Source organism: Mobula birostris, chromosome 29 (genome assembly GCF_030028105.1).
Source record: "Mobula birostris isolate sMobBir1 chromosome 29, sMobBir1.hap1, whole genome shotgun sequence".
NCBI classification, from domain to species: domain Eukaryota; kingdom Metazoa; phylum Chordata; class Chondrichthyes; order Myliobatiformes; family Myliobatidae; genus Mobula; species Mobula birostris.
The window spans coordinates 34,666,856-34,730,819 of NC_092398.1; the positions used below are offsets into that span (position 1 = coordinate 34,666,856).

Genomic DNA, 63,964 nt, shown 5'->3' on the forward strand with positions numbered 1-63,964 from the left:
CAGAAACTTCTAAGAAAGGAGAGATGCCATTGTGTCTTCTTAGTGCTCGGTCTTACGTACTGGTCCCAGGGCAGATCCTCTGATGTGATAACGCAAAGAGATTTAAAGTTACTGACCCTCCCCAGCTCTGATCTCCCAATGACGACCCCCAGCTTCCATCTCGTGTAATCAATCATCAGCTCTTTGATTTTGCTGACGTTGAGTGAGAGGTTGTTGTTGTTGCACCATTCAGCCAGATTTTCAATCTCCCTCCTGAGTGCCGGCTTGTCACTGTGGGAAAAGGAGTTGACGTTTTCCCAAATAAAAATCTGGACTGGCATCTCATTATTCCAGGATGCAGATGCCACTGGTGTGATAGATAGTCACCATCTGTGAAAATTGTGTCGGTTATGTGCAGACACTCCTGTACCGAGTGTCACTTGCCAGTTCAGCACTGAGGCAAGTGCTGATTCGTGCAGACCACAGCTGTGGGCAGTTCAGTGCTAACCCCACGGGGTAGTGAGCTGAACACTGGCTCGTCCTCCCTCCCCCTCAGCCTTTATCATATTCGTCCCGACACGCCACGGCGGCCTGTCGTTCCACCTGGTGGTGAGGGAGGTCCCCAGTGGACGTCCCTTTATGAGGGGGTTCTTCCCATGCACCTGGGGGGTCTGGGGTGGAGGCTGCTGCATAGAATGGTGCCCTGCAATACGTTCTGCAGTTTGTACATGGATATCCCACCTGCACGTCACTTCTGCGGGCTGGAGGTGACCGTGTACCAGAGGTACATGGAGTGTGTGAGGCTGCAGCCCCTTTTTGCGTATCTGTGTGGGCTGCTTCTCACCTTCTGGTTGCATTTTAGCCCCACCCTATTTGTATATGGTCATTCAGTAAGGAGGGGGGCACGGAGGGATGAGGATGTCCTTGTCAACTTACTCCTGGGGCTGGCGAAATCAGCAACCCGAGGGTCTTGGAAACGGGTGGTGGGTGGATCTGCCCGGGTAGATTGCCTAGCAATGTTTAGGGGGTATGTTCGTGCCCGGGTAAATATTGTGAAGGAACACGCGTTATCCACGGCGACCATAGAGGGGTTCCGTGACCATTGGGCTCCACGGGGAGTTATTTCCATTATTGATAGAGATGGAAACATCTCAGTTTAATGTGTGTTGTCTATTTGTCATGTAGTAATCATGTTAGTCCCTGTTTTGTATATATAGCACAGTTTTTCTAATAAAGATATTTTGTAGATAATAAAGCCTTTATCATATTTTGTTTTTCTGTGCATCAGATCCAGAATAACAATTATTCCACTTGTGTACTGGAAATGACCTTAAACAATCTTGAACTTGTAACTGATGTGAAGTATATATGTTTCTCCTGTGAATCCTACCTCACTCATGTTTTGTGCCTGCAAGAAAATCTTTCATTGTATTTGTGGATATGACAATAAACTCGACGTTGATAATGGGCTATGAACTGAAAGTGACATCTGAACATTTTGAAGAGAAATGTGTGAAAAGGAACACTGGAATGGGCAAAGTTGTTTCTGGTGTGGTCTGTCCTCTGATGTACATAATTTGGTTGATCTGTTAACAGTTGCATTGGTGGTTCAGTGGTAGAATTCTCGCCCGCCATGCGGGAGACCTGGGTTCGATTCCCAGCCAATGCAGTTCAGTGCTCAGGGTGTGGTAGTGCAATGTGCATCTCTTTAGTGTTCAGTGTGCATCTCTTTACTGTGTCAGTGACCTTGGTCCCATTCCTGCTGCTGTCTTTCTACGTTCTCCCCGTGAAATATAATACCTTCTCTTTACAACTATTATATACTCTGACTTTGAATGTTATACTTTCACATGTTCCTTTCAGGGTCAGTGAGGGTGACATGCTAATCTGGCACAGGAAGTGCTTCAACTCTTGCGGCCTGTCCCCAGCACATCCCCAGACTGTGTTGCTCGTTGCTGCCAACGATGCTTTTCACTGTACATTTCGACGTATGTGTGACAAATAAAGCCCATATTTAATCTTTAATCTTTAATTTAGAGATACAGCATGGTAACATGGAGAGATTAAGGACAGAACTAGACCACTGTCCTACACAGTGGAGATTGCGTCTGATATCATCTGGAGATGACACATTGATCAGTTGTGGAGAGCAGAGTCGAAGTTGGAGAGGAAAGGTGGCTGTTCCTGTCAGAACTACTTCCTGCAGCCTCAGAGTCAACTTCTGCCACCACCACGGAGGAGTCACCAGAACCTAACATCGTTTCACAAAACTCACCTGCCGAGCAGAAAAGACATCAATAGACAATAGGTGCAGGAGTAGGCCATTCGGCCCTTCGAGCCAGCACCACCATTCACTGTGATCATGGCTGATCATCCACAATCAATACCCCATTCCTGCGTTCTCCCCATATCCCTCGACTCCGCTATCATTATGCGCTCTAACTAACTCTCACTGGAAGCATCCAGAGAATCGGCTTCCACTGCCTTCTGAGGCAGAGCATTCCACAGATCCACAACTCTCTGGGTGAAAAAGGTTTTCCTCAACTCTGTTCTAAATGGCCTACCCCTTATTCTTAAACTGTGGCCTCTGGTTCTAGACTCCCCCAACATCGGGAACATGTTTCCTGCCTCTAGCGTGTGCAATCCCTTAATAATCTTATATGTTTCAATCAGATGCCCTCTCATCCTTCTAAATTTCAGTGTATACAAGCCCAGTCGTTCCAATCTTTCAACATATGACAGTCTTTCCATCCCAGGAATTAACCTCGTGAATCTGTGCTGCACTCCCTCAATAGCAAGAGTGTTCTTCCTCAAATTTGGAGACCAAAACTGCACACAATCTCACCAGGGCCCTGTACAACTGCAGAAGGATCTCTTTGTTCCTATACTCAACTCCCCTTGTTATGAAGGCCAACATGCCATGAACTTTATTCACTGCCTGCTGTACCTGCATGCTTACTTTTAGTGACTGATGAACAAGGACACCTAGATCTCGTTGTACTTCCCCTTGTCCTAACTTGCAACCACTCAGATAGTAATCTGTCTTCCTGTTCTTGCTACCAAAGTGGATAACCTCACATTTATCTACATTAAACTGCATCTGCCATGCATCTGCCCACTCACCCAACCTGTCCATCTGTTCCCAATTTATGCTTCCAAGGTCCTGCCCAATAGCCTCATATTTCCCCTTACTCCAATTAAACGTTTTCCAACTTGTCTGTTCCTATCCCTCTCCAATGCTATGGTAAAGGAGATAGAATTGTAATCACTATCTGCAAAATGCTCTCCCACTGAGAGACCTGATACTTGATAAGGTTTCTTTCCCAATACTAGATCAAGTACAGCCTCTCCTCTTGTAGGGTTATGTACATATTGTGTCAATAATGTTTAATTATGTTTGTTATGGGACAAGGTGGTGAACCTTGGAGTTTTTTGAAGGAACAGGAACACTGGAATGGGCAAAGTTGTGTGTGGTGTGGTCTGTCCTCTGATGTACTTAGTTTGGTTGATCTGTAACAGTTGCATTGGTGGTTCAGTGGTAGAATTCTCGCCTGCCATGCGGGAGACCTGGGTTCGATTCCCAGCCAATGCAGTTCAGTGCTCAGGGTGTGGTAGTGTAATATGCATCTCTTTAGTGTTCAGTGTGCATCTCTTTACCGTGTCAGTGTCCGGCTGTTGTCTTTGTACGTTCTCCCGGTGAAATATAATACCTTTTCTTTACAACTATTATATACTCTGACTTTGTATGTTATACTTTCACATGTTCCTTTCAGGGTCAGTGAGGGTGACATGCTATTCTGGCACAGGAAGTGTTTCAACTCACGCGGCCTGTCCGCAGCACATCCCCAGACTGTGTCCTGACGAAGGGTCTCGGCCTGAAATGTCGACTGTACCTCTTCCTAGAGATGCTGCCTGGCCTGCTGTGTTCACCAGCAACTTTGATGTGTGTTGCTTGAATTTCCAGCGTCTGCAGAATTCCTCTTCTTTGCCCAGACTGTGTTGCTCGTTGCTGCCAACGATGCTTTTCACTGTACGTTTTGACGTATGTGTGACAAATAAAGCCCATATTTGATCTTTAATCTTTAATTTAGAGATACAGCATGGTAACATGGAGAGATTAAGGACAGAACTAGACCACTGTCCTACACAGTGGAGATTGCGTCTGATATCATCTGGAGATGACACATTGATCAGTTGTGGAGAGCAGAGTTGAAGTTGGAGAGGAAAGGTGGCTGTTCCTGTCAGAACCACTTCCTGCAGCCTCAGAGTCAACTTTTGCCACCACCACGGAGGAGTTACCAGAACCTGACATCGTTTCACAAAACTCACCTGCCGAGCAGGACAGGTGTTAACCCACAAGTAGGAAATCCTGCATAGCAATGAGATCTTTACACCTGAATGGAGAATTGAAAGTTTACTATGCTGTGGGTGTCTGTATATAGCAGTTGTATTGTATTGTATACTGGGTCTGTAGTTGATGCGTTCTCCATTGAGTTGGAGTTTACAGCTAAACAGGGAGGAGTGTTGTGCCTTTGCAATTTCATAGAAACATAGAAAACGTACAGCACAATACAGGCCTTTCGGCCCACAATGTTGTGCTGAACATGTACTTACTTTAGATATTACCTGCGGTTACCCATAGCCCTCTATGTTTCTAACCTCCATGTAACTATCCAGGAGCCTCTAAAAAGACCCTATCCTATCCTCCACCAGCACCGTAGCCGGCAGCACATTCCACACGCTCACCACGCTCTGCGTAAAAAACGTACCCGAATATCTCCTCTGTACCTGCTTCCAAGCTCCTTAAAACTGAGTCCTCTCATGTTAACCATTTCAGCCCTGAGTAAAAGCCTCTGACTATCCACATGATCAATGCCTCACATCTTATACACCTCTATCAGGTCACCTCTCATCCTCCACTACTCCACGGAGAAAGGCCGAGTTCACTCAATCTATTCTCATAAGTCATATTCCCCAATCCAGGCAACATCCTTGTAAATCTCCTCTGCACCCTTCCTGTAGTGAGGCGACCAGAACTGAGCACAGTACTCTAAGTGGGGTCTAACAAGGGCCCTGTACAGCTGTAACATTACCTCTCAGCTCTTGAACTTAATCCCACAATTGATGAAGGCCAATGCACCGTATGCCTTCTTAGCCACAGAGTCAATGTGCACAGCAGCTTTGAATCTCCTATGGACTCAGACCCCAAGTTATCTCTGATCCTCCGCACTCCCAAGAATCTTACCATAAATACTATATTCTACCATCATATTTGACCTGCCAAAATAAACCACCTCACACATATCTGGGTTGAACTCCATCTGCCTTATAGTCTTATAATCTTCTAGATCTCTATCATTACCTAGTTTTTTGAACCTTTCGTAAGCTTTTCTTTTCTTCTTGACTAGATCTACAACAGCCTTTGTACACCACAGTTCCTGTAGCCTACCATCCTTTCCCTGTCTCATTGGAATGTACCTATTTAGAACTCCATGCAAATATCCTCTGAACATCTGAAACATTGTTCCGTACATTTGCCTGAGAACATCTGTTCCCAATTTATGCTTCCAAGGTCCTGTCCAATAGCCTCATATTTCCCCTTACTCCAATTAAATGTTTTCCTAAATTGTCTGTTCCCATCCTTCTCCAATGCTGTGGTAAAGGAGATAGAACTGTCATCACTATCAGCAAAATGCTCTCCCACCGAGAGACCTGATACCTGACCAGGTTCATTTCCCAATACTCGATCAAGTACAGCCTCTCCTCTTGCAGGCTTATGTACATATTGTGTCAATGATGTTTAATGATGTTTGTTATGGGTCAATGTGGTGAACCTTGGAGTTTTTTAAACAAACAGGACCACTGGAATGGGCAAAGTTGTGTGTGGTGTGGTCTGACCTCTCATGTACTTAATTTGGTTGATTTGTTAACAGTTGCATTGGTGGTTCAGTGGTAGAATTCTCGCCTGCCACGCGGGAGACCTGGGTTCGATTCCCAGCCAATGCAGTTCAGTGCTTAGGGTGTGGTAGTGTAATGTGCATCTCTTTAGTGTTCAGTGTGCATCTCTTTACTGTGTCAGTGACCTTGGTCCCATTCCTGCTGCTGTCTTTACACGTTCTCCCTGTGAAATATACTACCTTCTCTTTACAACTATTTCATACTCTGACTTTGAATGTTATACTGTCACACGTTCCTTTCAGGGTCAGTGAGGGTGACATGCTATTCTGGCAGAGGAAGTGTTTCAACTCTCGCGTCCTGTCCCCAGCACATCTTCAGTAGTGTTGCTTGTTGCTGCCAACGATGCTTTTCACTGTATGTTTTGACGTACGTGTGACAAATAAAGCTCATAATCTTTAATGTTTAATTTAGATATATAGAATGGTAACATGGAGAGATTAAGGATAGAACTAGACCACTGTCCTACACAGTGGAGATTGTGTCTGATATCATCTGGAGATGACACATTGATCAGTTGAGGAGAGCAGAGTCGAAGTTGGAGAGGAAAGGTGGCTGTTCCTGTCAGAACCACTTCCTGCAGCCTCAGAGTCAACTTCTGCCACCACCACGGAGGAGTCACCAGAACCTGACATCGTTTCACAAAACTCACCTGCCGAGCAGAACAGACGTTACCTCACAAGTAGGAAATCCTGCATAGCAATGAAATCTTTACACCTGAATGGAGAATTGAAAGTTTACTGTGCTGTGTGTGTCTGTATATAGCAGTTGTATTGTATACTGGGTCAATAGTTGATGCGTTCTCTATTGAGTTGGAGTTCATAGCTAAACAGGGAGGAGAGATGTATGTTTTCAATTTCATAGAAACATAGAGAACCTTCAGCAAAATACAACGAGCCAGGATTCTCCCCACTGTGCATTTTGTCAAAGTTTTTTGGTGACATGTCAAATCTGCACAAACTTCTAAGAAAGGAGAGATGCCATTGTGTCTTCCTAGTGCTCGGTCTTACGTACTGGTCCCAGGGCAGATCCTCTGATGTGATAACGGAAAGAGATTTAAAGTTACTGACCCTCCCCAGCTCTGATCTCCCAATGACGACCCCCAGCTTCCATCTCGTGTAATCAATCATCAGCTCTTTGATTTTGCTGACGTTGAGTGAGAGGTTGTTGTTGTTGCACCATTCAGCCAGATTTTCAATCTCCCTCCTGAGTGCCGGTTTGTCACTGTGGGAAAAGGAGTCGACTTTTGCCAGATAAAAATCTGGACTGGCATCTCATTATTCCAGGATGCAGATGCCACTGGTGTGATAGATATTCTCCATCTGTGAAAATTGTGTCGGTTATGTGCAGACACTCCTGTACCGAGTGTCACTTGCCAGTTCAGCACTGAGGCAAGTGCTGATTCGTGCAGACCACAGCTGTGGGCAGTTCAGTGCTAACCCCACGGGGTAGTGAGCTGATCACTGGCTCGTCCTCCTTCCCCCTCAGCCTTTATCATATTCGTCCCGACACGCCACGGCGGGCTGTCGTTCCACCTGGTGGTGAGGGAGGTCCCCAGTGGACGTCCCTTTACGAGGGGGTTCTTCCCATGCACCTGGGGGTCTGGGGTGGAGGCTGCTGCATAGAGTGGTGCCCTGCAACATGTTCTTCAGTTTGTACACGGATATCCCACCTGCACGTCACTTCTGCGGGCTGAAGGTGACCGTGTACTATATGTACATGGAGTGTGTGAGGCTGCAGCCCCTTTTGGCAAATCTGCGTGGGCTGCTTCTCGCCTTCTGGTTGCATTTTAGCCGCACTCTATTTATATATGGTCATCCAGTATGGAGGGGGGCACAGAGGGATGAGGATGTTCTTATCAACTTGCTCCTGGGTCTGGTGAAATCAGCCATCCGTGAGTCTTAGAAACGGGTGGCAGGACGATCTGCCTGGCAATGTTTAGGGGGTATGTTCATGCCTGGGTAAATATTGAGAAGGAACACGTGCTGTCCACGGCGACCATAGAGGGGTTCTGGGACCATTGGGTTCCAGAAGGGGTTATTGCCATCATTGACAGAGTTGGAAACATCTTAGTCTAACGTGTATTGTCCATTTGTAGTGTATTAATTGTGTTAGTCACTGGTTTGTATAGCACTGAATTTGTTAAAGATATTTTGTGTATAAAAAAAGCCTTTATCATATTTTGTTTTTGTGCATCAGATCCAGAGTAATAATTATTTTGTTCACCTTTCCACTTGTGTACTGGAAATGACCTTAAATGATCTTGAACTTGTAATTGATGTGAAATATGTTTCTCTTGTAAATCCTGCCTCGCTGATGTTTTGCGCCTGCAAGAAATTCTTTCATTCTATTTGTGGATATGACAATAAAGTTGACGTTGATAATGGGCTATGAACTGAAAGTGACATCTGAAACTTTTCCAGAGAAATGTGTAAAAAGGTGCCTCATGGATGAGCGACGATCAAGAACAACAGGTCTGTGACCAGGAGAGGATCTCACAAGATCGAGGTTGATCCAGAGTGGGGGACGTCTGAATAGACTTAGTGAGTTTTGGAAGTTGTGAACCTGCTGAAAGAGTTGTGTCACCAAAGAGTTAATGATGTTTGTTATGGGAGAACGCAGTGGACCTTGGGTCGTTTGATTGAACAGGAACACTGGAATGGGCAAAGTTGTGTGTGGTGTGGTCTGTCCTCTGATGGTTGATCTGTTAACAGTTGCATTGGTGGTTCAGTGGTAGAATTCTCGCCTGCCACGCGGGAGACCTGGGTTCGATTCCCAGCCAATGCAGTTCAATGCTCAGGGTGTGGTAGTGTAATGTGCATCTCTTTAGTGTTCAGTGTGCATCTCTTTACTGTGCCAGTGACTGGCTCCAATATCTGCTGCTGTCTTTGTACATTCTTACCAGATCTTTGGCATTCCTTGGAAATATAATATCTTTTCTTTACAACTATTTTATACTATGACTCTTTACGTTATACTTGTCTTCTACAGGGTAGGGTTAGTGGGGATGGACATCCTATTCTGGTGGTAGAAAATGTTACAACACTTGCCAACTGTCCCCAGCACATGCTTGCACGGTGTTGATCATTGATACAAACGATGCTTTTCACTCTTTGTTTCGACGTAAGTTTGACAAATAAAGCTCATATTTCAATTTTAATCTTTTATTCAGAGATACAGCATGGTAACAGGCACTTCTGGCCATCCTTGTGACCAACAGATCTCGTAACTGGATCCTGGACTTCCTGTCAGATCACTGGCAGGTGGTAAGGGTGGGCTCCCTCACTTCCGCCCCTCTGACCCTTCACACAGCTGCCCCTCAGGGCTGTGTCTGATGACACTAGGCTGTTTGGCCTAATCACAAATAATAACAAGGAAGCCTACAGGGAAGAAGTCATCACCCTGACACAGTGGTGTCAAGAAAACAAGCTGTCTCTCAATGTCGCAAAAACAAAGGAGCTGGTTGTGGACGACAGGAGGAATGGAGACAGGTTAGCCCCTATTGACATCAATGGATCTGGGTTGAGAGTGTGAACAGCTTTAAGTTCCTAGCATACACATCGCCGAGGATCTCACGTGGTCTGTACATACCGGCTGTGTGGTGAAAAAGGCACAACTGTGCCTCTATCACCTCAGACGGTTAAAGAAAGTTTGATATGGGCCCCCAAACCCTAAAAACGTTCTACAGGAGACACAATTGAGAGCATCCTGCCTGGCTGCATCACTGCCTGGTGTGGGAACTGTACTCCCCTCAATCGCAGGACCCTGCAGAGAGTGGTGCGGACAGCCCAGCGCATCTGTAGGTGTGAACTTCCTACGATTTAGGACATTTACAAAGACAGCTGTGTGTAAAAAGGGCCCCCATGAAAGCAGAAATGAGGGCACATAACATTGCAAAAATTAACGGGAAGTTAGAGGACCGGGAAGCTTTTAAAAACCAATAGAAGGCAACAAAAACAACACAGTAGATGGAGAAAAGATGCAATATGAAGGGAAGTTATATAAAGATTAAAAATGAGGTGAGAGTAGATATAGGAGAATTGGTGGACATAGCAGGAATAATGAGGGCTTTTCTGGTTGGCAGCTGGTGACTAGAGGTGTTCCACAGTGCTTGGTATAGGGACCACTTCTTTTAATGTTTACATCAATGATTTGATGAGAGAATAGATGGCTTTGTGGCCAAGATTGACAATAGACAATAGGTGCAGGAGTAGGCCATTCAGCCCTTTGAGCCAGCACCGCCATTCACCGTGATCATGGCTGATCATCCACAATCAGTACCCTTTTCCTGCCTTCTCCCCATATCCCTTGACTCCGTTATTTTTAAGAGCTCTATCTAACTCTTTCTTGAAAGAATCCAGAGAATTGGCCTCCACTGCCTTCTGAGGCAGAGCATTCCACAGATCCACAACCTTCTGTGTGAAAAAGTTTTTCCTCAACTCCGTTCTAAATGGTCTACCCCTTATTCTTAAACTGTGGCCTCTGGTTCTGGACTCCCCCAACATCGGGAACATGTTTCCTCCCTCCAGCGTGTCCAATCCCTTAATCATCTTAAATGTTTCAATCAGATCCCCTCTCATCCTTCTAAATTCCAGTGTATACAAGCCCAGTCGCTCCAATCTTTCAACATATGACAGTCCCGCCATCCCGGGAATTAACCTCGTGAATCTCCGCTGCACTCCCTCAATAGCAAGAACGTCAATTAGGAAAAGGGGAAGTACAACGAGATCTAGGTGTCTTTGTTCATCAGTCACTGAAAGTAAGCATGCAGGTACAGCAGGCAGTGAAGAAAGCTAGAGGCATGTTGGCCTTCATAACTAGGAGCAAAGAGGTCCTCCTGCAGTTGTACAGGGCCCTGGTGATAGTAACAGTAATTCAGATAGTAATGTGCCTTCCTGTTCTTGCCACCAAAGTAGATAACCTCATACTTATCCACATTAAACTGCATCTGCCCACTCACCCAACCTGTCCAAGTCACCCTGCATTCTCATAACATCCTCCTCACATTTCACACTGCCACCCAGCTTTGTGTCATCTGCAATTTATTGAAAATTGTATTGAAAATTGATTGCAAACTATATGAAGATTGGTGGTAGGCAAGAAGCGTTGAGAAAGTTGGGAATCTGCAGAAAGACTTAGATTAGGAGAATGGCCAAAGAAGTGGCAGATGGACAGTGTAGGGAAGATCATGCACTTCAGTAGAAGGGGTAAAAGCGTAGAGTATTTTCTAAATGGGGGAAAATTCAAAAACCAGAGGTATAAAGGTACTTGTGAGTTCCTGTGCAGGATTCCCTTAAAGTTAACTTGTGGGTTGAGTCGGTGGTGAGGAAGACAAGTGCAATGGTAGCATTCATTTCAAGAGGTCTGGAATATAAAAGCAAGGATGCAATGCTTATGCTTTATAAAGGAACTGGTGAAGCCTCAGTCGTGAGCAGTGGACAGTGGGATGGATGCTGGAGGGATGGCGTTGACATTGGAGGGTCAGGGAAAGGAATCTTTAAGGTAAATTCATTATCAAAGTACATACTTGTATATGGAACACACTAAAAACTTAGTACAACAAAGAAACACAATAGAATCAATGAAAGAGCATGCCCAAGTGGACGGACAACTAACCAACGTGCAAACGGCAGCAAAATGCACGGTAAATATCACCGGTGTCCTTGGAAGTGAGCTTATTGGTTGTGGGGTTGTGGTAAACCATGTATATAGGTTGTATACACGAGGAAATCTGCAGTCCTGATGAAGAGTCTCGGCCCCCAACGTTGACTGTATCCCTTCCTAGAGATACTGCCTGGCCTGCTGCGTTCACCAGCGACTTTGATGTGTTGCTATATAGGTTGTAACTGGGTTACCTGTCTGGACACGCCCCTCTGCTGACTGCTCCTGTGGCTCCTCCCTCAGTCCAGGACGGCCACACAGCATGGACGTGCATCCATTTTACTGTTCATAAAAGCCTTTCAGTATTTACTCTACTTCCAGTCTTTTGGAGTAATTGATAGTGCATCAGGGGTAATAACTGCTCCCAAACATGGTGGTGTGCGTCCTGAGACTCCTGTACCTCCTTTGTAGGTATATTTTTATCTCAGAGTTGTATATAATCGCATCAATGTACTTTGAAAATAAATTCACTTTGAACTTAAAGGGACCGTCTTCCTCGTTGTGACCTTGCACTGCCCTCTCCCCGCAACTCCTTCCCTCCTCGCAACTTATCCTGGCTTCTGCCCTCTTCCATTGTGAAGGGTCTCGTCCCAAAACGTTGAATGTTTATTCGTTTCCACAGATGCCATCCTCCAGCATTTTATAAACACGTGGAAGTTTGCAGATGTTGGAAGTCCAGAGTAACACACGTAAAAGGCTGGAGGAACTCAGCAGGTCAGGCAGCAGCTGTGCAAAGGAATAAACGTCGGAACAAGTGCTACACATGCCCTTACACTTCCTCCCTTACCACCATTCAGAGCCCCAGACAGTCCTTCCAGGTGAGGCGACACTTCACCTGTGAGTCGACTGGGGTGATATACTGCATCCGGTGCTCCAGGTGAGGCCTTCTCTATATTGGCGAGACCCGACGCAGACTGGGAGACCGCTTTGCTGAACATCTACGCTCTGTCCGCCAGAGAAAGCAGGATCTCCCAGTGGCCACACATTTTAATTCCACGTCCCATTCCCATTCTGATATGTCTATCCACGGCCTCCTCTACTGTAAAGATGAAGCCACACTCAGGTTGGAGGAACAACACCTTATATTCCGCCTGGGTAGCCTCCAACCTGATGGCATGAACATCGACTTCTCTAACTTCCGCTAGGCCCCACCTCCCCCTCGTAACCCATCCGTTATTTATTTATTTAACTGTCCAGCTCTTGGCTCCATCCTTCCCCCTCCTGTCTTCTCCTATCATTTCGGATCTCCCCCTCCCCTTCCCACTTTCAAATCTCTTCCTAGCTCTTCTTTCAGTTAGTCCTGACGAAGGGTCTCGGCCCGAAACGTCGACTGTACCTCTTCCTAGAAATGCTGCCTGGCCTGCTGCATTCACCAGCAACTTTGATGTGTGTTGCTTAAACATCGACGTTTCCCCTCTTCAGGACTGAGTAGGAAGGGGGGGGGAGGCGCCAGAATAAAAAGGTGGTGGGAGGGGAAGGTCAGGTGGGTGGGAAAGGTCAAGGGTTGGAGACGAAGGGATCTTCTAGGAGATGAGAGTGGACCGCCGGAGAAAGGAAAGGAGATGGGAAGTGATAGACAGGCACGTTGCTGAAGATGTCCAGCATCGGCAGAATTTCGGTAAAGCAGTCGGCACCCACCCCAGGCCATCGGGCAGAAGATAGAGAAGGCTAACAGCACGTAGACTAGGCTCAAGGACAGCTTGTACCCTCGCTGTTAAACTATTAGATGGCTCCCTACGACAAGAGGCACTCACCGTAGTGCACTGTACTTTCTCTAACTGCATTTATTCAGCACTATTATTGTTTCAGCTTGTTCTGCCACAATGCACTGTGTAATGAAATGAACAGTAGACAATAATAAACCAATTCCAGTTTACCTATTAGGGCATTCCTGCTGTCATTTGCTGCACAGAGACGTGCGGGGCATACATAAATTGCGTTCGCATTGGTCAACGTAATTTGCGCTTTCATTGGTCCAATTGCCAAAGTATCCACGCTCTCATTGGTCAGACTCTATAAATAGAACAAAGAAGCTTGCGCTGTCATTGGTTCTACCATGTGCGCTGTCATTGGCTGAACAAAAATTATCCGTTCCCATCCATTGGCCAATAAACATTTTGGAGAAACGAGGAAGACTGTATTCTCATTGGTCTGATCGCAAGGGCTTGTGCGCTCTCATTGGCCTCACGAAAAAACGAGCCTTCATCTTGATAACGGAACAACTGACCAGCTGCGAAGCCGCAGCGGGTTCCATCAGTCAATGAAACTTCCCTTCAGCAGGGACCATCTGTCACTTACCGACTGCCATCCTATCCCTCCCTCTCAAAGCGCTTAACCAACATGATTAAAAAAACATTCTGATTGGCTTAGTTTTAACTATCAGCGACTCCTCATTGGCCGGATAACAATGACGCATCCATTCCATTGGCTCGTGTAATTATAGAGCGTGTATCATGTGACCTGCCAACAACGAAGCGCGCCCTTTCATTGGCTTCTCAACCACGATGAGCACTCTCTTATTGGCTTAGCAATATACGTCATTGCCTGGTTCGGCTAAGCGACAATGAGCGCGCGGCTATGACGTACTAGGTTCTCATTGGCCGGTGGAGTTGGCGGGAAGGCGGCAGATTTTTCTCCCTCCGGTGGTCGGTGAAAGTCGTCGTCGTGTTTTATGCCCCGCCCCCAGGCCTCGGGCCCTCGGGGAGGCCCAGCGGGGTCAGACTGCGCAGACCTGAGGTGACCGGCTCACCTCGACGTCTTCAAAGGTCCAATTTAATATCAGAGAAATGTATGCATCCTGAAATGCTTTTTCTTCGCAGCCACCCACAAGAACAGCGGAGTGCCTCAAAGAGTGAACGGCAGTTAAACGTAAGAACCCTCCCAGCTCCCCTTCAAGGGATTGTCTCTCCTCAGATCATTCAAGGGGATCGTCTGCTCCGCCATTTCCCCATGGCTGATCCAATTCCCACTCAGTCGCAATCGCCCCGTGCCCCTTCAGACAAATCAAGAATCTTTCAACCTCTGTCTAAAATATACTCAATGACTTGGCCCACAGCTGTCTGTGGTGATGAATTGCACAGATTCACCAACCTCTGGCTGAAGAAATTTCGCCTCCTCTCAGTTCTAAAAGAAAATCCCTATATTTTGAGGCAGTGTTCTCTGATCCTAGACTCACTCACTACAGGAAACGTCCTCTTCACATCCTTTCGAGGCCTTTCAACATTTGTTAGGTTTCAATGAGATCACCTCTCAAAGGGACCATCTCCCCCAAACTCCTTAAAGAGACTGTCTCCACCTCTTTAAAGGGACCATCTCCCCTCTGTGCCCTAAAAGGGATCGGCTCACTTTTAGAGATCACCTCCTGCCAGTGCACTCAATGGGCCCACCACACCTCCATGTGTTAGGGGAATTACTGGGGCAATGGGGCCCCTGTATTATAGAAGTTAATGGGATGGTGTATTAACCCCGCCTACTACCGGACTAGTGTTTTGGGGGTGAGGGTTGTGTGCGGGGTGGGAATGTTAACTGGGATGCTCACTCGGGTTGGCCAGTGCTCCTGAGAACAGAGGTTTTGCTGGTCTGATTTCCTACAGTATTTCTGATTGTACAGGCTACCCGCTGACAAGGGTGATCCCACTGTTCCCAGTGAGGGAGGGCGGATGGGCTGATTTGTCCCGGCTGGGAGGAGAAACAGGGATCGACATTCCTCCTGGGGTTCGGGTTCTATCACTCGCCCTCACCACTGGGAGAGGATTCCTTTGGATTGGGCTCTGTGGACAGTGAGTCGATTCTGTAGACTCTTTGCGGATGTGTTCCGACCTTACCAGCTCCCCTCACACTGGGTGATGGGTTTACCTGGTCTTCTGGGTTTAATTGCCCCTTGAGGGTGAGGCACTGTTACCCGCAGGTGAAGGGGCTCCCCCGGTGCTGTGGGAAAGGTAGTTCTGGGAGTGAGACTGTGGTGCGCAGGACTCCCACCGAGGGTTGTCTCTCTGCCCAGCTACGCACTGCCCGCTCGTCCCAGCACCAACTGCTCCGCCTTCTCTCTGTGTCCACAGAGGCCAAGGAATACTCCGATCGGGACTGCCCTTCCGTTGCGGCCTCAATCCTGGAGCGCCATCCAAGAGTGGAACGGCCAGGGTTTGGCATCCCGCTTGTCGCCAGAGGGAGGTACCGGTGCAATCCTCGAGGACCCGTGCTAGAGTGGCACAGTAGTGTAGCAGTTAGCACCAACAACCACCAATTGGTAAGGAGTTTGTACATTCTCCCTGTTTCCTCTGGGTACTCTTGTTAGTGAGTTGTGGGCAGGCTCTGTTGGTGCTGGAAGCGTGGTGACACTTGCGAGCTGCTCCCAGCACATCCTCAGACTGCCCGGCCATTGACACAAACGACGCATTTCACTGTCTGTTTGGATGTACGTGTTGCAGGAGCTGTGCATCTGTTTCTGCATTGTGTTGTGTTACGCGGTACTGGGCACATGAGTGGAGGGCGTGGTAAAAGCGAAGGGAATAAGTTGTGTATTTATGTTTTGTTCTGAGCAGTTTGTAGATACCGGCCGACAGATGTCATATCTTCTGTTGACCGCTCAGTTACGCCCAATTACCATTAACTTATGCTTGGGTATGCGTAAGTTTCATCGCTTCAAGATTGTATGTTTGCTCATTGCTAATGAAGGATCAAATACTTATCTTCGGCTCTTGGAACAATCATTCTTTGAGGACATAATGAGTGCAGTGGATAGAGGGGAAGAGGTGGATGTCGTATACTTGGATTTCCAGAAGGCATTTGATAAGGCGCCGCACAAGAGACTTATAAATAAGATGTGGATGCGTGGAGTCGGAGGAAGTGTACTGGCATGGATAGTGGATTGGTTAACCAATAGAAGGCAGAGAGTTGGTATAAATGGGTGTTTCTCCGGTTGGCAGTCAGTGGTGAGTGGGGTGACGCAGGGGTCAGTGCTGGGCCCGCAGCTGTTTACCATTTACATTGATGATTTGGAAGAGGGGACTGAGTGTAGCATAGCAAAATTTGCTGATGACACTAAACTGAGTGGAAAAGCAAATCGTACAGAGGATGTGCAGAATCTGCAGAGGGATATAGATAGGTTAAGTGAGTGGGCCAAGGTCTGGCAGATGGAATACAATGTTGGTAAATGGGAGATCATCCACTTTGGAAGGAATAATAGAAGAGCAGATTATTATTTAACTGGTGAAAGATGGCAGCATGCTGTTGTGCAGAGGGACTTGGGAGTGCTTGTTCATGAATCGCAAAAAGTTGGCTTACAGGTACAACAGGTTATGAAGAAGGCAAACAGAATGTTGGCCTTCATTGCTAGAGGGATTGAATTCAAGAGCAGGGAAGTCATGCTGTACTGGTGAGGCCGCACCTGGAGTACTGTGTGCCGTATGGAGACGAGTTAGATGTCAGAGTGGAGTCTTGACCTCCACGCCACGCTCGAAGGCAAGCACTGTGCATGTGCTGAAAGCAGGCAAATTCGATCAAGATGGCACTGAGCTGTGTCTGGTCTCTGTCAGGATCGTGGCTCTCAGACGTGGTTATGTTTTTTAGGCTCGTAGGGGTGGTCTTGGAGACTGCAGGGGGTTAAGAGTCAGGGACAGGAATGTGCTGGAGTTAAAGGTCATGCTGGAGTGAAGGCAAGAACTGTACATGCCAGATGTCAAGGCTGACAAACCAGTGAGGATGAGAGCATTGCCCCCTCCCCCTTAGTCATTGGGAGCTGGTGCCCCCCCCCCATAGTCATTGGGAGCTGGTGCCCCCCCCCATAGTCATTGGGAGCTGGTGCCCCCCCCCCATAGTCATTGGGAGCTGGTGCCCCCCCCCCCCATAGTCATTGGGAGCTGGTGCCCCCCCCCCCCAAAGTCATCGGGAGCTGGTGCCCCCCCCCCCCCCCAAAGTCATCGGGAGCTGGTGCCCCCCCCCCCAAAGTCATCGGGAGCTGGTGCCCCCCCCCCCCAAAGTCATCGGGAGCTGGTGCCCCCCCCCCCCAAAGTCATCGGGAGCTGGTGCCCCCCCCCCCCAAAGTCATCGGGAGCTGGTGCCCCCCCCCCCCCAAAGTCATCGAGCTGGTGCCCCCCCCCAAAGTCATCGGGAGCTGGTGCCCCCCCACCCCATAGTCATCGGGAGCTGGTGCCCCCCCCCCCCCCCGCCCATAGTCATCGGGAGCTGGAGCTGGTCCCCCCCTCATATTTTGATATATATTCACTCATATTTTGATGTGCATGAGGCAAATGAAATGAAAAGAGCACTATTTCAGTCAAGCGGTACAAGACTCCAGTGTTCATAGAGACTTGGGTTCAAGTCCCACCACTTCCATTGTGAGAATTTCATCCACGAGTACTTGGGATTGGCATGGTTAGCACAACGCTTTATGCTTTATAAGAATATGGGAGGTGTAGACAGGGAGTATCTTTTTTTCTCAGAGTTGAAATGTCTAGTACCAGAGTGCATGCAGTGAAGATGAGAGGGGGCAAGTTTGAAGGGGGATGTAAAGGTTAAGTTTTTTCACTCAGAGAGTTGTGGATGCCTGGAATACGCTGCCTGGTATGGTGGTGGAGGCAGGTACATCAGAGGCTCGTAAGAGATATTTAGATAAGCACATGCAATACTCACAACACGCTGGAGGAGCTCAGCAGGTCAGGCAGCATACGTGGAAAAGATCTGTCGACGTTTCAGGCCGGAACCCTGGTTCCGGCCCAAAACATTAACAGATCTTTTCCACAGATGCTGCCCGACCTGCTGAGCTCCTCCAGCTTGTGAGTATTGCTTTGACCTCAGCATCTGCAGATTATTTTGTGTTTTGGATAAGCACATGGATGTAGGGAAGATGGAGGGAAATGGACATGGTGTAGGTAGGAGGGATTAGTGTTTTGGTGTTTCTGATTTGCTTTTTAGCTGGTGTAGCACAATATTGTGGGCCAAATGGCCTGTTCTTGTGCTGTACTGTTCTACATTCTAGTACCAATGACCTGGGTTTAATTCCCATCGCTGCCTATAAGGAGTTAGTTTGTTCTTCCCGTGACCGCATGGGTTTCCTCCCACATTCCAAAGATGTACCAGTTGGTAGGTTAATCGGTCATTGTAAATTGTACCGCGTTTAGGCTCAGATTAAATCGGGGGGTTGCTGGGGGCTTGATGGGCCTGTTCCACGCTGTAATCAATAAAAATATCTCAGTTGGGCTGAAGAGCCTGCTTCTGTGTTGTATGACTTTGTGAGTCCATGACTTCACCAGAACAAGATATTCTGAGAGGGAATGATGGGGGCGGGGGGGGGGGAATCTAGTTTCAGAATAAGAGATCAACCACAGAGACGAGGGTGGTGAACCTGTGGAATCCTCTCCTCGGAGAACTGTGGCCTCATAAGAAGCTTAAGAATGAGGAGCAGGAGTGGGCAATCTGGCCCATCAAGCCTGTATTCAATAAGATTATGGCTGATCTGGGGGGGGGGGGCGGCGGGGAGAGAGGAGTCCCGGCTGGGAATTCCTGATGATCCAATTCAGATTGAATGATGTTGGGGGGGGGGGTGGCAAGGGGCTGAAAGGCCACCTCCTGTACCTAATGTCAGACACTCGAGGGACTAAATGAGTCTCCTCCTGTCCCTAATTCAAACTTTGAAGGCAGAACACACAAAATGCTGGAGGAACTCAGCAGCATCCACGGAAATGAACAAACAGTTGACATTTCGGGCTGAGACCCTTCATCAGGACTGAGAAGGAAGGGGGTAGACTCTAGAATAAAATGGTGGGGGGAGGGGAAGGAGGGCAGCTGGAAGGTGATAGGTGAAGCCAGGTGGGTGGGAGAGGAATGAATCTAATAGGAGAGGAGAATGGACCACAGGAGAAAGGGGAGGAGGAGGGGCACCAGGGGGGAGTGATAGACAGTTGAGAAGAGGGAGGTAGGAGACTGGAGTGGGGAATAGAAGAAGAGGGAAGGGGGAGAGAAAAGTTTATACTGAAAGGAGAAATTGATATTCATGCTATCAGGTTGGAGGCAACCCAGACAGAATACAAGGTGTGGCTCCTCCACCCTGAGGGTGACCCCATCGTGGCACAAGAGGAGGCCATGGACCGACATGTTAGGATCGGAATGGGAATTAAAATGTTTGGCCCCAGGGAAGTTCTGCTTTTGGCAGATGGAGAGGAGGTGCGCGATGAAGCAGTCCCCCAGTTTACAATGGGCCTCACCAATCTAAAGGAGCACTGGCCACAATGGACAAACCCAGCAGGTTCATAGGTGAATACAGAGTTCATGGCTGCATACTTAGCAGAGCGTAGGAACAGAGGGATCTTGGGGTCTGTATCCATAGATAACTCAAAGTTGTTGGGCAAGTTGATAGGGCGGTTAAGAAGGCATGTTAACCTTTATTAATGGGAAGTTGATTTCCAGAGCCATGAGATAATTGTTGCAGCTCTATAAAACCCTGGTTAGAATACTGAGTTCAGTTCTGGTCACCTCATTATCGGAAAGATGTGGAAGCTTTAGAGAGTGTGTAGAGGAGAATTACAGGATGTTGCCTGAAATAGCGAGCATGTCTTATGAGGATAGGTTGAGCGAGCAAGGGCTTGTCTCTTTGGAGCAAAGGAGGATGAGTGGTGACTTGACAGAGGTGTACAAGATGATAAGAGGCAGAGTTTTGAGTGGACAGCCTTTTTTTCCCAGGACGGAATTTGAAGGTGGGAGGGAAGTTTAGGAAGGAAGTCAGAGGTAGGTTTTACACACAGGGAATCGTGAGTGAATGGGTGGTAGAGGCAGATACATTAGGGACATTTAAGAGACTTAGACACATGGATGATAGAAAAATTGGAAAGTTATATGCAAGGGGAGGGTTCGGTTGATCTTAGAGTAGGTTAAAGGAGGGACACCATGGTGGGCCAAAAGAGCCTGTATTGTGCTGCAGTGTTCTGTGAGACGGAAACTTGACGTTACTGAAGCCCTCCCCCACCAGTTCCTGAGTAACAGGGAGTAACGCTCCCACTGAAGCCCCACCCAGAAGAGTGGCAGGAGGAGGGTGTGGGTGATGCCAACATGTTTGTGGTTGGGATTTGGTGTGCCCAGACAAACACGCAGTAGAATGCTCCCAGGTGTTGGTTTATTTATTGCAAAGGTAGAATCTGGCCCGGCGCTGAGGGTGCACAGTTCAGGGAGGTGGGGGGTTGGGGCAGCAAGCTCAGTCGAGGCTGCGGCGTTAAGGCGGGCAGTCGGTTTCCTCTCTCTTGCTGGAGCAACTTGAAGCCTCGCTCTCCAGCGACGTTCACCTCTGGTCTGCCTGTGGGCTCCATCGTGTCTCCTGCCCCCTGAAAGAAACCAGCAGCAGTGGGTGTGGCCCTGGACACGAGCGATTGCTGTTTCCCACAAAACTCACCCCCACTGTCCTCTAACACTCTCCCACTGTCCAGAGCAGATGTCATGGGTGTTGTGGAACAGCCTACTTTTGTCATTGCTACCCAGGACACAGCAGCCTGTGCACACAATGATCTCTCTACCCATAATAAATAGTCCCTCCCTCTGAACCACCCACATCCATGCCTTGTTTTCAGGAATTGAAGGTTTGAGGTCTTATTGGACTTTGGTCAGATCATAATCTGAGTACTGTGAGCAGTTTTGAGGCTCTTATCTAAAAGATGTGCTGGCACAGGAGAGGGTCCAGGGAAGGTTCATGGCAATGATTATGGGAATGATAGGGTCAATGTATTAGGAGCCTTTGATAGCTCTGGCCTGTACTCACTGAGTTTAAAAGAATGATGGGGATCTCATTGAAACCTACCAATTATTGAAAGGTCTGATAGAGTCAATATGGAGGATTCTGGGACCAGAGGGCACAGCCTCAGAATAGAAAGACGTCTCTTTAGAACAGAGGTGAGGAGAAATTTCTTAGCCGGGGATGGTGAAGAAATTCTCCCCACTCTCCGCTCTGGCTGTCCAATTGATCTATGCCTCTTGTCATCTTGTGCATCTCTGTTACGTCACCTCTCATTCTCCTTTGGTCCAAAGAGAAAAGCCCTTGCTTGCTCAACCGATTGTCATAAGACATGCTCTCTCATCCAGATAAATCTCCTCTACACCCTCTCTAAAGCTTCCACATCTTTCCTATGAAACTGAACTGAATCCTGGGGGAGTTGATGGGGATGTGGGAGAATTAGTGATAAGATTGAGGACAGGGGCTTGATGGTTGGCATAAACTCAATGTGACAAGGAGCTTGTTTGTTTAGCATCCTGAGATTTCAAAGTATATCGTTGCTGGGTCTAAACTCTCTCCCTTAACAGTACTATGAGAGCGCCTTTACCACAAGACCACTCAGCCCCTCCCACTGAAGGGCATTTGGGAGGTGGGCAGCAGTGCCCAGAATTTGTAGCTCATTCAGTAAACAATCCCATGCTCCCCTAAACTCTGAACCCAGAGTCATGAAGGAATCTCTTCCCCCTGGCCTGTTTTATGGGCTGGAAATACCCCTGCTCACATGCATTTATGAGTAGAGAAAGTAAGGGAGGGTAAGTTCAAAGACGTGTGGGGCAAGTTTTTTTAAAACAAAAGCTTTAGCCTTATTTGTCACATGTATGTTGAAACGTCAAAACATACAGTGAATGGGTGTCGTTTGAGTCAACGACCAACACAGACTGAGGTTGCATTGGGGGCAGCCCGCCAGTGTTGCCACACCAATATAGAATGCCCACAACTGACTAACCGTGATCTGTATGTCTTTGGAACGTGTGAGGAAACCCACGGGGTCACAGGGAGAACGTATAAAATCCTTCCAGACAGTGATCCACAGCTGGCAATGGAAAGTGTTATGTTTACTTCCCACAGAACCCCCTCTCATCTTAAGTACATGTTAGTGAGAATATTCTCACTTTAAATACCCTCTCTCACCTTAACTACGTATTAGTGGTAATATTAGACCATAAGGTATAGGAGCAGAATTAGGCCATTCGACCCATTGAGACTGCTCCACCATTTCATCATGGCTGATCCATTTTTCCTCTCAGCCCCAATCTCCTGCCTTCCCTCTATATCCCTTCATGCCCTGACCAAATAAGAATCTATCAACCTCTGCCTTAAATATACATATAGATTTGCTCTCCACAGATGTCTGTGGCAACAAATTCCCCAGATTCACAACTCTGGCTAAAGAAATTCCTCCTCATCTCTGTTCTAAAAGGACACCCCTCTATTCTGAGGCTGTGTTCTCTGGTCTTAGACTCTCCCACCATAGGAAACATCATCTCCACATCCACTCTATCAAGGTCTTTTACTATTCGATAGATTTCAATGAGGTCATCCCTCATTCTTCTGAGTTCCAGTGAACATAGGCCCAGAGCCGACATTCTTCATATGACAAGCTGTTCAAACCTGGAATCATTTTCTTGAACATTCTTTGAACCTTCTCCAGTTTCAGCACCTCCTTTCTAAAATAAGGGGCCCAAAACTGCTCATAATACTTAAACACAATATAATCTGCAGATGCTAGGGTCAAAGCAACACTCACAACACGCTGGAGGAACTCAGCAGGTCAGGCAGCATCTGTGGAAAAGATTGGTCGACGTTTCAGGCTGGAACCCTTCGTCAGGACTGAAGGGGGAAGGGGCAGAGGCCCTATAAAGAAGGTGGGGGGAGGGTGGGAAGGAGAAGACTGGTAGGTTCCAGGTGAAAAACCAGTAAGGAGAAAGATAAAGGGGTGGGGGAAGGGAGGCAGGGAGGTGATAGGCAGGAAAGGAGAAGAAAGAATAGGGGAAAACAATGGGTAGTAGAAGGAGGCAGGACCATGCGGGAGGTGGTAGGCAGCTGGGGGAGGGGGCAGAGTGACATAAGGATAGGGGAAGGGAGGGGGAGGGAATTACCGGAAGTTGGAGAATTCTATGTTCGTGGGCTGGAGACTACCTAGACGGTATATGAGGTGTTGCTCCTCCAACCTGAGTTTAGCCTCATCATGGCAGTAGAGGAGGCCATGTATGGACATACCTGAATGGGAGTGGGAAGCAGAGTTGAAGTGGGTGGCTACTGGGAGATCCTGTCTGTTTTGGTGGACGGAACAGAGGTGCTCGACGAAGCGGGCCCCCAATCTGCGTTGGGTTTCACCGATGTAGAGGAGGCCGCACCGGGAGCACCGGATGCAATAGATGACCCCAACAGACTCACAAGTGAAGTGTTGCTTGTAAAGGTGGGGTCCTGCTGAAGGTGGCGGAAGTTGCGGAGGATAATGTGTTGGATCCGGAGGCTAGTGGGGTGGTAGGTGAGGACAAGGGGAACTCTGTCCCTGTTGTGGTGGCGGGAGGATGGGGTGAGAGCCAAAGTGCGGAAAATGGAGAAGATGCGGGTGAGGGCATCATTGATGACAGCAGAAGGGAAATCACGATCCTTAAAGAAGGAGGACATTTGAGATGTCCTGGAATGGAAAACCTCATCCTTGGAGCAGATGCGGCAGAGACGGAGGAACTGGGAATAGGGAATGGCATTTTTGCATGTGGTGGGGTGGGAAGAGGTATAGTTGAGGTAGTTATGAGAGTCAGTGGGCTTGTAGAAGATGTCAGTGGACAGTCTGTCTCCAGAGATGGAGACCGAGAGATTGAGAAAGGGGAGAGAAGTGTCCGAGATAGACCAAGTGAATTTGAGGGCTGGGTGGAAGTTAGAAGTAAAGTCGATGAAATTGACGAGCTCAGCATGGGTGCAGGAAGCAGCACCAATGTAGTCGTCAATGTACTGAAGGAAAAGTTGAGGAGCAGTACCAGAATAGGTTTGGAGCACAGACTGTTCCACATAACCAACGAAGAGGCAGGCATAGCTAGGGCCCATGTGAGTTCCCATAGCTACACCCTTAGTCTGAAGAAAGTGGGAAGAGCCAAAAGAGAAGTTATTGAGTGTGAGAACCAGTTTCGCCAACCGGAGGAGGGTAGTGGTGGTGGGGAACTGGTGAGGTCTATTATCCAGAAAGTAGCGGAGGGCTTTGAGGCCTTCTTCATGGGGAATGGAGGTATATAGGGATTGGACATCCATAGTGAAAATTAAGCGGTTGGGACCGGGGAACTGGAAGTTATTGAAGGGCTGGAGGGCATGGGATGTATCCTGGATGTAGGTGGGGAGAGACTGAACTATGGGTGACAAAATGGAGTTCAGGTAGGCAGATACAAGTTCGGTGGGACAGGAGCAGGCAGAAACTATGGGTCTGCCGGGACAGTCAGGCCTGTGGATCTTGGGGAGGAGGTAAAATGGAGTGGTACAGGGTGTGGGAATTATGAGCTTAGTGGCTGAGGATGGAAGGTCTCCGGAGTTGGTAAGGGCAGTGATGGTACGGGAGACAATGGTTTGATGTTTTTTGGTGGGGTCCTGTTCTAGGGGTAAGTAAGAGGAGGTGTCAGAGAGCTGCCATTTGGCTTCAGTGAGGTTGAGGGTCTGTCCGCCAGACTACTACAGCACCATCTTTGTCAGCGGGTTTGATGGTGAGGTTGGAATTAGTGCGGAGAGAGTGGAGGGCAGTGCGTTCAGAGGGAGTGAGGTTGGAACAGGAGAAAGGAGTGGTGAAGTTGAGACGGTTGATGTCTCGGCGACAACTGGAGATAAAAAGATCGAGTGCAGGTAGAAGGCCTGGGTGGGGTGTCCAGGAAGAGGAGGAGGGTTGAAGATGGGAGAAGGGGTCATCAGTAGGGGGACGAGAATTTCTGCCAAAGAAGTAGGCTCGGAGACGTAGGCGATGCAAGAAGAGTTCAGCGTCATGGCAGGCATGGAACTCACTGCGGTGTGGACGGAGGGGGACAAAAGTGAGGCCCTTGCTAAGGACAGAATGTTCTGCCTCAGAGAAAGGAAGGTCAGAAGGGATGGTGAAGACAGGGCAAGGGTTGGGGGTGGGGTCGGAGGAGGGTGAAGAGTGGGAGGTCTCAGGAGGGAGAGGGGGTTGGGATGTTCAGGGAGAGCGGGGTTAGGGGAGGATGAGGGATCAGAGGAATGAAGGGGTGATGAGGGGTAGAGGGAAGGTTGGGAGTCGCGGGGAGGAAAGAGGGTAGTGGGGGAATCAGCGGCAGTGAGAGCAGTCCCGGTCCGGAGAGGGTCGGGACCATGGTCCGAGCTGGATCCGGAGCTAGGGGTTGACTTTACTTCTAACCTCCACCCAGCCCTCAAATTCACTTGGTCTATCTCGGATACTTCTCTCCCCTTTCTCGATCTCTTGGTCTCCATCTCTGGAGACAGACTGTCCACTGACATCTTCTACAAGCCCACTGACTCTCATAACTACCTCAACTATACCTCTTCCCACCCCACCACATGCAAAAATGCCATTCCCTATTCCCAGTTCCTCCGTCTCCGCCGCATCTGCTCCCAGAATGAGGCTTTCCATTCCAGGACATCTCAAATGTCCTCCTTCTTTAAGGATCGTGATTTCCCTTCTGCTGTCATCAATGATGCCCTCACCCGCATCTCCTCCATTTCCCGCACTTCGGCTCTCACCCCATCCTTCCGCCACCACAACAGGGACAGAGTTCCCCTTGTCCTCACCTACCACCCCACTAGCCTCCGGATTCAACACATTATCCTCCGCAACTTCCGCCACCTTCAGCAGAACCCCACCACTAAGCACATCTTTCCCTCTCCACCCCGGTCCCACCGCGACTCCCTGGTCCACACGTCCCTCCCCACGGATCTCCCACCTGGCACTTATCCCTGTAAGCGCAAGTGCTACACCTGTCCCTACACCTCTTCTCTTGCCACCATTCAGGGCCCCAAACAGTCCTTCCAGGTGAGGCAACACTTCACTTGTGAGTCTGTTTGGGTCATCTATTGCATCCGGTGCTCCCGGTGTGGCCTCCTCTACATCAGTGAAACCCGACGCAGATTGGGGGACCGCTTCTTCGAGCACCTCCGCTCCATCTGCCAAAACAAACAGGATCTCCCAGTAGCCACCTACATCAACTCTGCTTCCCACTCCCATTCAGATATGTCCGTACATGGCCTCCTCTACTGCCATGATGAGGCTAAACTCAGGTTGGAGGAGCAACACCTCATATACTGTCTAGGTAGTCTCCAGCCCCTTGGTATGAACATAGAATTCTCCAACTTCCGGTAATTCCCTCCCCCTCCCTTCCCCTATCCCTAGGTCACTCTGCCCCCTCCCCCAGCTGCCTACCACCTCCCACATGGTCCCGCCTCCTTCTACTACTCATTGTGTTTTTCCCTATTCTTTCTTCACCTTTCCTGCCTATCAGCTCCTTGCCTCCCCTCCCGCACCCCTTTATCTTTCCCCTTACTGGTTTTTCACCTGGAACCTACCAGCCTTCTCCTTCCCACCCTCCCCCCACCTTCTTTATAGGGCCTCTGTCCCTTCCCCCTTCAGTCCTGACGAAGGGTTCCAGCCTGAAACGTCGACCAATCTTTTCCACGGATGCTGCCCGACCTGCTGAGTTCCTCCAGCATGTTGTGAGTGTTGCTCATAATACTTCAAGTGAAGCCTCAGCAGTGCTTTCTAAAGTCTCAACATTACATCCTTGCTTTCATATTCAATCATTATTCCATCTGCCACTTCTTTGCCCATTTTCTTAAACTAAGTCCTTCTCTAGCCCCACTACTTCCTCAAAACTACCTGACCCTCCACCTTTCTTTGTATCGTCTGCAGACTGCGACAAAGTTATCAATTGTCATCCAAATCATTAACATTTCCGTAAAAAGAATCGGTCCCAAAACAGACTTCTGGCACACCACTAGTCACTGACAGCCAACCAGAAAAGGCCCCCTTTATTCCCACTCCTGCCAGTGCTTTATCCGTGCTGGAATCTTCCCTGTAATACCATGGGTTCATAGCTTTTTAAGCGGCTTTATGTGTGGCGCTTTGTCAAAGTCTTCTGAAAATCCAAATACACAACATTAACCAATTCTTCTTTGTCCATCCTGCTTGTTATTTCTTCAAAGAATTCCAACAGATTTGTCAGAAAAGATTTTCCCTTATGGATACCATGCTGACTACTGCCTATTTTATCATGTGCCTCCCCAAGTACCCCAAAACCACACTCTTAACAATTGACTCCAACGTCTTCCCAACCACTGAGGTCAGACTATCTAACCAATAATTTATTTTCTTCTCCCTCTCTCCCTTCTTGAAGAGTAGAGTGACATTTGCAATATTCCAGTCTTCCGGAATCTAGTGATTCTTGAAAGATTATTACTAATGCCTCTGGAATCTCTTCAGACACCTCTTTCTGAACCCTGGGGTGTACACCATCTGGTGACTTATATACCTTCAGACCTTTCAGTTTCCCAAGAACATTCTCCCTATTCATGGTAACTTCACACACTTCATGCCCCCTGACACCTGGAGCTTCCAGTGTACTGCCAGTGTATTCCACAGTGAAGACTGTTTCAAGATACTTATTCAGTTTGTCTGCCATTACTACCTCTCCAGTATTGTTTTCTAGTGGTCTGATATCCACTCTTGCCTTTTACACTTTATGTATCTGAAGAAACTTTTGGTATGTTCTTTAATATTATTGGCTAGCTTACTTCGGTATTCCATATTTATCTTAATGACTTTAAGTTATCTTCTGTTGGTATTTGAAAGCTTCCCAATCCTCTAACCTTCCTTTAATTTTTGCTCCATTATATGTCCTCTCTTTGGTTGTTATATTGGCTTTGACTTCTTGTTAGCCAGGGTTGTGTCATCTTGCCTTTAGAATACTTCTTCCTCTTTGGGATATATATACCCTGTGCCTTTTGAATTACTCCAGAAATTCCAACCATTGCTGCTCTGCCGTCATCCCTGCCAGTGTTCTTTTCCAATCAATTCTGGCCAACTCCTCTCTCATGCCTCTGTAGTTCCCTTTACTCCACTGTAATACTGATACTTTAGCTTCTCCTCAAAGTTTAGGGTGAATTCGATCATTTTATGATCACTTCCCCTTAAGGGTTCTTTTACCTTAAGCTCTCTAATCAATTCTGGTTCACTGCACAACATCCCATCCAGAATAGCTGATCTCCAGTGGGCTCAACCATGAGCTGCTCTAAAAAGCAATCTCGTAGGCATTCTAGAAAATTCCCCCTCTTGAAATTCAACATGATTTCCTAACATAGCGGCATATATTCTCACTTTTAATACCCTCGTTCACCTTAAGTACATATTAGTAGGGTCATTCTCACCTTATATATGTATTAGTGGGGCTATTTAAAACATAGAAAGGTACAATAAAGACCCTTTGGCCCACAATGTTGTGCTGACCTTTTAACCTACTCTAAGCTCAATTGAACCCTTCCCTCCTACATAGCCTTCCGGTTTTCTACCATCCCACCTCTAAGAATCTTCTCCAATTATTTGCCCCCGCTGAGGTAAGACTCTGGTCTATTCCATAGCCGCCATCATCATTATGTGTTGTGACACATGACGTGGGAGACCGTGGTCTTCCATCTGTCTCTAATCTGACAAGTTCTAATAAGCTATTCAAAACATTTGCCTGTCCATCCTTTGACGTAAGTCATGAATGTCGTGCGCTGTTGACTGCATTTGGCACAACACAAGCACCTGTTCCTGTGCTGTGTTGTTCTGGGGAGGAAGGATTGCCCTTGCCTATTTGGGGGTGGATTTTGTGCAGGAGTAATCGGCCTCGTTGGGATTGTGCAGAGTCCCTCTGAGCTCTGGTTTCTGTATGCACAGCAGTACGCCCCAACCTTTGAACCGGTGAGCTGCAGACGGGGAGTGTCCAATGAAGAAAGAGGATCTTCCTTGCTGGGTAAGATAGGATACCAGATTAGGAAAAGGAAAGAGTCCATGAGACCACTTCCCCAGCACACAGAATTCTGGTCCAGGCTGGGGGAGGAATGTCTTCATTGGGAATTGGGAAAGTGCAATTTTCCTTGCACTCCCTGAGGCTGGCTGGGTCGTGAAGAGATTCTGCAGATGCTGGAAATCCTGAGCAATGCACATACAAAATGGTGGAGTGAGTCAGCACATCAGGCAGCATCTGTGAAGGGCAATATAAAGTTAATGTTTTGGGCTGAAACATTTCATCAGGACTGGAAAGGAGGGGGACATGGAGGAGGCATGAGGTGGTGCCCCCATTGTCTTAACCTTATCCCCCACACAGGGAGCTGAGGGACGGGGGGGCGGGGTCTGGACTCTGTGAGGCAGTGTTCTCCCCAGGGCCTACCTGCTTGCCCTGCGTCCCTGCCGTCTCTGGTACTCCAGTTCGTCCACAGTCCAAACGGCTCCCTTCACATCCTCCAGCCGCACGAAGCACTTGTGCAGACTCAGGTTGTGGCGCACGGCATTCTGTGGGGATAGGGAGAGGGTGAGGATTGGGCCAGGAGACCCTTCTGCATTGGTACTGACCTCCCAGTCTGCTCCATCTCACCCTACCAATCTGAAACTCATCACTCACTCTGTCATCAAACCCATCCATCACCACCTGAGATTTTCAAGTGTACCACCCACACATCACTCTCTGTCGTGAAACCTGCTGTCACCCTCTGTCGTGAAACCTGCTGTCACCCTCTCCGTCATCAAACCACCCGTCACCCCCTCCATCATCAAACTACCAATCACCCGACCCCCTCCTCGTCAAACCACCTGTCACCCTGTCTGTTCCCAAACCCACCCGTCACCCCTTCTGTCATCAGACCCGCCCGTCACCCCTCACAGTCGTCAAATGCGCCCGGCACCCCTTCCATCAAAACCATCATCACTCCCTTAACCTACCACCTGCCCCACCCATCACACCCTCTCTTAACCAAATCTTCCCACCCCACCCATCACTAAGTGCCTTAACCAACTTGAGCCACCCCACCCATCCTCTGTGCATCAGGAGCTCTGAATAAGGCTGCCCTCATTATTCTGAACTCTAAGGAACAGCTACCTGTCCGGTCTATCCCAGAGCTACCCTGCTGTATTTCCTTCAGTCTCTTTGCACTTTTACTGTATCCTGCTTTCGATACGGGGACCAGAACTGTGTGTGGTTCTCCATGGGTGGCCTTAACAGCACCCTGTCCAACTGAAACAAGACTGCACAATTCTTAATCTCCAAAGCCTTATCAATAATGGCCAACATGTTGCTTGTTTTCTTCCCAACCTGTTGGACTCGCCAGCTAACTCTGCGCATGATCTCTACACAATCCTCCTGAACTTCACCCAGTTAACTCTGTCCAGTTAGACACCCCTGCGAGTGATCCCTACACAAAACACACCTCTGTTCCTCCCCTCTATGTACCCCAGGTTGGGGACCCCTGCCTTAAACATTTCACCTCTCACCCTAAATCCATGACCTCCAGTTCTAATCTCACCCAACTTCAGTGGAAGTAGCCTCTCAGAGTGTAACACCTCACACTTGTCTGTATTAAATTCATCTGCCATTTTTTTCCAGCCCTTATCATAATACCAAGTGCTGGGGTGGAGATAGGTCTTCACCAAAGGGAGTGTAAGGTGCTCCTTCCCTCCACTAGCCTGCAAGATGTAGCACCTGTTTAGCTTCCCCACCCCCGAAAAGGGACAGGGTAGGCACGGGAGCAGGTGGATGGTCGTATGAGCAGCAGGTACATATCAAAAGTCCTGCTTACGCGACCACTGACGGCAGGCAGACAATCTCTGAAGAGTATCGATAATGACTGGGGTCACCTGTCTTGTAAAGACACTCCCCAGAGTCAATGGCAGACCACTTCTATAGGAAAATTTGCCAAGAACAATCATGGTCATGGATAGACTATGATCGCCCACATCATATGACATGGCACGTAATGATCTCAACCCAGACTTTCACCTCTTTTGATATCATCAGCAAACTCTGAATCTTTCACTCTTGTTTCCTGTAGCAGGGTGAAATCCCTGGGGTTGCCCTCCACCCTGAAGAACCCATTTATTCCAACCTTCTGGTGTCTATGTGAGTGCCAGGTTTCAGTCCCTGCTGACGCAGCTGCTCCCAAACCTGGGGCTCTTCATTTATCCACCAGCCTCCCTCTACCTTGCCAACCCGATCCCACACAATCCCTTGACACCCAGCTCCTCACCTCCTGTCCCAGCCCACCCATCTGACCAACATAATGTTCACCACAACACTCCAGCTCATCTCATCATTTAAAACCTGCAAATCTCCCCATTCTGACTGCCGAACCAATGCTCACCCCTCACCCACAAACCTTGCAATTCTCTCCCCACCCCTGTCCACCCTCCCAATTGATCCTTACACCCCAATTCCACCCCTTACATCACCTCACTGCCTAGAACCTGTTCCCTGCCACACCCTGGTCTGTGAGCCATGTTCCCTCACCTTCCAGGTGGCAGTGTTGTAGCGGAAGTAGGCAAAGCGGCGGGTGAACCAGCGGTAGATATCGTTGAGAGCAAGCTGCCGATTTGGTGACTCCAGGATGGCCTAGGAGGCAGGAACACAGTTACTGTGCTGGACATTGTTTCTGATACAGCTCTCCATCAACTGAAAGCAAGCATAAATCCAAACTGAGGTCTGGCAGGGACATGCCGTGGATGTGTCAGTGTCACAGTGAGGGCTGTGAGGTGTGTCGGTGTCACAGTGGGGTGAGGGGTGTGTTGGTGTTACGGTGTGGGGTGTGTCGGTGTCACAGTGAGGGGTGTGGGGTGTGTCGGTGTCACAGTGAGGGGTGTGAGGTGTGTCGGTGTCACAGTGAGGGGTGTGGGGTGTGTCGGTGTCACAGTGAGGGGTGAGAGGTGTGTGGGTGTCACAGTGAGGGTTGTGGGGTGTGTCGGTGTCACAGTGAGGGGTGTGGGATGTGTCGGTGTCACAGTGAGGGGTGTGGGGTGTGTCGGTGTTACAGTGAGGGGTTTGGGGGATGTCGGTGTTACGGTGGGGGTGGGGGGTTTGGGGGGTGTCGGTGTTACGGTGGGGGGTGTGGGGTGTGTTGGTGTTAGAGTGAGGGGTTTGGGGTGTGTCAGTATCACGGTGAGGGGTGTGTCAGTGTTACAGTGAGGGGTGAGGGGTGTGTCGGTGTCACAGTGAGGGGTGTGGGGTGTGTCAGTGTCACAGCGAGGGGTGTGGGGTGTGTCGGTGTCACAGTGAGGGTGTGGGGTGTGTCGGTGTTACAGTGAGGGGTGTGGGATGTGTCGGTGTCACAGTGAGGGGTGAGAGGTGTGTCAGTGTCACAATGAGGGGTGTGTGGTGTGTCGGTGTTACAGTGAGGGGTGTGGGGTGTGTCGGTGTCACAGTGAGGGGTGTGGGGTGTGTCAGTTTCACAGTGAGGGGTGTGGGGTGTGTCAGTGTCACAGTGAGGGGTGTGGGGTGTGTCGGTGTTACAGTGAGTGTCGGTGTCACAGTGAGGGGTGTGGGGTGTGTCAGTGTTGCAGTGAGGGGTGTGGGGTGTGTCGGTGTTACAGTGAGGGGTTTGAGGGGTGTCGGTGTTACGGTGGGGGTGGGGGGTTTGGGGGGTGTCGGTGTTACGGTGGGGGGTGTGGGGTATGTTGGTGTCACAGTGTGGGGTGTGTTGGTGTTAGAGTGAGGGGTTTGGGGTGTGTCGGTGTCACAGTGAGGGGTGTGGGGTGAGTTGGTGTTACAGTGAGGGGTGTGAGGTGTGTCAGTGTCTCAGTGAGTAGTGTGGGGTGTGTCAGTGTTACAGTGAGGGGTATGGGGTGTGTCAGTGTCACAGTGAGTGGTGTGGGGGTTGTCGGTGGTACAGTGAGTGATGAGGGGTGAGGGGTGTGTCAGTGTCACGGTGTGGGGTGTGTCAGTGTTACAGTCAGTGGTGAGGGGTGTGTCAGTGTCACAGTGAGGGGTGTGGGGTGTGTCGGTTTCACAGTGAGTGGTGAGGGGTGTGTCAGTGTTACAGTGAGGGGTGAGGGGTGTGTCAGTGTCACAGTGTGAGGTGTGTCGGTGTTACAGTGAGGGGTTTGGGGTGTGTCAGTGTTACAGTGAGGGGTGTGTGGTGTGTCAGTCTCTCAGTGAGTGGTGAGGGGTGTGTCAGTGTTACAGTGAGGGGTATGGGGTGTGTTGGTGTTACAGTGTGGGGTGTGTCAGTGTTACAGTGAGTGGTGAGGGGTGTGTCAGTGTCACAGTGAGTGGTGTGGGGGTTGTCGGTGTTACAGTGAGGGGTGTGGGGTGTGTCGGTGTCACAGTGAGGGGTGTGAGGTGTGGGTGTCACAGTGAGGGGTGTGGGGTGTGTCAGTGTCACAGTGAGGGGTGTGGGGTGTGTCGGTGTTACAGTGAGTGTCGGTGTCACAGGGGTGTGGGGTGTGTCGGTGTCACAGTGAGGGGTGTAGGGTGTGTCAGTGTTACAGTGAGTGGTGGGGGTGTGTCACTGTTACAGTGAGGGGTGTGGGGTTTGTCGGTGTCACAGTGTGGGTTGTGTCAGTGTTACAGTGAGGGGTGTAGGGTGTGTTGGTGTTACAGTGAGGGGTGTGGGGTGTGTCAGTGTTACAGTGAGGGGTGTGGGGGTTGTCGGTGTTACAGTGAGTGATGAGGGGTGTGAGTTGTGTCAGTGTTACATAGAGGGGTGTGGGGTGTGTCAGTGTCACAGGGATGTGGGGTCTGTCGGTGTTACAGTGAGGGGTGTGGGGTGTGTCAGTGTTACAGTTGGGGTGAGGGGTGTGTTGGTGTCACAGTGAGTGGTGAGGGGTGTGTCAGTGTCTCTGAGGGGTGTGGGGTGTGTCAGTATCACGGTGAGGGGTGTGTCAGTGTTACAGTGAGGGGTGTGAGGTGTGTCGGTGTCACAGTGAGGGGTGTGAGGTGTGTCGGTGTCACAGTGAGGGGTGTGGGGTGTGTCGGTGTCACAGTGAGGAGTGTGGGGTGTGTCGGTGTTACAGTGAGTGCTGAGGGGTGTTTCAGTGTTACAGTGAGGGGTGTGGGGTGTGTCAGTGTCACAGTGAGGGTGTGAGGTGTGTCAGTGTTACAGTGAGGGGTGTGGGGTGTGTCGGTGTTACAGTGAGGGGTGTGGGGTGTGTCGGTGTCACAGTGAGGGGTGTGGGATGTGTCAGTGTTACAGTGAGGGGTGTGGGGTGTGTCGGTGTTACAGTGAGGGGTGTGGGGTGTGTCAGTGTCACAGTGAGGGGTGTGGGGTGTGTCAGTGTTACAGTGAGTGGTGAGGGGTGTGTCGGTGTCACAGTGAGGGTGTGGGGTGTGTCAGTGTCTCTGAGGGGTGTGGGGTGTGTCAGTGTTACAGTGAGTGGTGAGGGGTGTGCCGGTGTCACAGTGAGGGGTGTGTCGGTGTCACAGTGAGGGGTTTGGAGTGTGGCAGTGTTGCAGTGAGGGTTGAGTGGTGTGATGATGTTAAAGTTAGTGTGTGGTTTATTGCAGGCTGATGTGATCTCGCGTTATTAATTTTGCAGCAAGTTTTCTCTGAAGTCACTCACCCATCGGATGAGTGCAGCATATGTTAGTGGTGGCCGGATGTTGCACACTTTATAGTATTCCAGGGCGGTGTTGGTTCCTGAAATGAAGTTTAATCCGGCAGATTCAATCATTGATATATTACCCTGGATTTAAATTTTCTGCATTGACCACCCCCCCCCCCCCCCACTGGGTTGCAGCGAATATCCACAATATGATTCCTCATAAGACATTTAGTAGGAGCAGAATTAGGCTTTTCAGCTTACCTGGTTCGCTTTGTCATTCCATCCCTCTCAACCCCACCCTCCTGCCTTCTCTCCATATCCTAAAGGTAGGGTGATGCAACTGTTGCAACAAGGGATGTCGAAGACAGCATAAAAGTAAAAGAGGGGGCATACAGTATGGCAGAATTTTAAAAACCAACAGGAGTCAACAAAAAAACCATTGAGAGAAAAGGTGAAATCTGAAGGGAAGCTAGCCTATAATTTTAAAGAGGATGTCAAATGTTTTATCAGATGTATAAAGTGTAAAAGGGAGTTGAGAGTGGATATTGGACCACTGGAAAATAATGCTGGTGAGCTGGTAGTCGGAGACAAATAAATGGCAGATTAACTCATTTTGTATCAGTGAAGACACTAACAGAATTTCGGGATTGACGGGACAGAAGTGAGTGTTGTTGCTGTTAGTAAGGATAAAGTTCTTGGGATGCTGAAAGATCTGAAGGTAGATAAATCATCTGGACCAGATGGACTGCATTCCAGGGTCTGAAGGAGGTGGCTGACAAGATTGTGGAGGCATTAGTAGAGATCTTTAAAAAATCACTAGATTCTGGAATACTTCTGGAGGACTGGAAAATTGCAAATGTCACTCCACTCTTTAATAAGGGAGAGAAGCAGAAAAAAGGAAATTAGTTTGATCTCAGTGGTTGGGAAGATGTTTGAGTTGATGTGGTTTTGGTGTACTTGGACGCACGTGATTAAAATGGGCCAAAGTCAGTATTATTTCCTTAAGGAAAAATCTTGCCCGAAAAGTCTGTTGGAATTAGAGGAAAGAATCAGGCAGGATAGACAAAGGAGAGGAAACTGGAGCACCTGAAAGAAACCCACACGGTTACAGGGAGAACAGACAAACTCCTTACAGGCAGACGTGGGAAATAAACCTGGGCCGCTGGTACTGTAAAGCATTGTGGTGACCATTATGCTTTAGCCAGAAGGTACCAAATCTGTGGAATTGCGGCTATGAATGCCAAGTCATTGAGTATATTTAAGTTTAATGTTGATAGGTTATTGATTAACCAGGGCATCAAAGATTACAGGGAGAATCCAGCAGAATGGGGTTGAGAGTGATTTCATGATTGAATGGCAGGGCAGACTTGATGGGCTGAATGGCCCAATTCTTCTCTTCTGTCTAATGGTTTATACTCTTTAAGAAATCCAACACTACCTCCTCCTTTATCTCAAAGTGCCCTAGGACATCAACATGCTCAACACTGATCTCCCTATCCTCCTTGGTAAAAACCGATGTAAAGTACTCATTAAAGGACCTTACCTACATCCTCCATATCCAAGCAAATGTTCCTCCTTTATCCCTGAATGGCCCTACCCCCTCCGTAGTTATCCTCTTGCTGCTAATGTATGTATAGAATGCCTTGTCTTTGGATTTTCTTTATTCCTACTTTCCAAGGACTTTTCTTGGCCCCACTTGGCTTTCCTAATTTCCTTGTGGAGTTCTTTTCTGGCTTCTTTATAATCCTCAAGGGCATTATTTGATTCTAGCTTCCTAAGCTTTACATATGTTCCCTTTTTTTCCTTGATTAAATCCCTTAACATCCAAGGTTGGCTTACCTTGCCAGCCTCGTCCTTCCTTCCGACTGGAACATACCTGTCCTGTACTCTGTGCAGTTGGTCTATAAACACCTTCCACATGTTGGATGTGAACATCCAAAAACAGCTGTTCCCAATTAACTCTCCCTAGTTCCTGCCTTATACTCTTAAAATTTGTCCTGCTCCAATTTGATGCTCTCCCACAAGGTCCATACTTAACCTTATCTGCAGCCACCTTAAAACACAAGGAGTTGTGGTCATTGTTCACTCACTGTCAGGTCAGTCACCTGGCCAGGCTCATTACCCAACACCAGATCCAATAGAGCCCCTCCTCTTGTTGGACTGTCTACGTATTGATTTAAGAATCTCTGCTGGAGGCACCTAACAAATTCTGCCTCGTCTAAACCTTTTGTGCTTAGAAGGTCCCACTTTATATAAGGGAAGTTGAGATCCCTTATAACAACAGCCCTATTGTTTTTACACTTTTCCTTAATCTGCCTGGATATCTGTTCCTCAATGTCCCGGTGGCTATTTGGCAGGTCGTCAGAGTGATTGTACCCTTCCTGTTTTGAGTTCTACCCATATAGACTCAGTGGATTCTATTCTGTCCCCTCCATGCAGCTGAGTTATTGTCCCTGATTAGTCATGCAACTCCCCCTTTCCACCTCCCTCTGTATCTTTTCTAAAACGTTGAAACCCTGGGACATTAAGCACCCATTCCTATCCCTCTGTCAACCAAGTCTCTGTAATGGCCGCAACATCATTGATCCATGCTTAAGTTCATCTTCTAGCATTAAAATAGACACACTTCAAACTATTCTTCCCATCATATCCTCTTGCCTGATTTTACTGGCCTGAAAATCTACCTCCCTCTACATCCCCACACTTTCTGATCTGGTGCTCTGGTTCCTATTCCCCTGCCAAACTAGCTTAAACCCTCTCAATATTTGTTCTCCTCCAATTTAGGTGCAACCTGTCCCTCTTGTCCAGGTCACCCTTGTCCCAGAAAGAGTTCCAGTTATCCAAGAACCTGAAACCCTACCCCTGCACCAGTTCCTCAGCCACTCATTCATCTGTACTTTTATCCTGTTCCTGCCCTGACCAGCATGTTCCACTGGAAGTAATCCGGAGATTACTACCTTGGAGGCCCTGCTCTTCAGCCTCTTCCCTAACTTTTTATACTCATTGCGTAGAACCTGTTTCCTTATTCTACCTATGTCATTGATAACAATGTGTACCATGACCTCTGGCTACTCACCTCTCTTGAGAATATTCTGCAGCTTCTGTGAAACATCCTGGACCCTAGCACCTAGAAGGCAACCACCACCCCAGCTTCTCTTTTACAGCCACAGAATCCACTGCCCGTCCCCCTAACAATTAAGTCTCCTATCATCATCATTCTGCCTGATCTCACCCTTCCCTGCTGAGCCTCAGAGCCGGCCAAGTGCCGGGCTGTTGCTGTGCCCAGATGGGTTATCCAAGACCCCCCCCCCCCCACCACCCTTAGTCCCCCAGCAATATCCAAAGGGGTATACTTGTTGCTGAAGGGAATGGCCACAAAGGAACCCAGCACTAGCTGTCTACTCCCCTTACTTCTCCTGGTGGGCACCCATCTACAATCTGAAGCCTGCACTCTGGATGTGACCACTTCAGAAAAAGTTTCATTTATGAGGTTTTCAGCCACGTGGATGGTCCTGAGTACATCCGGCTCCAGCTCCAGTTCCTTGACCTTGCCAGTCAGGAGCTGAAGTCGGGTGGACTTGCTGCAGATATTCTCACTAGGAGACTGTTTGGTACCCTGCAATCCCACATCTCACAGGAGGAGCATTCTTGTTGTTGAAACCTTCTGTGCCAAAAGCTGAAACTAGCCATTCTAAAAGTATCCCACTCCAACAATGGCTGCTCTGCTTAAACCTAACTTTTTTTAAATTGGCCTTTCCAAGTACTTAATAGATCGCTTTGATTGAAGCCTGTCGAAAGTTCCCAAAAAGCCCCGAGCTCTTTCTAAACCTCCCATTGCCTCCCCAAAACGAGCAACTGCTTGCGATGATTGAAATCTGCAGTAAAAGCGTATTAAAATAACACATTTTTCATACTGATGCCTGGTACAGTGAAACCTCTTCAGACTGAAATTAATTTTAATTTTTAAAATTGGCTTTATTTACGATATCAAATATATACAAATGAAGAAACGGTACAAAACAGAACCTAATCATTCATGATCACAAATTCGTGGGTGTTATCAGCATATCTATCAACATACGATGCAGTTACAAGGAAGGCATGACAGAGGCTATATTTCATTAGGAGTTTGCGGAGATTTGGTATGTCACCAAACATGCGTACAAATTTCTACAGATGTACTGTGGAGGACATTCTACTGGCTGCATCACTGTCTGGTATGGGGGTGGGGCACTGTACAGGATCGAAATAAGCTGCAGAAAGTTGTAAACTCAGTCAGCCCCATCATGGGCACTAGCCTCCGCAGCATCCAGGACATCTTCAAGGAGCGATGCCTCAAAAAGGCAGCATCCATCACCCAGAACATGCTTTCCCCTCTGCCATCAGGTTTCTGAATGGACAAGAGTCCATGAATTTTTTCTCACATTTTGCAGTACTCGTTTAACTTTTTTAATGTGTGTGTTCATATTTAGTAATTTATAGTTTTTATTATCATGTATTGCAATGTCCTGTTTCTACATAACAACAAATTTCATGATACATGTCAGTGATATTAAACCTAATTCTGATTCTATGTAAACAGACATACACACACAGCACCATCGTCCCTTGCGTGCTCCCCTTTTCCTTGATCGAGAGCCTTTCCTGCCCGACTCAGCCCCTCTGTATGCGGAAGGAGCCAAGGTTGTGGTCTCCGCCCCCCCCCCCCCCCCCATAGAGTCTTTCTGTTGGTTGCACTGAGCCTCAGCGTGTCTCTCAGCATGTATTCCTGCAGCCTGGAATGTGCCAGTTGGCAACATTCCCTTACAGACAGATCAATGTGCTGGAAGACCAAAGGGTGGGCTTTCACCAAGCTGATGATCTTACAGCAGCACTTGATGTCTGTTTCCCTGTGTGTCTCTGAGAACCCTTAGATTAGAGAGTCCTCTGTTATTCAGCTGATGCAGATGAACCAAGACACTGACCCTTGTAATCGTCTCTACATCCTCTTAGTAAATCCACCGTCTGCAAAGAGGTGGATGCCCCGAGGACAGCGTACTTTGGGAGTAATATGTCCTCTGAAGCAGAATTAGACCATTTGGCCCATCATGTCTATTCTGCTATTCCCTCAATGGTTTCCATTGAATCCATTCACAGTTAAACCCCTTCACCCTGTTGTGTATTACACTGACTTCAGTGGTTGGGGAGATATTGGAGTCCATTATTAAATATGAGTTTTCGGGGTATTTGGAGGCTCTTGATAAAATAGGCCAAAGTCAGCGTGGTCTCCTCAAGGGGAAATCTTGGCAGACAAATCTGTTGGAATTCTTTGAAAAAAGTAACAAGCAGGATAGACAAAGGAGAGTCAGTGGATGTTGTTTAGTTGGATTTTCAGAAGGCCTTTGAGAAGGTGCTGCACATGAGGCTGTTTAACAAGACAAGACCATGGTATTACAGGAAAGTTACTAGCATGGATAGAAGACTGGCTGACTGGCAGGAGACACAAAGTGTGAATAAAAGGGGCCTATTGTGTTTGGCTGACTTTGACTAGTGGTGTTCCACAGGGGACTGTGTTGGAACTGCTCCATTTCACATTAAATGTCAATGATTTGGATGATGGAATTGATGGCTTTGTGGCCAAGTTTTCAAACAACACGAAGATAGGTGGAGAGGCAGGTAGTGTTGAGGAAGCAGAGAGCTTGCTGAATGATTTAGATTGGGAGAATAGGCAAATAAGTGGCAGATGGAATATCATGTAGGGAAGTGTATGGTCATGCACTTTGATAGAAGGAATAAAAACATAGAATATTTTATAAACGGAGAAAATCCGACATGCAAAGATACTTGGGAATCTTTGTGCAGGATTCCCTAAAGGTCAACTTGCAGGTCAAGTTGGTGGTAAGAGAGGCAAGTGCAATATTTTGCATTCATTTTGAGAGGACTAGAATATAAAAGCAAGGATGTAATGCCCCTTGTGTAAAAAAAGACGTGCTGCATTTGCCAAGGGTCCAGAGGAGGTTCACAAGAATGATTCCAGGAATGAAAGGGTTAATATATGTGGAGTACTTGCTGGAGTTTAGAAGAATGAGCGGAGGGGATCTCATTGAAAAATATTGAATATTGAAAGGCTGAGACAGAGTAGATGGGGAGAGGATATTTCCTATGGTGAGGGTATCTAGGATCAGAGGGAACAGCCACAGGATAGATGGACATCCATTTAGACCAGTGATGAGGAATTTCTTTAGCCAGAGGGTGGTGAATCTGTGGCATTCATTGCCATAGGCAGCTGTGGAATCCAAGTCATTGAGTATGTTTAAGGTGGAGGTTGATAGTTCTTGCTTAGTTAGGGTGTCAAAGATTTATCAGGAAAAGGCAGGAGAATAAGGATGGGAGAGGTAATAATCAACCATGATGGAATGGTGGAGCAGACTTGATGGGCCAATGGCATAATTCTGCACATATGTCTTATGGTCTTAAATCCATTAAGACAAATTTGTGTTACCTGTGAGTTGCTTTAAGCTGTCCTTGTCCCACTGTTGACTTTCACTGGAGTCCACTGATACCAGAGGAACTGCACAAATCCTCAACCAGTCAGAAACCTGGACAGCGGGGATAGACACAGTGAAGGGGGTAGGTTATGTTGGTGTCACATTGAGGAGTGTGGGGTGTGTTGGTGTTACATTGAGGGATGTGGCGTGTGTTATTGTCATAGTATGGGATGTGTCAGTGTTACAGTGAGTGGTGTGGGGTGTGTTATTGTCATAATATGGGATGTGTCGGTCTTACAGTGACGGGTGTGAGGTGTGTTATTGTCACAGTATGAGATGTGTCGGTGCAGATTGAGGGATGTGGGGTGTGTCAGTGTCAGAGTGAGCGTTGTGAGGTGTATTAGAGTGTTATGGTGTGGGTTGTAACAGACTGTCACAGTGTGGGATGCATCACAGTGTCATGGTGTGTGGTGTATCGCAGTGTCACGGTGTGGGATGTATCGCAGTGTCACGGCGTGTGGTGTGTCGCAGTGTCACGGCGTGTGGTGTGTCGCAGTGTCACGGCGTGGGGTGTGTCGCAGTGTCACGGCGTGGGGTGTGTGGCAGTGTCACGGCGTGGGGTGTGTGGCAGTGTCACGGCGTGGGGTGTGTGGCAGTGTCACGGCGTGGGGTGTGTCGCAGTGTCACGGCGTGGGGTGTGTCGCAGTGTCACGGCGTGGGGTGTGTCGCAGTGTCACGGCGTGGGGTGTGTCGCAGTGTCACGGCGTGGGGTGTGTGTATCAGAGTGTCACGGTGTGGTGTTGATTCATGACTATTGATCCTGCTGTTTGCCGGCAAATGCCTCCTGCTCATTACCGTCCCCACGGCCGACACACTGTATGGGGTCTCACGGTTTCCCTGACCTCTCCACTCACCGGGTTGCAACGCGGAGATTCTTTTAACGGGGTTGCTCTGAGCTGTGTCTGCATAGCTGCCAAGCGTTCCCTCTCGAACAGCAGCTGTGGAGGACAGAAAAGGACGCCCGGTCTTAGTGCCTGATATGGGGTGGGTCTTTAGTCACTCCTGACCAAGTGGAGGAGCATCGTGGTCTGTGTGTAGCTAACCCCCGTCACTTCCAGATTCCCCACCCACTCCAGCAGCCAAAGATCATCATTATGTTCCCACACTGTACAGGGGGAGCTTGACTATGTAGGGTGTGTGGCAGGCTCTGTCTGAGGGCTTCATATCTCCTAAACGCCCTGCCCAGCCACAGTCCTGGGCAACACTTCTTTGCTTTCTATCTGTCCCTTCCTTCCTGCCTTCCTTTACACCCCTCCCTCTGCTCTCCCTCAGTCACTCTTCACCCTTTCTTCTCCCAGCACTTATCTTCCTTCTCTCTAACGCTCCCTCTATCACTCCTCCACTCCCCTCCTATCTTGCCTTATAATCTCAGTCTTCCCCCACTTCCATCCTTCCCTCCTTCCCCTCCCTTGCCTCTCACCCTCTCTAAACCTTGCTCCTTTCCCACCACTCCCTCGTTAGAAAGAGGTTACGTAGGATTGGAATTTATAGAGTCCTTGGGGTAGAGTTAAGAAACTGCAAGTGTAAAAAGATGGGAGGTAACTTACAAGCCTCCGAACAGTGGCCAGGATGTGGGCTATAAATTACAATGGGAAATAGACGGGCAATATTATGATAGTGATGGGGGATTTCAATATGCAGGTAGATTGGGAAAAGCAGATTGGTGTTGGATCCCGAGAGAAGAATGCCTATGAAATGGCTTTTTAGAGCAACTTGTGTTTGAGCCCACAAGCGAAAAGGATTAGGTGTGCAGTTAGGGAGCTGATGGTAAAGGAACCTTTAGGAGGCAGTGATTATAATATGATAGAATTCACCTTACAGTTTGAGAGGGAAAAGATAAAGTCAGATGTATCAGTATTACAGTGGAGTAAAGGGAATTACAGAGGCATGAGAGAGGAGTTGGCCAAAGTTGATTGGAAGGGGACACTAACAGGGATGACAGCAGAACAGCAATGGCTGGAGATTCTGGGAGTAATTCGGAAGACACGGGATAGATTCATCCCAAATAAGTTGTATTCCAAAGAGAAAATGAGGCAACTGTGGCTGACAGTGAAAGTCAAAGCTAGTGTAAAAGCAAAGAGAGGGCATATAATATAGCAAAAATTAGTGGAAGTTTTAGAGGACTGGGTAGCTTTTAAAAACCAACGGAAGGCAACCGAAAAAGTACGAAGGAGAGAAAAGATGAACTATGAAGGGAAGCTAGTTACTATTGTAAAAGAAGATAACAAAAGTTTTTTCAGATATATAAAAAGCAAAAGAGACCAGAATGGATATCAGACTGCTGGAAAATGAGGCTGAAAAGGTAGTAATGGAGGACAAAGAAATGGTGGATAAATTTAATAAGCAATATGTAGTTTTTAACTGTAGAGGAACCTCAGCAGTATGCCAGAAATTCAAGAATGTTAGGGGCAGAAATGAGTGTATTTGTTATTATCAAGTAGAAAGTGCTTGAGAAGCTGAAGTGCCTGAAGATTTGTCGATAACTCTCTTGAATCAGATGGACTAGATGAATCAGATAAGTCTCTTGAATCAGGGTTCTGAAAGAGGTAGCTTAAGAGATTGTAGGGCATTGGTGGTGATCTTTCAAGTATTACTAGACTCTGAAAGGGTTGCGGAGGACTGGGAAATGTCACTCTAATCTTTAAGATAGGAGGGAGGCAAAAGACAGGAGATTATAGTTCAGGTAGCCTGACTTCAGTGGTTGTTAAGATGTTGGAGTTTGTTATCAAGGATGAGGTTTTGGAGTACTTGGAGGCACTTGGTGAAATAGGCCAAAATTAGTGTGGTTTCCTTAAAAGGAAATCTTGCTTGTCAAATCTGCTGTAATTCTTTGAGAGAATAACAGACAAGATAATAATACCATTAGTTCCAAGTTCATTATGGAAAAGGGTAGTTCTGCCCTTAAGGTTGGAGAAAGGTCAATTCTGATGGTAGCAGAAAGGTCTCGGCAAGTATGGGCTGGGACAAGTTGTTTTCTGGCAAAGGTGTATTTGTTAAGTGGGAGGCTTTCAAAAATGAAATTTTGGGAGTACAGAGTTTCTGTGTTCCTGTCAGAATAAAAGGCAAGCATAACAGGCTTAGGAAACCTTGTTTTTTTTTTTTTGGAAAGATATTGAGGCCCTGGTTAAGAAACAAAAGGAGGTGCATGAGCAGGTATCGGCAGGTAGAAACAAATGAGGTACTTGAGTGTAAGAAGTGCAAGAGAATACTTAAGAAAGAAGTCAGGAGGGCTAAAGGAAGGCATGACAAGGTAAAGCAATTCTACAGATACACTGAGAGTGAAAGGATAGCAAGGGACAAAATTGGTCCTCTGAAAGATCAGAGTGGTTATCTATATGTGGAGCTAAAAGAGTTGGGAGAGATCGTAAGTGATGTTTTTGCATCTATATTTACTTGGGAGATGGACAGCCTATAGATGTGAGACAATACAGCAACAAGTTCATGGACTTGATACAGATGACAGAGGAGGAGGTGTTTGCTGTCTTGAGGCAAATTAGGGTGGACAAAACCCCAAGGCCTGACAGTGTGTTCCCTCGGACCTTCTGGGAGGCTAGTGTAGAAATTGCAGGGGCCCAAGCAGACATATTTAAAGCAAACAACAGGAATTCTGCAGATGCTGGAAATTCAAGCAACACACATCAAAGTTGCTGGTGAACGCAGCAGGCCAGGCAGCATCTGTAGGAAGAGGTGCAGTCGATGTTTCAGGCCGAGACCCTTCGTCAGGACGAAGGGTCTCGGCCTGAAACGTCGACTGCATATTTAAAGCATCCTTAGCCATGTGTGAGCTGCCAGATGATTGGCGGTTAACTAAAGTTTTCTATCGTTTAAGAAAGGCTCTAGGAATAAGCCAGCAAATTATAAGCTGATGAGCCTGACATCAGTAGTGGGAAAGTTTTTGGAAGGTAATTCTGAGGGACCAGATACATATGGATAGTCATGGACTGATTAGGGTTGGTCTATATGGCTATATGTCATAGAGAAATACAGCACAGAAACAGGCCCTTTGGCTCATCTAGTCCATGCCGAAACCATTTAACTTGCCTACTCCCAACAACCTGCACCTGCACTATAGCCTTCCATTTCTCTACTATCCATGTACCTATCCAAACTTCTCTTAAACATTGAAATTGAACTCGTATGGACCGCTTATGCTGGCAGCTCATTTCCCACATTCTCAACACTCTGAGTGAAGAAATTTCGCTTCATGTTCCCCTCAAACATTTCACCTTTCACCCTCAAGCCATGACCTCTGATTGTAGTCCCACCCAAGCTCAGTGGAAAACGCATTTACCCTATCTATACCCCTCATAATTTTGTATACCTCTATCAAATCTCATCTCAATCTTCTATATTCTAAAGAATACAGTACTAATTTATTCAATCTTTCCATATAACTCAGGTCCTCCGTATAACCCAGCAACATCCTTGTAAATTTTCTCTGCACTCTTTCAACATTATTTACATCTTTCCTGTAGGTAGTGACTAAAACTGCACACTCTACTCCAAATTAGGCTGGCCAATGTCTTGTACAACTTCAATATAACATCCCATCTCCTTGATTTATGAAAGCCAATGTGCTAAAAGCTTTCTTTATAAACGTATCTGCCTGTGATGCCTGTTTCAGCGAATTATGTACCTCTATTCTCGGATCCTTTTGTTCTACCACACTCAGTGCCCGACTGTTCACTGTGTAAGATCTTCCCTGGTTGGTCCTATCGAAGCGCAAAACCTCACGCTTATCTGAATTGTTCCATCTTCCATTTTTCAGCCCATTTTTTTAAATTTGATGCAGATCCCTCTGCAAGCCATGATAGCCTTCCTCACTCCCCACTACACCCCCCAATCTTGGTGTCATCTGAAAATTTGCTGATCCTCTTAATCACATTATTATCATCCAGATCATTGATATAGATGGCAAACAATAGAGCACCCAGCACTGATCCCTGCAGCACGCCACTAGTCAGAGAGACAACCCTCTACCACCACTCTCTGGCTTTTCCCACAAAGCCAATGTCTCATCCAATTTTCTACCTGATCCTGAATGTCAAGCAAATGAACCTTTTTGACCAGCCTCCCACGCGGGACCTTATCAAATGCCTTTCTAAGGTCCATGTAGACAACATACCCTGCCTTGCCTTCATCCACTTTCCTAGTAACTTTCTCGAAAAACTCTTATAAGATTGGCTAGATATGACCTACCATGCACAAAGCCATGCTGACTATCCTTAATCAGTCCATATTTACTCAAATAATTATATATTTGGTCCCTGAGAATACCTTGCAATAACTTTCCCACACTGATGTCAGGCTCACTGGCCTATGATTTCCTGGTTTCTGTTTAAACCTTTCTTAAACAGTGGAACAACATTGGCTATCCTCCAATCCTCTGGTACCTCTCCTGTCACTAAGAATGTTCTAAATATCTCTGCTATGGTCCCAGCAATTTCTGCACTTGCCTCCCAGAGGGTGTGAGGGAACACCTTGTTAGGCCCTGGGGGATTTGTCCATCCTGATTTGCCTCGGTAGAAAACAGCTCTTCCTCTGTAATCTGTAGAAGGTAAATGAAGTTGACGCTGCTTTGCCCTACTTCTATAGTCTCTGTATCCTTTTCCTGAGTAAATACAGATGTAAAGTATGCATTTAAGATCTCCATCTCTTTTGGCTCCAACGTGGAATACCATTCTGAACTTCTGGAAGACCAAGTTTGTCCCTAGCAATCCTTTAGCTTTTAACATACCTGTAGATTCTCTTAAGATTCTCTTTCACCTTGTCTGCTAGAGCAACTTGATGCCTTCTTTTAGTCTTCCTGATTTCTTTTTTAAGGGTTCTCTTGCATTTCTTGTACTCAAAAAGATTTCATTTATTCCTTCTTGCCTATACCTGCTATGCACCTCCTTTTCTCTGTTAACTAGGGGCTCAATATTTCTCAAGGTTCCCGACATGTGTTATCTTTACCTTTTATTCTGACGAGCACATACTAGCTTTGTACTCTCAAGCTGAAGGCCTCCCACTTTTCAAGTACATCTTTGCCAGAAAACAGCCTGTCCCAATCCACACCTTTCAACCCTCGGACCAGACCCTTTGCATATTTACTTTGAAACTAACGGCATTGTGGTCACTGGATGCAAAGTGTGCCCCTACACAAATGTCTGTCACCTGCCCTGTTTCATTCCCTAATAGCAGATCCAGTATTGCACACTCTCTCATTGGGACTTCTACGTATTGATGAAGGAAACTTTCCTGAACACATTTGACAAACTCTATCCTACCTAGTCCTTTTACAATATAGTATAGGATTCCCAGTCAATATGTGGAACGTTAAAATTACCTACTATAACAACGTTACATTTCTTGCAGCAGTCTGCGATCTGTTTACAAATTTGTTCCTCTAAATTCCTAGGACATTTGGATTTAATAGCCCCATTAATGTGGCCAAACCTTACTTATTTCTCAGTTCCACCCATAACACCTCACTAGTCGAGTTCTCCAATCCATCCTGACAGAGCACTGCCATGACATTTTCCTTGACTAGTAATGCCACCCCTCCTCCTTTAATCCCTCCCACTCTGTCACGTCTTAAACAATGGAACCTTGGAATACTGAACTGCCAGTCAGCGCCCCCCCCCCGCAGCCGTCTCAGTAATGTGTGTGCTAAATTGTGTCTAACCAGTCTTGCAGAATTTTTTGAGGAAGTAACCAGGAAAGTTGATAAAGGCAAGGCAGTGGATGTTGTCTACATGGACATTAGCATGGACTTTGACAAGGTCCCACATGGGACGTTGGTCAAGAAGGTTCGTTCACTTGATATTCAAGATGAGGTAGTAAATTGGATCAGACTTTAGCTTCATGGTTGAAGCCAGTGAGTGGTAGTAGATGGTTGCCTTTCTGACTGGAGGCCTGTGTGCTGCATGAATCAGGGCCAGGCCTGTTGTTGTTTGTCATCTATATCAACTGTCTGGATGATGTCATAAACTGGATCAGCAAATTTGCGAATGACACCTGGTGTAGTGGACAGTGAGGAAGACTATCAAAGCTTGCAGCTGGAAAATGGGCTGAAAATTTGTCAGATGGGATTTAATATAGTTAAGTGTGAGTTGTTACTCTTTGGGAGGACTAACTAGGGTAGTTCTAACATGTTGGACAGTAGGACACTGAGGAGTGTGGAGGAACAGAGGGATCTGGGAATACAGGTCCATAATTCATTAAAAGTGTTGTCACAAATAGAGAGGGTCGTAAAGGAAACTTTTGGCACATTGGCCTTTATAAATCAAAATACTTTGATCACTGCACTACAAAGGAATTTGCTGCACCATTCCTCTTGGCCAGCCTCCTTGCCACTCTCTCTCTGCGTCCCCACCCTCGCCCTGGTGCACATACCTCTCGCTGAAGTTGTTCCACCCTCTCCCTCTGGATCAGACACTGCGCTGTGCTCCTGTCGCCCAAACTGTGTACGTCATCAAGGTGCCTGAAGGGAAGAGTAAAGACTGGGTGTCATCAGACCAGAAACCCATCTGTGCCTGGGGAAGGGGCACCACAAGGTGAGGATGAGGGATGATGAAAAGAAAGATATGTAAGGGGAGGGTGAGGGAGAAGAGGGATGCATGAGGGGAGAGGAACTGAAGGGATGGGGTGAGTTTGAGAGATGAAGGGAGAGAAAGGGATGAGTGGTGGGGAGGGTGATGGATGGAGTGATGAGTCTTCAGGGAAGGAAAGGTGAGAGATGCAGGAGTGGAGCACAAGGAGAGCAACATGGAGAGATGGGACGGGCTGGGGCTGGGGTGAGGGGGAGCAGCCCCAAATCCTCCCTTTTATTCTCCCACCACCCCATCAAACCCTGTATCTTAGTGTTCTGCTGTACCTACATCCCTGACCCATCCCACACTCCCCTGTCCAACCCAGTGGCTTAAAGATATGTCCTGTCATATATGAATGAGTACTGCTCCCGACCCCGGGACAATTCTCCGCCCCCATCCCAGGACAGCAGAGCCCGAGGGACAATGGAGTGGAAGGCAGTGGGAGCTTACTTCAGGAAGAGTTGGTACTGCTGCCCCTAGTATGGGTCAGACCCTATCCCAGGACAGCAGAGCCCAAGGGAAATTGGAGGGATAGGCAGTGGGAGCTTATTTCAGGAAGTGTTCGTATTCCTCTCCCCTCCCCACCACTGGGTAAGTCTCTGTCCCAGGACAGCAGAGCCTGAGGGACGATGGAGGAGAAGGCAGTGGTGGCTTACTTCAGGAGAGTTTATACTGCCCCTCCCCTCCCCCACCCTGATCACCCCTGTCCCAGGATAGCAGAACTGAGGGAAAAGTAGGGGAGGGCCGCAGGAGCTTACTTCAGGAAGAGTTCGTACTGCTTGAAGACCTGTTCACATCCTGGCCACTTGCAGAAACCATGGGCAAACAAGGGGTTCAGCAGCCTGGCATCCCTGGAGAGTTGTAGAAGAAGGAGCTATTAATGGGCAAGGCAGCTGCAGTCTCCTCTCACACCCCTCTTCTGCTGTGTTCTGACCAAAACCCCTCCCACCTTCGTCTGTGTCACAGCCCACAAAAATCTCCGTCCATGTGACTGTGCGTCCCCCCCCCCCAGTCGGTGTGACTGTGCGTCCCCCCCCCCCAGTCGGTGTGACTGTGCGTCCCCCCCCCCCAGTCGGTGTGACTGTGCGTCCCCCCCCCCAGTCGGTGTGACTGTGCGTCCCCCCCCCCCAGTCGGTGTGACTGTGCGTCCCCCCCCCCCAGTCGGTGTGACTGTGCGTCCCCCCCCCCAGTCGGTGTGACTGTGCGTCCCCCCCCCCCAGTCGGTGTGACTGTGCGTCCCCCCCCCCCAGTCGGTGTGACTGTGCGTCCCCCCCCCCCCCAGTCGGTGTGACTGTGCGTCCCCCCCCCCAGTCGGTGTGACTGTGCGTCCCCCCCCCCCCCAGTCGGTGTGACTGTGCGTCCCCCCCCCCCCCAGTCGGTGTGACTGTGCGTCCCCCCCCCCCAGTCGGTGTGACTGTGCGTCCCCCCCCCCCCAGTCGGTGTGACTGTGCGTCCCCCCCCCCCAGTCGGTGTGACTGTGCGTGCCCCCCCCAGTCGGTGTGACTGTGCGTGCCCCCCCCAAGTCGGTGTGACTGTGCGTCTCCCCCCCAAGTCGGTGTGACTGTGCGTCCCCCCCCCCCAGTTGGCGTGACTGACTGCGTCCCCCACCCCCAGTCGGCGTGACTGACCGTGCGTCCCCCACCCCCAGACGGCGTGACCGTGCATCCCCCCCCAAGTTGGCGTGTCCGCATGCCCCCCCCCATCCGCCTGACCATGCGCCCCCCCCCCCATACATCAGTGTGACAGTACAATTCCCCGTCTGTGTTACTGTACGCCTCCCCCTCCCCCTGGTCCATGTGACCGTAAATCTCCTCTGCGGGTGTGGTGGTATACCCCGACCCATATGTGGGACTTTACACCCCCCATACATGGGAACATAAACCCCTCTGCCCATGGGGCCGCACAATCCTCCGTCCGTGTGATTCTACGACTCCCTCCCACCCCCATCCCTCGTGCTTCTTATGGTACACCTTTCGTCCGTGAGAAGGTATACATGCCCTCTGCTTGCGTAACAGTAAGTGCCCACCCACACGTGTGACGGTAAGTGCCCCCCCACCTGCCCGATGATATGCCCCCCTCTATTGCCCACGTGACTGTACACGCCTCTGCTCATGTCACAGCTCATGCTCCCCCTCTGCCGCTGTTCCAGCACATTCCCCACCCGACCTCAGCGTCTCCACACACTCACCGTTCCATGACAGAGTTTGGGCTGGACCCACCAGTCGGCACAGAGCTGCAGCAGAAAACAAGGGCGGGTGCCTGGGCAGAGGGGGCAGCCGGTGCTGTTGAGGCACCGGGGAGATGCCGTGATGGATAGGTGGCCGGCTCTGAGCTCAGGGACTCCATGTCTTGGGGAAACCACGCTGTACCGGGGAAGGCGGCTCCTGTAGTCACATAGAGAGTAGTCAGCTCTGGGGTGAGGCAAGTGGCTGCAAGAGCACATGGGGAGTTGCAGGGGGTTTATGGTGGGGTAGAGAGGTGTGGATGGAAGGGGGAGAGACGGAGAGGGAACCAGGAGAGAAGAAGGGAGAGAGGGAGGGGGTGGGGAGGAAATGTGAAGAAGGAGAGGGGAAGGAAGAGGGAAGGAGGGTAGGAGATGGCTGGAGAGGAAAGGAGAAAAGGGGAGAGATTGGGAGGGAATGTACGGAAGGGTGAGAGGAAAGGAGGGATTGGGTGGGGAGAGTGAGGAGGGAATGGGGTAGAGAGGAAGAGGAAGGAAAATGAGAAGGAGGGAGCATTGGAGAAGAACGAAGTGAGTTGGTGTGACAGTGAGAAGGGGTCAAGGAGGAGAAGAGGGAGAGTGGGAAGTAGAGAGAGAGGGTGGTGAGGGGGGAGGGGATGTACAGAAAGCAAGAAATATCGGTGGTAAGGAGGAAACTGAAAGGTACAGAGAAGGGAGTGGAAGGGGAGAGATGGGTGGTGAGGGGGGACTAGAAGATGCAGGTGAGGGGGAAATGAGGGTGGTGAGGGGGAGACTGGATACAGACGAGAAGATATAGTGAAGGAGGGGTGGGGGGAGAGATGGGGATGTCGAGGGGGAGAATAGAAAATATAGAAAAGGAGGGGAGAGATGGGGAAGGGGAAGTTTGGAAGGTAGTGAGTTCAGGGGTGGGGGAGGCAGGGAGAAGGCAAGCAGGGAGATATAGGAGAGGGAGGTTCAGAGAGACACGGGGGCAAGAGAGGGATTGAAGTTGGTGGGGAGGGTGAATGAAAGGGTGAGGGAGGGAGGAACAATTCGCTGAACCCTCCCCTACCTGGGGGCATCAGATGGTGAGTGAGGGCCAAGGGCGTGGTCTTCAGTACGAGTAGACCTCGGTGCAGGGGGCTGTGCTGGGGCAGAGGAGCCGAGGCAGCTGACTCCTGCAGAGAGAGAGAGGGAGGAGGGTTAAAGACAGTTTCTACCCCTGTCATCCTACACCCATTCACACCCATCCTCTCACTCACATACCCCACTCCCATCCCTCCCACATCACTCATTTCCACCCTATTTCACCCATAATCTCTAACTCTCCCTGGGCACAATTCCTTTCCCCCCACCCATCCTCCCATTCCCCTGAGTGTGAGGGGAGAGAGCAGGCAAAGGGAAGAATGCAGGTGGGGTGAAAGGGTGGAGGAAGCGGGTATAGGTGAGGTAAGAATGAGATTGGGGAGGGAGGGGAGTGGGACGAGGATTGGGAAGGGTGGAGGAATTTGAGGTATGGGAATGGAGGAGGTTGGGGAGGGGACGGGACGGGGATATAGAGTTTGGAAGGACGGAGGAGTTTAGGGAGTGGGAGAAAGAATTTGGGGAGGAGGAGAGGGATGTCTGTGTCTTTGAACTTCCAGTGAGTGAAATAAATCCTTTTAATTTCTCTTCAAATATTAAACAAGACCTTGGATCACTGAACCCGGGAGTGCTGCACCCTTCCCTGGTCTGTCATCCAGGTAACTCCAATCCGAAGCACACCTACCTGTATCTGGGTGGGAGACAGTGGGGCTGTGCTTTCTCTGAGGGTATGGGATCGGATCTCGCTCTCCACTGACGTGCTCGGCTCCCCTGATCCTGTCATGGTATCTATCACAGTCCTGGGGCCAGAGACACTGCAGCCTGGGGAACACAAACCAGGTGAGGTGGATCACGAGGTCCCCACCCCCCGATTGACTGTAGAACACACACTAAGTGCTGCTGGTGTGTGTGTGTGTGTATACACATGTGTGTTCATCTGTGGGTGTTAGAGCATTTTCCTGACCATGTACGTATCTGTGTATGTGTGGTTGACTGTGTGCGTCAGTGTCTGGCTGACCAGGATTGTGCGCGTACCAGCATGTGTTGTTGTGCATGTATGTAAGTTCACATCCATTTTTGTGTGCATTTGCTTGGATGGATGTGTGTGTCTGATTCACTGTGTATGAATCTGTGTGAGTGTCTGCTGACCATGCCTGTGTGTGTGCCTGTGTTTTTGCATGTATATAAGTTTGTGTGTGTGTGGACACGTGCACAGCTTTCTCTCCTTTTGCTCCCCTCACAACCAGAGAAGCCAGGCCTTCCCCCACCCCCCAGACAAGCCACGCAGGCTTGCTCCTTCGCATGCGTGCACTCCTCTCCCCTTTCACCTCTCTATAGCCCAAGGTGACCAGCACTGAAGGTGAATAACCCCAAGACCTGACTGCTCTGGGGATAGTAATTACAGCAGGCAAGGAAAGCTGGAGGTATAGGATGCATCAAGTCATCGTGTGGCTGGGTGGAGGGGAATTCCGATTTACAATGTGTTTCCTGTTCTCTGTAACTTCATGAACATCGGAGCCAGTTCTGAACCCACTCCCCATCAGACCCGACCCAGAACACTACTCTGCAGACCCATTACCTACAGTCTCTCTGCTTCACCACCTTTACCAGCACTCACCGAGCACTCCTCCAGCCCCTGACACCCCTCCTCCTTCTCTGTAATCTTTTGCAACTCCTAACAGCTCTCCCTGACTTTGTAAACCCCTCCCCATCTCTGTGACACCCTCACTCCAGAACATCCCAATCCATCTCTGTAATCCAAACTTGTCTCTACACCCCTCCCCATCTCTATTAACCCCTCCCTTTACAACATCCTGATGTTTCTCTGTAACCCCTTCCTTCCATTACACCCCTCCATGTCATTGTAACCCCCTCTGGCTGCTACACCACTCCCCGTTTCTGTGACACCCTCCCTCCACAACATCCCAATCCATCTCTGTATCCACCTCCGGCTGCTACACCACTCCTTGTCTCTGTAACTGCCTCCAGCCACACACCCCTTCCCATCTCTATAACTCCCTCCAGCCACTATACCTTTCCTTGTCACTGTAACTCCCTATGGTTCCTACATGCTATCCTGTTTCTGTGACTCCCCCCCCCCCCCGACCCATACAGATCATCTCACCTCTGCAAACTCCCCCTTGGCTCCTACACCCCTCACCATCTGTGTGACCACCCCTCTCAATCTCTCTGATCTACTCCGGCCCTGAGGCCATGAATTATTATTCAGAAATGCAGAATATTTGAACTTACCAAAAACTGGAAATTGGGCTGCCAACAAAGAATCCACAAAAACACCCTGCAAATGTTAGACACAGAGTGGAGCTCCCTTCACACTGCCCCATTGCAAAATCCCAGGGTCAGACATGTCAGAGTTTCTCCCTTTTGCTGCCTGCTATCGGGGACTTGGGAGTCAATCGACTCGGGGACTTTTGAGACTTTTTTTATCGTGCCCATGGTTTGTTCTTCATCAAATTATGGTATTGCTTTGCACTGCTGTAACTATATGTTATAATTATGTGGTTCTGTCAGTGTTAGTCTTTGGTTTGTCCTGTTTTCTGTGATATCACTCCGGAGAAACATTATATCATTTCTTAATACATATATGCATTTCTAAATGACAATAAAAGAGGACTGAGTGTTCTCATAATCTAATTTACTGAAGCTCCTACACTGTCCCATCATACATTCCCAGGGTCAGGCACTGAGTGAAGCTCCCTCCTCACCGTCCCAACACACACACTCCCAGAGTCAGTTAAAAAGTGAAATTCCCTCCACACTTGCCCCATTGCACAATCCCAGGGTCGGTCAGACACGTACTGAAGCTCCTACATCGTCTCATCACACACTCCCAGGGTCACACACAGAGTGAACCATCTCTACACCGTCCCATCACACACTCCCGGGGTGATATACAGAGTGAAGCACCCTCCACACTGCCCCATCATACACTCCCAGGGTCAGACACAGAGTGCTCCCTTCACACCGTCCCATTACACACTCCCGGGGACAGACACAGAGTGAATCTCCCTCCACACCGTCCCATTACACACTCCCGACAAACAGACACAGAGTGAATCACCCTCCACACCATCCCATCACACACTCCCGGGGACAGACACAGAGTGAATCTCCCTCCACATCGTCCCATCACACACTCCCGGGGTCAGACACAGTGAAGCTCCCTCCACACTGTCCTATCACACACTCCAGGGGTCAGACACAGCGTGAAGCTCCCTCCACACCATCCCATCACATACTCCCGGGGTCAGACACAGAGTGAAACTCCCTCCGCACCGTCCCATCACACACTCCCGGGGTCAGACACAGAGAGGAGCTCCCTCCACACCGTCCCATCACACACTCCCGGGGTCAGACACAGAGAGAAGCTCCCTCCACACTGTCCCATCACACACTCCCGGGGTCAGACACAGAGAGAAGCTCCCTCCACACCGTCCCATCACACACTCCCGGGGTCAGACACAGAGTGAAACTCCCTCCACACGGTTGCAGCACACACTCCTAGGGTTAGTTCGAAGGTCTCTCTAATCTGTCCTGTAAAGCACACAAGGGGTTTAAATATGAATGCACATTAGAACTGAAGAGCAAACAATAGATTTTTTTTGTTCTCAGCTGACAGGAGAAATTGCCGATACCCACTGGAGTGGAGCAGAGCGTTAGCAGATTCCATTGAAGCTGAGTGGCAAATGGACCTATGAGGAGCCTGTTTCAACTGATATTATTTAGGTGAGAGTTTCACTGCTTCTGGAGTCTGGTGTTTGTGGTGGCGGAAGGAGGAGCAGGGGATACTGTTGCAGGCGAGGGAGTGGGTGTCACATTGTGACTCCCTGCTGCCGTGGTAGAGGGAGGTGATTTCCACTGGGCTGATGGGGAATGCCCCAGCTTTCAGGTATGCCGCTTGCCCTACAGGGATGCCAGCCCACACAAACCCATTCACAGAGAGAGAAGGATGATCTGCCTCTTACCTGCAGGAACAGAGACCCAGGACCCTGTACCCTGATCCTGATTCTCAGACGGGGGACCTGAACTCCGCAGGGCTTCAGGAGTCCATCACACACACAGCTACGGCACAGGCACAGTCTCTCACACACACTGCTTTCCACCCCACTCGCCAGAATGGGGCAGCAATTAAACGGAGTCAGGTACAGAGAGAAGTTCCCTCACATCGTCCCATCATACACTCACAGGGTCAGACACAGAGTGAAGCTACTTCTACACCATCCCATTACACTCCTGGGGCCAGACATAGCGTGAAGCTCCCTCCGCATGGCCCCGTCACACAGCTCCCAGGATCAGACACAGAGTAAAGCTCCCTCCCAACCATCCCATCACACATTCCCAGAGTTAGATGGAAAGTGAAATTCTCTCCCCACCATCCCATCACACATTTATGGGGTCAGACACAGAGTAAAGCTCCTTCCTCACTGTCTCATCACACACTGTCAGTCAGATGCAGAGCAAAGCTTCCTCCACACCATCCAATCACGCACTCCTGGAGTTAGATACAGAGTAAAGTTCCCTCCACACTATCCCAACACACACTCCTGGTGTTAGACACAGAGTAAAGCTCTCTCCACACTGTCCCATAACAGACTTCTGAATCAGACAGAGAGAGTAGTTTCCTCTAAACCATTCCATCACTCCGTTCTAAGCTGTTTCGCTATATTGCATTGTGTGTGGCGATTCGCTTGTGTCTGGTGTTTATCACACAGCCTCCGTTTCTGTTCAGACGGAGCCTGTTCAATGCCCTCGGGTTGCTGGCATTGACATTGCTGAAGCTGCTGCCGTCACAGTTTTCCAACCCCCACTGCTGCCTTCAGTATGCCTTGCTCCCCTCAGTGGCCAGGGAGTAGCGCCTGTGTTCCCTGCCTCCACCTCTCTGAGGCAGATACCCCATGTGTCCTCTTTAAGAACCCTCACACTCCATCGGGTAGGTGAGGGGTCAAATATCCCTGCCCATCAGATCCCTAGCCTGCAGCTGCAGCCCACAGTTCCCATTCTGAGTGAAGGCATGAGAAACAGCAGGCACTGGAATCTGGAATGACTGTGCCCCCTCCTGCAGGGAATCCATGGGTTGAACAGCATCTGTGGGTGGGGGTTACAGTCTGACAGCTTGAGAGGAATGACAACTGAGCTTTCCCAGTCGGCTCACCCATTGCTGCAGACCATGGGCTTCGGTGATGCGGGCGAAGGGTTTGAGAAGCTCTGAGAGAAAACATGATGTCCTTTCCAGTCTCTTGAGAGACACTGGGGACAGAAACCTGATGGGGAGTCAGAGGAAGACCACTTGGTCCCTTCCTTGTGTGTACAGAAGTCTCCCCACCCCCTCTCAGAAGCTGAATTCTGATTCCCAGGGACCACCTAGGGAATTGATTAGCCCTTCCAGTGATGTTCTCTCTCAGCTGTGTGTGTGTGCACGCGCACACTCATTTTCAACCAGCGTACAAAGCAGATTAATGTTCGCACTAAAGGTTAGTTACCTAAAATAATGTAGTAATTAATAATTATACTTATTGAAAATAATCTTTCAGCTAAATGTTTCTGTTAACTAGTTAGTTGGTTTTTCAAATACCACAATGCACGTCACTAATTTACGTCACCGCACCTTTCCTGTTCCGGTTTGTACAGCTGCATCACGGCGGCAGCCATCTTTGGCGGACAGTGTTCATATCGTAAAGTTTACAAAGATCTGTTTCAAATCCTGTAGATAGCTTACTAAGTTTTTATTGAAAAAATATTGATTCATTATGTTGAATTCAAAAGAAGTGAAAGACATGAAGTGCAAAAGAACTTTACAGGTTTTAAGTGATATCTTTGCTAAACATCACTTTGAAGTAGCTTTACAGGTTTTAAGTGACGTCTTTGATGAACTGGCTGCACTGTGCAAGATTCTGCAAAAGAGTGGCCTGACACCGATTGATTCACTTCATTTTGCGCGAGGCAAAATTAACAAGATAAGAAAGCAGTATCTGGGAGACAATGTTTCGTGGAGTGACAAAGTTAAAGTTTAGCTAAGCTAACAATGTGAAGAAAACGTCACAGTAGATACAAGTTCACTGTTGATTTTTATAAGTAGTCTTTGTGTTCATTTAGAAGAAAGGTTTCCTGAAGATGAGGTACAAGAATAGTCAGCTTTTGATTTCTCCGCAATTGCAGATTGTGACTTCACATTTGGCGATGAACAAGTTAATGCCTTATGTCTAAAGTATCATGATTTTCTAGCTGAAAATACTGTAATAGTTAGACAGTTTAATGATTTCAAATTTTCCGTGCAAGAAAAAATTAAATCCAAACCGATTTCAAACTTTGCTCAAATGGTGGCATTTGTACTTCAAAATGAACAGTTTTGTGATCTTGCACAGTTGATGGACATTGGGGGAACCTTTCTTGCGTCTAGTGCGGACTGTGAGCGAGGTTTTAGTGTAATGAATCAACTCAAAAACAAGCTGAGAAACCGTTTAGGTGAATGTCATTTGGATATGTTAATGAGAATCAAAAGCTATCAGTTGGATGGAAGTTCTATTAGTCTAGATAGAGTTTACAAAGAATGGGTAAATGCCAAAGACAGGAGAGAGAAAAAATAACTGAGTGACTTAAATATGTATGTTATTTTGTTGTTATTCTGTGCAGTTTTATATCAAATATTTTGTAAATCTACATAATTTGCACAACGTCAGATTTTTGCGCACACTGACTACTAAAAATTAGAGGGAACATTGCCTTCCAGCCACAGGGAACAAAACACCCTCCTTCAGAAGATTAAGGGTGTGCTCAAAGGGGAAATACAATGTCCTCACCCCTAAGAATTAGTCAGCACCTCTTTGTTCAGTCCCCAACACAGCACCCCCCCCCCCCCCCCGCCAACAGGAGCCAGGTTCCCCCTCCCCTCTCCTTGGGATCATTAGATCATTGGGTACTCACGGTCTTGCTCTCCGCAGCTGGGACTCAGGCAGAGAAGGGGCCTATTGGCCCTTAAGACAGCTGAAAAAGGGAGGCGGTGCCCTGATGACTGACGCATTCCCCCCCCCCCCCACCACCACCACCACCACCACCGTCACCATCTGCACACCTTCTCAGAACACAGAGCGAAGAGTGAAATTTCCCACTACCTCCCTCCCTCCACGTCAGCAGCCCGGCCACGCTAGAGGAACAGCCAGCGACAACATCACCCATCGTTCCATGACGAGCCGCTGCTGTTGGGGGTTGTGGCGGGAGTGACGGAAAAGTTTTCTTCGGCTTCGCCCCCACCACAGGCACACCGCTGGGGATTTCCGCGCCAGCCCGGAGAAAACTCCCACCCCTCCGCTGCCGGGAAGTCCCCGCTCCACTAGGAGGGCTTGCCGCGCTTCCCTGATCCAGCAAGAGTTATGGGGGGGGGGATTTGTGCTGGGGGTGTAGTGTATTTTGTCACTTCACCCTGAGCAACCACAGTCCACTGCACCCTCTAGTAACATAGGAACTTGGCGTACATATCACCGTCACCGAGTGCCAACCTTGAGTGACTGAACCCATGATGGGACAGAATCCCGATGATGCCCAACACATATCCCCCCACTCCCACTGTCCTGGGACAGTGTTCCCTGATCCAGGACTTTGCCATCCTCTTCCAATCAGATGCCCCGGTGGGAGGGCTCAAACTCAGAGTGAGGATGAGGCAAGTTCCCCTTGCTCTCCTCACATGGAATCTTCCCTCTCACCCCTAGAATGGAGCCACTGAGTTTCCACCTTCCATCTCCAAGCCACCACATGCATGAACACAGACACACGCGCGCGTGCAAACACACACACACTCACACGCACGTGAGCCAGAATCATGCACAGTGCACCCATTGTGGTCTCTCAACATCCTGATCAATCCCAACCTCAATACCCCTCTCTTGTGTTCTAGTTTCTGTGACTCCTCCCCTCACAATCCACCCCCTCCCAATAAAACCAAACATCCCACTTACCCCTAAATCGCTGGCTGTCCTTGGCGTGTCCCGCCTCTGTCTTCTGTGAGCCACCTCAACGACCCCTCCAGTACTAACGAGAGAAGTTCCATCACCTCTGCTCTGTCTCCCCCATCCCTTCCACCCAGGGGCAGACACCACTCAACAACTCAAGCTGGAAGGAAAACCGAGGCTAGCCCTTCTCAGAGTGGCACCTCATTCCACTGTGTCCTGCTCCCATAAAATATTGAGATTCTGCTGTGTTATCAGCCCAAGGTTTCAATGTGCCCAAGTAATTATTAAACTCAGACAGAACTATGAAACCCAGTTAGTAGCTCGAAGCCCTTGATATCGACCAACCTTCTGCAGCCGCTGTTACCCTGATCAGTATTTGCTATCCAGGATTCACCCCACATCTTCAACCAATTGCTAATCAATAAATTCAGCCTTTTGCTGATTGTCCCCGATCACCAGTTTGAACATTGGGTTTTCAAGCTCAGCTCAGGCAAGCATTCGACCAGTACCTGGGATCTCTCCAGCCTCCTGCTCAATACCTGTGTCCCCCTCGAATCTCAGAGAGGTTTCTTTAAAAACCTTTATATATTGAATTTATGAAACAAGACATAAAGTCCCCAACCACAGATTCTTGATGACCTTTCATTCTAACAGTTTTGTGAGGCAAACAAAACAGTTCTGTGTATTGCTGCCCTTTGTGGCTTTTGGCGGGGAAGATTGAGTTGTTTTAGAACTTGTACTGTTGTCAAAACGCTTTGAACGCTCTCACACAAGATAAGGCCACTCTTACGTTCCATCTGGGTAGCTTCAAACCTGATGGCATGGATTTCTTCTTCCCATTAAAAAAGCCTGGGACAGGGACACATCAGATTGGGACAAAACTTAGACTGGGATGCGACTTGGGATATTGCTGCCGGTGCTTCGAAAAACCCAAATCATCGGTATATACACTTGAAATTTTGTCATAGAGCATACTTAACACCGAGAATTAGACATCAAATGGGACTGGTTCCTGACCCTTATTGCTCATTTTGCCCCCAAGGAACCATTGGCTCTTTTATATATGTTGTATGGGAATGTTTGGTTTGTGGGGGAAGGTCATCAGTACTCTTACAGAACTAACGGGGGTACAATTACCAATGGACCCTGCTGTACATCTTCTAAACGATGACTCCCACCTTTCCCTTACGGAAAAATCACGCAAAGTCTGGCTGGCAGGCCTGACTGCAGCTTTGAAGATTGTAGTTCAGTGTTGGAAACCTCCCCATGATATTTCAAATACTCACTGGCTTCGGAGCTTTTTGGACATTTCTTACCTGGAACTTTCATCAGCAAGAGTAAATGATGCACGACCAAACACAATCTTAACGTGAACAAATTTGATATCCAACTTAAAAGATCTTCTGTTAAAATAGGAACGCTCTGTCTGTGTATGCACTACTATTCAGTTGGTTGGTGGAGGGGTGGGAGGGGGATGAGGAAGAGGATGAGGGGTGGAGGGGGGATGGTGATGAAGGTTGGGGGGTGGCTGGGTTAAACAGTCAAAATGTAATCGGCAACTGGTTGTATTGAATGTAATTTGCTGGTGTTGCAATAAAAAATTAGTGATTTAAAAAAATTATCCCCTCCCCCTCACATCTTCTATTACCCACTCTGGTCTCTTACTTCTTCTCACCTGGCTATCACCTCATCCTGGGTCCCCTTTTCCATCCCTTTCTCCCTTTGTCCACTCTCCTCGCCTATCAGATTCCTTCCTCTCTAGCTCTTTACCTTTCCCACCCACCTATGCCTTCTAGCTATCCTGCTTCCCTTCTCCCCATTATTTTTATTCTGGTGTCTTCCCCTTTCCAGTCCTGAAGAAGGGTCTAGGCCAGAAATGTAGACTATTGATTTGATTCCATGGATGCTGTCTGAACTGCTCCACCATTTTTGTGTGTGTTGCTCTCAAATTCAGTCACACAAAATGCTCGTGTACAAACATACATGCATGGTGTGTGGGCACTGAGATGCTGGTGCGCACACACACACACACTCGTACGCACTTGTGCCCCACAATACACACACACCCATTTACCTACGAGTTTATTCTCACACTGATCCATATGCTCACACGTGCATGAATGCATGATCCAATGAATTCACACACATTCCCCACACGTGTGTACACTCATTCGCATATTAACCCATGCACACAACAGTAAAACACACACACTCGTTGCTCATGCAGTTTCTCACCACTTGTACTCATGAACTCGTACAAATGCTCACTCATTAACTTGTACACTCAATCACACAAATTCTCTCTCGCCCTCTCCCCCCCTCTCCCTCCCCCTCTCCCTCTCCCTGTCACATACAAAGATTTACCTTTGAGATGAGTGGCTGTGGGTAGGGGCATTCTGTAGAGGGTGTACACTGCAGCCACTGTGCACAGGAGCTGAAGTGAGGTGATGGCCTGGCTGCCACTCTGATGAGCTGTCTTGTGCTGAACTTCTTAAGAAATGTGACCACACTCACCCAGCAAGTGGGGAGCTGAGCTGGACAGTTCATGGCCCAACCCTCTCTGTGCTGGCATTTACATTTCAATCTGTCCTCTTCCAGTCCACCTCCCATCTAAAAGTATCTGCCTCACTCTCATCTTCTAACCCTCAAGGGTTTGTTCATCCTCTGCCGCTGCCTGAGAGAGCAAGTGTCACCTCCACCTCCCCCTGAGAGGCTTCACCACCTGCTGCTGTAAAATAAGGGACCCAGAGCTCCGTAACCCATGCTCTATGAAACCCTTGGACTATCCCTACCACTTTCCCTTGCTCTCCTTTCTCCCTATCACTCAGGCCAAGGTTCCATCTGCATCTGCAAACCTCTCACTATTTGCTCATCCTGTGTGCCTGGCGCCCCATCAAATGTCAGGGGTGAGGATATGAGGGTGGGGAAGAGGAGACCAGGAACCCGTGGATATGGAGAGTTGGGTATAGGGGTCAGGGGGGAACTGCAGACAACCAGGAGACAGGACGTTATGCTGCAGCTTTATAACACTCTGGTTAGGCTGAGTGTATTGCATTCAGTTCTGCTCAGCTCATTACAGGAAGGGTTAAGAGACGTTGGAAAGGGTTTGTTCATTTAGTGTCATGCTGTATGACATGGCCATGGCCATGATTGTTCTTGGCTAATTTTTCTACAGAAGTAGTTTGCCTTTGCCTTCTGGGCAGCGTTTTTACCCAAGCCATTATCAGTACTCTTCAGAGATTGCCAGTGGTCACATAACCAGGATTTGTGATCTGCACCAGCTGCTCATCCGGCCATCTACCATCTGCCCCCATGGCTTCACGTGACCCGGATCAGGGGCTAAGCAGGTGCTACACCTTGTCTAAGTGTGAGCTGCAGGCTAGCTGAGGGAAGGAGCACCTTACAGCTCCTTTGGAAGAGATGTGTCTCCATCCTGCCACCCCTCTGGATTAGAGGGCTTGAGCTGTAAGAAAAAAATTACGTTCTTTTCTCTGGAGCAGCGGAGGCTGAGGGGAGACCCGATGGGATTTTTTAAAAACATTATCAGAATCAGGTTTATTATGATTATCATGATTTATTGTTTTGTAATGCAGTGTGATACATAAAAATTACTGAGTTACTAAGATAAATAAATAGTGTAAAAAAGGAATAGTAGTATTCAAAGGTTCATGGACAATTCAGAAACCTGATGGCAGAGAGGCATAGTGGACACCCAGTATAATTTTTTCCATCAGGGTCAAAATGTCTAATTCCAGAGGGCATGCATTTAAGG

At 48.5% G+C, this 63,964-nt stretch overlaps 1 protein-coding gene and 4 non-coding genes across 5 annotated transcripts; 4 read left to right on the plus strand and 1 right to left on the minus strand.

The window, feature by feature from the left end:
* Positions 1-1,577: 1,577 nt before the first annotated feature.
* trnag-gcc (transfer RNA glycine (anticodon GCC)) lies at positions 1,578-1,648 on the plus strand. The gene has a single exon. It is a non-coding gene; the product is annotated as a tRNA-Gly (tRNA).
* Positions 1,649-3,500: 1,852 nt separating this feature from the next.
* Positions 3,501-3,571, plus strand: trnag-gcc (transfer RNA glycine (anticodon GCC)). The gene has a single exon. It is a non-coding gene; the product is annotated as a tRNA-Gly (tRNA).
* Positions 3,572-5,914: 2,343 nt separating this feature from the next.
* On the plus strand, positions 5,915-5,985 carry trnag-gcc (transfer RNA glycine (anticodon GCC)). The gene has a single exon. It is a non-coding gene; the product is annotated as a tRNA-Gly (tRNA).
* A 2,665-nt stretch (positions 5,986-8,650) lies between these two features.
* On the plus strand, positions 8,651-8,721 carry trnag-gcc (transfer RNA glycine (anticodon GCC)). Its single transcript has one exon. It is a non-coding gene; the product is annotated as a tRNA-Gly (tRNA).
* An 11,961-nt stretch (positions 8,722-20,682) lies between these two features.
* On the minus strand, positions 20,683-59,247 carry LOC140189920 (forkhead box protein P3-like). Its single transcript, XM_072246266.1, has 12 exons — positions 59,171-59,247; positions 52,914-53,050; positions 52,218-52,323; positions 51,152-51,347; positions 49,722-49,814; positions 48,767-48,854; positions 42,244-42,327; positions 41,344-41,440; positions 34,881-34,957; positions 31,837-31,938; positions 29,728-29,849; positions 20,683-20,906 (listed from the first exon to the last, which is right to left on the minus strand). Exons 2-12 carry the CDS (start codon positions 53,010-53,012, stop codon positions 20,864-20,866), a joined length of 1,107 nt encoding a protein of 368 aa, XP_072102367.1. The 5' UTR covers positions 53,013-53,050; positions 59,171-59,247; the 3' UTR covers positions 20,683-20,863.
* Between the last annotated feature and the right edge of the window lie 4,717 nt (positions 59,248-63,964).

Coding starts and splice junctions, on each gene's coding strand:
- LOC140189920 (XM_072246266.1), bottom strand. CDS start 53,012: ATGACAGGATCAGGGGAGCCGAGCACGTCAGTGGAGAGCGAGATCCGA. Junction 42,328..48,766: donor TGGAACAACTTCAGCGAGAG/GTATGTGCACCA, acceptor TGTCCTCCACAG/CTGCTGTTCGAGAGGGAACG. Junction 20,907..29,727: donor CAGGGACGCAGGGCAAGCAG/GTAGGCCCTGGG, acceptor GGTTTCTTTCAG/GGGGCAGGAGACACGATGGA.